The sequence below is a fragment of the Molossus molossus genome, unplaced genomic scaffold (genome assembly GCF_014108415.1).
Source record: "Molossus molossus isolate mMolMol1 unplaced genomic scaffold, mMolMol1.p scaffold_m16_p_3, whole genome shotgun sequence".
NCBI lineage: Eukaryota > Metazoa > Chordata > Mammalia > Chiroptera > Molossidae > Molossus > Molossus molossus.
This window is the reverse complement of record NW_023425366.1, coordinates 118,780,181-118,848,756: the sequence shown is the minus strand read 5'-3', so window position 1 is coordinate 118,848,756 and position 68,576 is coordinate 118,780,181. Positions and strand designations below refer to the sequence as shown.

General features: G+C 50.1%; 4 protein-coding genes, 1 long non-coding RNA gene and 3 other non-coding genes across 9 annotated transcripts; 7 read left to right on the top strand and 1 right to left on the bottom strand.

The window, feature by feature from the left end:
• Nucleotides 1-15,863: 15,863 nt before the first annotated feature.
• On the top strand, nt 15,864-23,902 carry ZNF205 (zinc finger protein 205). Its single transcript, XM_036280539.1, has 7 exons — nt 15,864-15,923; nt 16,617-16,754; nt 19,468-19,681; nt 19,987-20,078; nt 20,440-20,560; nt 22,442-22,540; nt 22,794-23,902. The coding sequence occupies exons 2-7, from the start codon at nt 16,698-16,700 to the stop codon at nt 23,831-23,833; spliced, it is 1,623 nt and encodes a 540-aa protein (XP_036136432.1). The 5' UTR covers nt 15,864-15,923; nt 16,617-16,697; the 3' UTR covers nt 23,834-23,902.
• Nucleotides 20,654-33,479, bottom strand: LOC118642638. Of its 2 annotated transcripts, XR_004961770.1 has the most exons (5): nt 33,217-33,479; nt 27,142-27,258; nt 25,334-25,546; nt 22,324-22,509; nt 20,654-20,963 (listed from the first exon to the last, which is right to left on the bottom strand). It is a non-coding gene; the product is annotated as an uncharacterized LOC118642638 (long non-coding RNA). The 2 variants fall into 2 exon arrangements; XR_004961771.1 differs by lacking the exons at nt 25,334-25,546; nt 27,142-27,258 and having other exon boundaries at nt 20,777-20,963; nt 33,217-33,457.
• Nucleotides 33,480-33,697: 218 nt separating this feature from the next.
• ZNF213 (zinc finger protein 213) lies at nt 33,698-40,225 on the top strand. The gene is made up of 6 exons (XM_036280474.1): nt 33,698-33,963; nt 35,705-36,209; nt 36,911-37,034; nt 37,187-37,260; nt 37,456-37,579; nt 38,670-40,225. Exons 2-6 carry the CDS (start codon nt 35,811-35,813, stop codon nt 39,326-39,328), a joined length of 1,380 nt encoding a protein of 459 aa, XP_036136367.1. The 5' UTR covers nt 33,698-33,963; nt 35,705-35,810; the 3' UTR covers nt 39,329-40,225.
• A 1,574-nt stretch (nt 40,226-41,799) lies between these two features.
• Nucleotides 41,800-46,816, top strand: LOC118642590 (caspase-14-like). The gene is made up of 11 exons (XM_036280475.1): nt 41,800-41,874; nt 41,958-42,098; nt 42,185-42,380; nt 42,489-42,577; nt 43,387-43,497; nt 43,633-43,800; nt 44,347-44,569; nt 44,860-44,976; nt 45,366-45,440; nt 45,969-46,072; nt 46,617-46,816. The coding sequence occupies exons 1-11, from the start codon at nt 41,800-41,802 to the stop codon at nt 46,728-46,730; spliced, it is 1,413 nt and encodes a 470-aa protein (XP_036136368.1). The 3' UTR covers nt 46,731-46,816.
• An 804-nt stretch (nt 46,817-47,620) lies between these two features.
• Nucleotides 47,621-47,693, top strand: TRNAR-CCG. Its single transcript has one exon. It is a non-coding gene; the product is annotated as a tRNA-Arg (tRNA).
• Nucleotides 47,694-48,966: 1,273 nt separating this feature from the next.
• TRNAR-CCU lies at nt 48,967-49,039 on the top strand. Its single transcript has one exon. It is a non-coding gene; the product is annotated as a tRNA-Arg (tRNA).
• Nucleotides 49,040-57,040: 8,001 nt separating this feature from the next.
• TRNAP-UGG lies at nt 57,041-57,112 on the top strand. Its single transcript has one exon. It is a non-coding gene; the product is annotated as a tRNA-Pro (tRNA).
• A 7,996-nt stretch (nt 57,113-65,108) lies between these two features.
• On the top strand, nt 65,109-67,354 carry LOC118642498 (39S ribosomal protein L14, mitochondrial-like). Its single transcript, XM_036280299.1, has 2 exons — nt 65,109-65,118; nt 66,829-67,354. Exon 2 carries the CDS (start codon nt 66,848-66,850, stop codon nt 67,283-67,285), a length of 438 nt encoding a protein of 145 aa, XP_036136192.1. The 5' UTR covers nt 65,109-65,118; nt 66,829-66,847; the 3' UTR covers nt 67,286-67,354.
• The last annotated feature ends 1,222 nt before the right edge of the window (nt 67,355-68,576 follow it).

The window sequence follows — 68,576 nt, the reverse complement described above, 5'->3', positions numbered from 1 at the left end:
TCTCCCTCCCTCCATAATCTCCCCTTCTTCCCCCCTCCTTCCTCCAGCAATTCCCCAGAATTTAGCATCTCAGTCTCCCCTCAGCCTCCCCAACCTCCATTCTTTCCTGCACTATGTTGTCATCTGACCCTACTCCACAACACATCAGCCACTGTCTCTTCCCCCTCCAGTGTCACTCTGTGCCACGATCTCGATTGACTGTGTTTCTCCCCTTGGCTTGCGTGTAGAAACTGGTTCTTGATTGATTGATATTAGAGAAGGGAGGGAGAGAGAGAGAGAGAGAGAGAGAGAGAGAGAGAGAGAGAGATCAATTGGTTGCTTCCTGTATGCGCCCTGGGGCTCGAACCCAAAACCTAGCTATATGTCCTGACCAGGAATTGAACCCACAACCCTTCAGTGCATGGGATGATGCTCCAACTAACTGAGCCACACAGGCTAGGACAGGATCTGGGTCTTGTACAACTATTCACCCAGCACTTGCAGTGACTTCAGTGTTTGTTAGAAATAACAAAATGAGAATATAATCGCTACCTCACAGTTGTAATTTTTGAGGAATGCATGCAAAACGGTGCAGAAAAGTTCTTTGATAAAGATTTGGGGTGGGGGTGGGGTTTTGTTTCACTGTATTTTGGTAGCAAGAGCAAAATAATCAGAGAACCAATCATGTGTAATCAGGAACCCCGTATTAACAGCCGGCAGGCTGAGTGCCTAGCTATATGGGTTGCTGAATCCCACTCCAACCCACAGGGTAAATTCTTTCTCCATTTGACAAATGCAAACACCATGTTCAGACAGGATGGCTAACTTGTTCGAGATCACCCCAGGTGGAGACAAGATTTGCTCTGAGAATGCTGACCTTGACCACCGTACAAAAGCTCAGAAACAGAGGACAGTTTCCCTCCCGCCCTCATCTTAGGAAGAATATCATAACATGAATCAGAAAAAATAAAGGTATTCCAAATTCCAGCCATCAGGCCTAGATACCAGGGGTGCCGGAACCTCCAGGTGAGGTCTCATCAAAAGGTTTGAAAGAAGTGGAATTCAAGGGAAATTGGCCTTTGAGTCTCTCCCTGCCGCCCCTTCTCCGGCACACAAAAGCTTTGTTAATATGCACATCTGTGGGGGTTGGGCTGGGTGAGGTAGATTCTACAGTCACCCTCTAATATTTGACCATCTTAATTTGGAGCCCAGAGAGTCAAGGAGGCAAAGGCTGGACCAGCCCAGGGTAGAGTTGCTGCCACAAAATACACCCAGACAGCAGGAGAGCCCCAAATCGGGGGTCCTCAGCCAGGAACTTTACCTTTCTCCCCGGACACAGTTGGCAGGAGTGGCTTATCTTTGTTGGCTGGGCTCGCCTCTTAGTGCTGAGCTGAGTTGATGAGGCCAGTCAGTCCTCCTGGGGACAGTGGGTACAACAAGCCCATGTCATAGGAAGTCCTGCAACCTCCATGATGGCCCCCATCATCACAGGTCCACTGATCTGGCTGGCACTGTGCTCCTCCCCGGCACAGACCCTCCCAAGACTTTCTTCCAGTTACCTAATCCCCCATCGAGTCTTGCCCCCCTTTCTCCACTCCACCCCTCCTCCAGTTTTCTCTCCAAGCTGCTATGACCCCTTAATGTTTGTCCTGGCAGCCTGCACCCCAGTCCTCCTGCAACTCACCACTCAGGATCCCCACTCCAGAGACAGAGGTGCTGGGGTTCTCTGAGGGCTGTAGCACCAGAGTCAGGCTCGGCCAGCCTGGGGAAGAACTCCAGGAAAATGGAACAGGAAGTTCCCAGCCCCAGTCCCATCCAGGTGATGAGGGGGCGTCCTAGAGTTAACCCTTAACCTCCCAGTTTGGGAGCAGGGTGGGGAAAAGGCAAGGCAGGGCCAGAGAAATAGACAAAGAGGCTAATCCAGATTCCAACCCCAGACTGCTTATGAGTCTCACTACCTCTCAGGAAGAACTGCCCCCCTCCTACTCAAGACTGATCCTATGCCCCTTGGGGGTCTGTCAGCCTGTACTTTTGTGTGTATGGGGGAAGGGGGAGGGGACAAGAGCTGCCATTTTAAAATGCCTGCTGTGTGCTGAGCTCTTTGCTAGGCATTTCATTCATGCAACAGATTCTTGCTAAGGGCCAGCCCTTTGCCAGGCACAGTTGTAGGTGTTGAGGACACAGAGGTAAGCAGGACCTGAGCTCAGGGGCTTACAGGCCAGGGAGCAGGAGCAAAGAGTGGTGGGTGCTAAGAAGAAAATAGAGCAGGACTATGTAATGGGGGAAGGGAGGGTGCCATCAATATTGCCACCTAAAATCCTCCCAAGAATCCTGTCAGGTGGCTTTTGACCCCAGCTTTACCAATGACACAGCAGGGGCTCCGGGAGGGGAAGTGACCTCACATCTGATTCTAACTCCAAAGTCAAGCTTTTCCCTTTGCTCTAAGGCAGTGGTTCTCCACCTTCCTAATGCCGCGACCCTTTCATACAGTTCCTCATGTTGTGGTGACCCCCAACCATAAAATTATTTTTGTTGCTACTTCATAACTGTAATCTTGCTACTGTTATGAATCGCCATCAGAAATATGTGTTTTCCAATGGTCTTAGGAGACCCCTGTGAAAGGGTCTTTTGACCCCCAAAGGGGTCGCGACCCACAGGTTGAGAACCGCTGCTCTAAGGGGACTTTTTGGGTTGTGTTCTTGGTGGCTGCCTGGAGGGTGCACCCCCCGCACCACTTGTCCTGGGGGCCCAGAGCCACCTACACGGTGGCCAGAGGCTGGAGATTGCCCACACCTCGGCCCAGACCTGTCCTGGCCAGCCCCTGTTCTAGCTCTGGCTCCTCTGCAGGGTCGCTGTCTTTCTGCACTTAGCACCTATGTTTATCTGGTTTCTTTATTTGTCTACTGAGGGCCTTACTGGGCCGACCACAAGCACCGTGCGGACAGTGGTGTTTCTCTATGCTCCGCATCCTCCTCGCCTAGCCCAGCGCTGGTCTCAGGACGGGCGAAACGGCTGAGGAGCAGCCCGGCGGCGCCCACGGCACCCCCAAGGTTTGCTGCGCGCGGCCGACCCGGGGCTCCCCACGGTGAGGACTCCTCCCCCGCCGGGTTCTCAGTCCCCGGCTGCTGCGGCCCGCCCCTGGCAGGAGTGGCTTGTCTTTGTTGGCCGGGCTTCTCTCTCTGTGCTGAGCTGAGTCTGTGCGGCCGGTGAGTCCTCCTGGGGGCAGTGGGTACTGCAAGCCCTTGTCCTAAGAAGTTCTGCAACCTTCCTGCGGGGCCAGGGTGGGGCGAGGCAGAGGCTTCTCCCGCACATCCTGACCTGGGCCCTTCTACAGGCCCCCAGTGCTGCTGCCCCTGACCCCAGGATTTACCTGCTACCTTATGGCTGTGGCCTTAGAGGACATGGCCTTGTACCTGACCCTGGGAGTGGGGGCGGCTGGACCCAGAGAACTGCAGGAACGTGGCCTGTCCAGTTAAGGATCCGACCTGGCTGTCTCTGGGCATTGGGCCTGGAGGGGCCGAAGTGCAAGCCTGGGGGAGCTGGGGACGCAGCCGGAAGATTCTGAGTTCCCTCTCAACAGAGATTTCCAGGGCCTCCAACTCAGGTGCACACCTTTCCAGGAAATATATTAGAAACTAGCGACCTGCTTGACCTAACAATCAGAAATATCAGCCAGGCAGAAAGGCCAGGAGTGAGACAAGACATGGCCTTTGTCCCAAAACCTCTGCCGGCTATGAACTTTGCCTAATTTCCCTGCTCCTGGCTCACCACGTGCTTGCACCATTCATTCGTTCGGAAAATATTTGCTTCCCTAATGTGTGTCAGGCACTGTCCTGGATCCAAGGTCACCGACTGAGTGGACCAGACAAGTGCTGCCTCCCATGAGGCTTACAGTCTGGACAGGACTAGGTCCCTGAAGCAGGGATTCCTTTTGATTTCTTTTACTAACTGAAGTTACTCTGAAGAAAGAAAGAAAGAAAGAAAGAAAGAAAGAAAGAAGGAAGGAAGGAAGGAAGGAAGGAAGGAAGGAAGGAAGGAAGGAAGGAAGGAGAGAGAGAGAGAAAGGAAAGGGAAGGAAAGGAGACTTAATGCATACTTAATTTCCTTCAAATTCTTCCTAATCTTTGACAATACATTCTCTTTCCCAGAGTGTTATCCACGAACAGACAAAAATTCTCGGTAAGTTCCTGGATTACTTATCTCTGTTTAGTAAGTGATAAACACTTCCCCAAAGGACTTTTAATATTCATCTGCCTATTTGGGGTATATTTCAGTATCTTGTAAAATTATATTAAAAATTAAAACTTCGCCCTGGCCGGTTTGGCTCAGCGGTTAGAGCGTTGGCCTGCGGTCCGGAGAGACCCAGGTTCGGTTCCCGCTAAGGGCACGTACTTCGGTTGCAGTTTGTCCCCGGCCCTGGTTGGTCGTGCGGGTGGCAGCCACTCGATGTGTCCCTTCACGTCGATGTTTCTCTCTCTCTCTCCCTTCCTTTCTCTCCCTCCCTCTCTATCTGTACAAAAAATGGAACAATATCCTCAGGTGAGGATAAAAAAAAATAATAATAAAAATTAAAACTTCAACTATTCTACTTGTTATCTTAGAATTTTTGGAAGTAATTGATGTCTTTAAAAAACAACAAGAAGCCCTAGCCAGTTTTGCTCAGTGGTTAGACCATTGACCTGCGGTCTGGAGAGACCCGGGCTTGGTTCCCGCTAGGGGCACATACCTCGGTTGCAGTTTGTCCCCGACCCTGGTTGGGTCGTGTGGGTGGCAACCACTCGATGTGTCCCTTTCACGTCGATGTTTCTCTCTCTCTCTCCCCCTCCCACTCAATCTGAACAAAATATAAAAAAAAAAAAAAAAGTCCTCGGGTGAGGATAAAAAAAATTAAATAAATAAATAAATAAAAATAAAAACCAACAACAATGGCCCTGGCCGGTTTTCTCAGTGGTTAGAGCGTCAGCCCATGGACCAGAGAGTCCTAGGTTTGGTTCTCACTAAGGGCACGTACCTTGGTTGCGGTTCATCCGCGGCCCTGGTTGGGGTTCTACGGCAACCAGTCGATGTGTCTCTCTCACATCGATGTTTCTCTCTCTCTCTTTTCCTCTCTCTCTCCCTCCTGCTGTATCTGAAGATAAATGCAAAAATGTCCTCGGGTGAGGATAAAAAACAACAATGACAGCACTGACTGATGGGGTCTTCATCTTTCCTCTCATCTCATGGATTGAGCATCCTCCCATGGACTGAGAGGTCCCAGTTCCACGCCGGTCAGTGCACATGCCTGGGTTGCAGGCTCAATCCCCAGTGAGGGGCATGTAGGAGGTAGTCGATTGATGTTTCTCTCTCACATTGATGTTTCTATCTCTCTCTCCTTTCCTCTCTCTCTAAAAAATCAATAAAAATATATTTTTTAAAAACTGTTCTCTCTCTGCACTCTCATTTCCTTCATAACTCTTATTATAGTCTATAATTCACTTGCTGCTTTTTTGTTTATTTGGCTTTTGTCTGTCTCCCCAGCTGGACCGTAAGCCATGGACCATGTCTTTGGGGTTCACTGCTTCTCAACTTGACCTCTTAGTGGGTTTGAACTTCTATCTTCCTTAGAACTTTATTGACTTCTGGGACCCACACTCTTCTATTTTTTTTTCTTTTTCTTTTTCTTTCTCTATCCTCCAGTGTTTCCTCTCAGTCTTCTGCACCAAGTTTTCTTTCTTTACCTGACCATTAACTATTGGTGTCCTACAAGGGTGCTGGCCTAGGGAACCTCTTCTCACTTCATTTTCTCACAGCCTCCAGTGATTCCTGCCTGTTGTTATTCACACCCTAGTGGATCCACTCCCCTTGAGGGTGAACTGGATTTAGTTATTGCTTCTAGTAAACAAAATCCAGTCTGGTTAGTGATGGAGTGTCACTTCTGAGATTAGGTTGCAAACAGACTGTGGTTTTTCTTGGGGATCTTCATTTTTTTTTTGGTACGTGCCCCTAGCGGGAACCGAACCCGGGACTCTCTGGTCTGCAGGCCGACGCTCCAACCGCTGAGCCAAACTGGCCAGGGCTTGGGGGTCTTCATATGCACACTCTCACTCTCTTGCTTGCTCACCCTGGGGAGAGGCCCATGTGGTGAGCCGATGTGGGTCCCCCACCCCCTAGTCAAGCCTTAAGATGAGATGATAGCCCCAGTTGACAACTTGTTTGTTTTTTTTTCTTTATCGATTTTAGAGAGAGAGGAAGGGAGAGAGAGAGAGAGAGGGGGAGAGAGAGAGAGAGAGAGAGAGAGAGAGAGAGACATCAATGAGAGAAACCATCAATTGGCCACCTCCTGCATGTCCCCCACTGGAGATTTGGCCCACAAACTGGGCATGTGTCCTGACCCAGAATTGAACTGTCGACCTCTTGGTGCATGGGTCAATGCTCAACCAGTGAGTCACACCGGCGGGGCAACAACTTGAATATAATTGTTGACCTTGAGCAACAGGCACCCAGCTAAACCCTGTTGGGTGCAGAAACCTTAAGATAACAAGTATTTGTTTTAAGCTGCAATGTTTTGGGATCATTTGTTATGCTGCAAGAGATAACTAATATACCTCCCTTGGTGGTTTCATAGGGTCTGTGGCCTCAGTAACCTTCTCAGTGCCAGTATCCCTGTATTTATATTTTGCCTCTTAATTCTCTGTGCACTTGACATTGCTACTTTGTTTTTTTGTAAATGCCTCAAAGTCTTCATGTTCAAAACCAACTCACCCAGTTACATAAATAAATGCAAATTCCATGAGAGTGGCTTTATTGCTGTTCACTGCTGTATCCCCAGTGCCTGGCACATAGTAAATCCTCACTAAATGTAAATCGGATTAATATTTTACATCAAACTTGTGTCTTTTCTAGTATTCTCTATTTCAATAAATGTAGTACAACCCATTTAGTTACGCAAGCCAGAAATTTGGATTTATTATTGACCCCCTCATGTTACTTCATTCTCACATCTTATCAATATCCAAGTTCTGTAGGTCTAATGTTCTAAATATTTTTCAAATCTGCCTGTTTCTCTACCTCCATCATCTAAGTCTAGGTCACCATTATCTCTTGCCTAGACCATAGTAATGGCCAAACTGGTTTCTTTTCATTCACTTTGTTTTTGAAAAATTTTTTTTCTTTATTGCTTTCAGAGAGAGAGGAAGGGAGAGGGAGAGAGAGATAGAAACATTGATGAGAGAGAACATTGATTGGCTGCCTCCTGCATGCCCCTCACTGGGAATTGGGCCCACAACCTGGGCATGTGCCCTGACTGGTAATCGAACTGGGGACCTCTTGGTGCATGGGTCGATTCTCCACCACTAAGCCACACTGATTGGGCTCACTTTGTTTTTTTTTAAAGTAAACTTTTATTATTATTATTATTATTATTTTTAATCTTTACCTGAGGATATCTTTCTATTTATCTTCAGAGAGAATGGAAGGGAGGGAGGGAGGGAGAGAGAGAAACATTGATGTGAGAGAAACACGTCGACTGGTTGCCTCCTGCACGACTGGACCTGGGACAAACCCAAACCAAGGTACCTGCCCTTGACTGGAATCGAACCCTCAACTCATTGGCCATGGACCGAGCCTCTAACCACTGAGCCAAACTGGCCAGGGCTTTACAAGTAGCCTTTTTTTTTTTTTTTTATCCTCACCCGAGGATATTTTTCCATTTTTTGTACAGATAGAGTGGGAGGGAGAGAGAGGAAGGGAAAGAGAGAGAAACATCGACATGAAGGGACACATCGAGTGGCTGCCACCCACACGACCAACCAGGGCCGGGGACAAACTGCAACCGAAGTACGTGCCCTTAGCGGGAACCGAACCCGGGTCTCTCCGGACCGCAGGCTGACGCTCTAACCGCTGAGCCAAACTGGCCAGGGCACAAGTAACCTTTTATTTATTTTATTTTATTTTTATTTTTATTGATTTTAGAGAGAGAGGAAGGGAGAGGGAGAGAGAGATAGAAACATCGATGAGAGAGAACATTGATTGACCGCCTCCTGCATGCCCCCCACTGGGGATCAGGCCCACAACCTGGGCATGTGCCCTGACTGGGAATTGAACCGGTGACCTCTTGGTGCATGGGTTGACGCTCAACCACTGAGCCACACCAGCCAGGCTTAAAAGTAAACTTTTAAATGTAACATACAGAAATGTATACGTACCACACAAAAATGAAGATAGTGATGGATTTCTACTAAGTGAAAACAGTCCTTTAGCTAGCATTCTGATCAAATCAGAATTTACCAACACTGCTGGGGCTCCTCTGGTGCCCCCTTGTGGTCACTTCCCCTCCCCCTTCATCTCTATCCGGACTTGCATCTACAGTTTGGTCTGTTTTTGAACTTCATGTAAATGAAGTCCCACAATTGCAACCCTTGTTCTGGTTTTACTCACTCCACAGCAGGGGACTCATCCATTTGTTGCTTGCTCCCTGAATGGCATTCCCCATTGCATTATTTATTTATTTGATTGTGGCTAGACAGTGGATGGTTTTCAGTTTGGGGCTACATCAAGTAGTTCTTGTATGTCTCTGGTGACCACATATGTGAGTTACTACTGGGTTTGTACCCAGGAGTGAATCATTGTGTAACAGAGTATATAGATATTCAGCTTTAGAAGATTCTGCTACACACTCGTCTAGAGAACTTAAAGCATTTCCCCTTCTACTGTCTGCAGACTCATCTAGTACATTTCTTGCCTCAGTCCTAGGATCAGCCATTTCTCCAAGGAGTACAGATTTTTATCATTAGCTGATTTTTTCCACATTATAAAAGTCACATAAATAGAATTTTTAAAAGAATGAAAGAAAGTAAAAGCAAATAGAATAGCTACATCTTTTTCACATCCAATGGAGTAAATGGAATAGAAAAGATTCTTGTGAAATCCACATCACATGTAGAGGAGTGAGTCTGAGGGCTGGCAGGTGGGGAGCAGAGTCTGCAGCAGGATGAAGGGCTGTAAACATCAGTTGAAAAAGACAACAAGGGTTGGTGCTTGGGTGCCATTGCCATCTGCTCCCATGAGGTGGGGGGGGGGCCTCCAGTAGGGGCCTTCTGATGCTGAGCCAGTCAGAAAGCTCCCTGAGCACCCCCATTCCCACCTACTTCAGTGTCTCACATGAGTGAGTGTAGCCTGAAATTCCACCAAGGATTGGGGACATTAGGTATCAGACAGTAGGAAGCAGTTGGCAGCAGCAGCTAAGGGTATTTTTGGATAAAGACAGTGTCCGAAAAATGTACCAACCTCTAAAGGGAAAGTAATTTCATTTACTCTCGAAAGGGTAACCAGAGTGATGATTGAGCTTAGTTTCAATAGTCGCTCTTCCCTCCCTATACAGTAAGCTGTTTTTATCTCCCGGGTAGAGAGAGCGTTCAGGAGTGTGGGATGAGGGTGTTTGGGGAACATATCCAGTCTACCCTATTAAGTTTGGTGGCTTGCTTGGCTGAGGCTGAAACTGCCAGCCTTCACAATTGCAGAAAGAAACACTTGTTGTTGCTGTCTACAGAGGAGACTTCTGTCCTCTTGGAGTTTGTTCAGGGTAGGAAAAGGTGACTGTGATGGGCAGGCTGCCAGACCAGCATCATGACTTATGATGTCCAGGAGCCAGGCTTGGGGTTGGCAGCCTCTCTGCCTGCCCTGTTTGCAAGATTAGATGTTAGTCTTGCTCACCCACTAGGGAAAAAAAAAGCCTCTATGATATAACTGCTGGGTAGTTCCAGTTGTTGCAAGACAAGGGCATCAAGAATTGGGTGGTGAGTTCCCTACTCATTGGGACATGGTTAAAGAAACTGAGATAGCCCTGGCCGGTTTGGCTCAGCGGTTAGAGCGTCGGCCTGTGGTCTAGAAAGACCTGGGTTCGGTACCCACTAAGGGCATGTACCTCAGTTGTCCCTAGCCCTGGTTGGGTTGTGTGAGTGGCAACCACTCGATGTGTTCCTTTCACGTCGATGTTTCTCTCTCTCTCTCCCTCCCACTCTTTCTGAACAAAAAATGGAAAAATGTCCTCAGGTGAGGATAAAGAAAAAAGAAACTGATATAGCCCGGCCAGTGTGGCTCAGTGGTTGACCCGTGCACCAAGAGGTCGCCGGTTCGATTCCTGGTCAGGGCACAGGCCCAGGTTGTAGGCCTGATCCCCAGTGGGGGGCATGCAGGACTCGGCCAGTCGATGTTCTCTTTCATCGATGTTTTTATCTCCCTCTCCCCTTCCCTTCCTCGCTCTCTAAAATCAATAAAGAAAAAAAATTAATTAAGAAAAAAAGAAAGAAACTGATATAGTCATACAATGGAATATGCTATAGTTAAAAAAACAAAAACAAAACAGCAAGGAACTACTTGAGAACTGCAGAACTCTCAACACACAACCACTCCATCCAAACCTTCACTAAGAGATTTGACCAAACTGTGGCATGGCTTTTTTTTTTAAATACAGTGTTACTTTTTTTTTTTTTTTTAATGTGTTTTTTATTGATTTTTAGAGAGAAAGGAAGGGAGAGAGAGAAACTTCGATGAAAGATTGGCTGCTTCCTGCACCCCCCCCACTAGGGATCAAGCCCAAAACCCAGGTATGTGCCCTGACCAGGAATCCAACCAGCGATCTCTTGGTCCATGGGTCCATGTTCAACCACTGAGCCATACTGGCTGGGCATGGCATAGCTTCTAACAGCATAAGACTAGGATGACCCTAGTGCCCCCACCCCAAAATGCCTGCCTGAGAAAGCTCATCGCTGCTGCCAGAATTTACTGTTTGTTTTAGCCAACACCTGATGATTGGTCAGGGATCTCCCTTTCTTAGAGTGTTTACTAAAAAGGGCTTATAATTGTGACATGTGTCTCTTACAACCCAGAAGCATCAGTCATGGACCTGAGAGTTATTCCTTTGAAATGTATTCACCAGGCCCTGGCCAGTCTGGCTCAGCAGTAGAGCATTGGCCCACAGACCAATAAGTCACGGGTTCGATTCCAGACAAGGGCACATACCTCAGTTGAAGTTTGTCCCCCGCCCTGGTCAGGGCCCTGCGGGAGACAACCAGTTGATGTGTCCCTCTCACATTGATGTTTCTCTCTTTCTCCCTTTTTCTCCCTCTCTCTCCCACTGTAACTGAAGATAAATAGAAAAATATCCTAGGGTGAGGATTAAAAAAAAAAAAGGAAAGAAAAGAAATGTATTCACCAGGAAGGGCAAGCAGTCTGTCTCCCAGTTCTGTGAGATAGACTACTGACTTCTATACATGACAACTAGCAGACACAGCTGGCCTGATCACATCTACACTGACCAACTGTGATTCTTCACGTCTCTGATTCTACTGAGCCCCGTTCTCTCCCTCCTTCTTTCTCCCTTTCCCAAATGCCCAGTCAAATCGAATGGTGTTCAGCTCTTTTCCCTGCTGTCAGTAGTTACGGAATAAAATCTTTCCACCGCTTTAACTAACGCTGGGCTGTGTTTGTCTTTGACATCCTACATTTGTGTGTGTGTGTGTGTGTGTGTAATATGTTTTTTATTGTGAACAATCTCTAAGATCTGTCACACTCACATACATAGAGTGGGGATAGATCAGCAGTATATGGTATACTCCCGTTTTTTAAATAAAACTCAGAACAGGTAGGTGAGTGTGGGAGGAGACCCTTGGCTCCGGGAGGCTGGGCCGGAATTTGTGCTCGGGATTGCCAGCATGTAGTCCCGCGCTGGAGCTCTCGGCGGCGGTCCTCCTGCAGACCGCCTCAGTCTCCGCAGCCGACTCGGAGTGTCTGCCCGCGCTTCTCACCGCTTGGGTGGCCCTGCGCCCCGGGCCCGTAGCCGGCGTCGCGGGAGAGCCGGGAAAACCGGAAGCTGGAATGCGGTAGCCGGACGGGAAACTCCAGCACACTCGCCTGGTCAGGTGGAGCAAGAGTGACCCCACTCTGTGGGGCTGCCCCTCGGGGACGCTAACGGGAGCGCGTTGGTGAGACTGGCTGGGCGGTGCCTTAGAGAGGCGGGGTCATATGCTCGTTAGCCAATCACTGGCGTCTCCGCGGGGCGGTGCAGCGTCGTTGCCTGGGCGACGCGCACCCGTGCTCAGTAGGCTGGAGAGTGGGGAGCACCAACTTGTGAGCGCCGGGCTCCTGGGTCTCCTGAGGTTCCGAAGACATCCTCTTCGGCTGCCTCGCATTAGGGGACCCGGCCGTGGAGTCGGCTCCGCGCCTCTCGGGGTGAGAAGGCCACCGGCCGCGTGAGCTCCCACGACCTGGTTTCCAGCAACCTTGGGAGTTCTTATTTTTCTTCTTTGAAAAACGTTTATTCCTGGAACCCGTCCTATTTAACACTTATACTGGTTTTATTTTCGATGGTTAACATTTCCTATGCTGTTTATTCGATTATTACTGCTTTTCTTGGCCTCTCCCGCATTCTTTTATTTCCCTCTGTGGTCTCGCCTTCCTAAGGCTAGATATTTGCATTGCTGTCTCCAGCCTCGGCCGTCTTAATTAGTACAAGGTTTTTTTGTTTGTTTGTTTGTTTTAATTCAGATGATTCTTTTTGGTAGTTTTTATTTTTCTGGGTGTTTTTTGTAAAGTCCTCTTTAAGACCTGAGTTAGCTCTCAGGCCAATATCTGAGAGTAGATCATGATTTATTTCCTAAAGGTAGCGTTTTCTCCTTACTCAAGCTCAATGAAGCCGCCTTATACCAGTGTTGGCATTTGTGTTTTCCGTGCCTGAAGCTCCAATAAGTGACTTCATCGATGATAGTTTTTCTTGTGACAGGCTCCTGAGGTGAGTACATCTCTGAACTAGTGGTCTGTGAGCTGGACAGCAAGTGTTTTCTGCTAGAGTTATATGGAGTTCTTACTTTTTAAATTTTTTATTTTAGTCATCAGGATTTAAAAGGCAGAACAGCCCTGGCCGGTTTGGCTCAGCGGTTAGAGCGTCGGCCTGCGGTTCTGAGAGACCCGGGTTCGGTTCCCGCTAAGGGCATGTACCTCGGTTGCAGTTTGTCCCCAGCCCTGGTCGGTTGTGCGGGTGGCAGCCACTCGATGTGTTCCTTTCGCATCGATGTTTCTCTCTCTCTCTCTCTCCCTCTCTCCCTCTGTTCCTCTCTCTCCCTCCCACTCTACCTGAACAAAAAATGGAAAAATGTCCTCAGGTGAGGATAAAAATAATAATAATAATAATAAAGAAAAGGTAGAACAGCCCAGGCCGGTTTGGCTCAGCGGTTAGAGCGTCGCCCCCGGTCCAGAGAGACCCGGGTTCGGTTCCCGCTAAGGGCGCGGGTGCGTACCTAGGTTGCAGTTTGTTCTTGGCCCATTGTGTTGTGTGGATGGCAGCCACTCATGTGTCTCACATCGATGTTTCTCTCTCTCTCTCTCTCTCTCTCTCTTTCATCCTCCTTCTCTCCCTCCTACTCTATCTGAAGATAAATGCAAAAATGTCCATGGCTAAGGATAAAAAATAAATGTCAGGACATTTCACATAGAAATCGAATTCTTTTTGAGTTCTCTTGAAAAAGCCTCAAGTTTAGGCAATACTGGGCCCAAGAAACAAAATATGGTTTCTTGAGGCCTCTGAAGTCCTTCCCCACCCTGGTCTTAAACCCAAGGAACGAGTCATTTGTGGTACTGCCTGGCTGCTGGATGCACTTAAATTTTGATCTCTGCTTTACTTATTTACTCATCATGCCTGGGTGCCTTTCTGAACTCTTTCAGGAACTGAAATTCCAACACAGCAAATGTGAGAGTCTTTCCTCCTAGACCTCCTCAGTCCTAGAGTGAGTCCTGGAAGGGTTTCCTTTCATTTCCAAGAAGGGGCGAATATCTGTCATATAGCAGGTGCTCAATAAATATTTTTGAACAGTTAAATAAATGTTGAGACTTTATTTGGTCTAGTTTAGGCGATCCCCTGGTGGGATGCAAATCTCTGGGCTTCCCAGTGTCCCTGTGTCTGGTAGAGAAACTTTTGCCCAGGAATTAGGACACACCACTCTTTTTTGGACTCCATTCACTCCTGGAACTGCCATGGGATAAAATGGTCCACCCGAGGAGCAAGGTTCCTTGCTCTGGACACTAGCCCTGCTCCTCCTTGATGGAGAAATGGTCACAGAATGAGCAGTTCATCTTTTCCAGGGCTCCCTGTGATTTTTTATCTCTCTCTGGCTTGAAACAGTATTGACTTTTGCTATACCTTCATAGATCTCTCATTACCTTGAGGATTAAAACACCTGGAAATACCGACCAGAGACAAACCCTAGGGGTAATTTTTCCTTCATCAAAGTGACAACAGAATGGCTTAGAATCCTAGGACTCCTAAAACATTTTTAACTCCAAAAGGAGGGTTGCAAACTCAAAATGATGCAAGGGTCAAGTGGGGACCAAATGTGACAATCTGAGAGCAGGCCCTGAATGTGGGGAATTTGAGTCCAGGGTTGCCAGATGTTCTAGTTTTTTAAGAAAGTCAATTTTATGAGAATTACTCTAATTTTTAAATGTTGAAAAATAATTTAAAAATAATAATAAACCCTTGTGACCCCTTATAGCATGTCTCTGAGCTGGTATAGGGGCCAGTCATACTGTCTCACTGGATGAAGTGATGAGTCTCACAGGACTCTGATGGGCTGAAGGCAGTGGGCATGGGAAATTTTCCTAGAGGAATGAACCTTACTGGAATCTGACTCCAGGGCTGGCCCCCACCCCTTTCCTGACTGGGAGGTGGAATATGAAACCACCAGGGATGTCTGAGGATCTGGGACCCCATGGATAGTTGAGCCAGACCCCTTTACTCCTGCTAACCCCAGCCTTGAGAGGAAGTTGGGGGTAGAGGGTATCTAGAAAAATCAGATCAATCTCGCATCTTTTTTCTTTTTTAAAATTTTTTCTTTATTGATTTTAGAGAGAGAGTAAGGGAGAGGGAGAGAGAGATAGAAACATCGGTGAGAGAGAACATCGAGCAGCTGCCTCCTGCATGCTCCCTGCTGGGGATTTGGCCCACAACCTGGGTATGTGCCCTGACAGGGAATTGAACCAGCAACCTCTTGGTGCATGGGTCGACACTCAACCACTGAACCATACCAGCTGGGCCAATCTCTCATCTTTTTTTTTTTATCCTCACCCGAGGACATTTTTCCATTTTTTGTACAGAGTGGGAGGGAGAAAGAGGCAGAGAGAGAGAAGGAAACATCGATGTGAAAGAGACACATCGAGTGGCTGCCACCCGCACGACCAACCATGGCTGGGGACAAACTGCAACCAAGGTACACGCCCTTAGCGGGAACCGAACCCAGGTCTCTCTGGACCGCAGGCGGACGCTCTAACCGCTGAGCCAAACTGGCCAGGGCCAATCTCTCATCTTTTGAAGGTGTAGGGTATGGTGGGAGACATAGAGGGGAGAGCCCAGGCCTCTCTGTTTCCTAAATTTTCTGTTATGGAGAGGGAACTCTGTGTTGGTCTTGGGGGGAACCCAGAGGACCTGCTGACCAGTGTGGGGGCCGTAAATAAAATCCAGGGACATCTCTATGGAGACACCATAGACGTTCAGAAGCCTGGAAGGGTGCTGAAAAGGACCATCATACCCCTACACCCAGCAAAGTGCCCTTTTTCCTGTGAAGACAGTATTATCTCTAAAATGTCAAATATCAAATGCTCCCATAAAAGTATTTTCCCATATCGGCGCCCCTGCTGGGCTAGCATCATGAGTATTACGTGATGGGAAAAGTGATCGTGAGCTGCTAATGCGGATCTGGGAGTGACCTTCTGGCCAAGAGTAGGTATAGCAGGGCTCGGGACCCTAAGCCCGGAACCCTCGAAGCCAGGAACCCTCTAGGACTGCAGCTATGTGGGGAACAGGATCTGGGAGGGACTTCCTGTTGTCCTTAATCCCAGTCTCCACCCGGCTCCCTTTCCCCGGTGCAGACTACTGAGACTCCTTTCCCAGGGGAGGGTCCTTATTCCTGCTGTTTGAGGTGCCCTATCCACCTCCACTTCAGTGAGGGCGGGGGTCTGGGGAGGGGACCTGGATCCAGAAACCGGTGCAGGCTGCCAGCTGGCAGGAGGGGACGGGGTCAAAGGTGGAGGGCTTGGAGAGAAGGGGGCCTGGAAGGCTGGGGAAGGGGAAGGATGAGAAGGACATCTTGTCCAGGATTGTGAGCTGCATGGACTCCTGAGCCAAGGCGGGGGGCTGCAGCCGCAGGGAGGGCTGCTAAGAGTGGGCAGATCAATTTCTGGATCCCAGGCATGGCTGAGTCAGGTTGAGCACAAGGTATATATATGTGTGTCCTGGGCCGGGAAGCTGGCAGGGCCTGAATTCCTCAGCTGAGCCAGCTGTGCTGGTTGGGGCCCCACGCAGCACCTGTTTTGTAGGATCTTTGCAGACCTTTTGGCTTCTGATGACAGGAGATAGATTCCTAGTCAGCCCTGGCTTTCCCTAAGCTGATTGCTATGAGAGGCAGGGCTCCTGTTTCAGTGACAAAGGGGACAATACAAAAGAGCATTCTGTAGACGTGAGGGACCTGAAAACAGAGAAGGAGGCCATTGGATGGCATCAGGAGGCTTTATTTTTTTATTGAAAACAGAGATGGATCTGGACCTACACAGGATTTTTGAGGCGCTTCAGAGGTGTCTAGGAGATGCTGGCTGATTTCCTTCTGCTCTTCCAGGCTCCTGGTCAGCAGCTGGAGGGGGCTTGGCCAACAGAAGGAGAAACAACTCAGCTGTACTTTCTTTCTCTGAGATAGAAAATGTCTGCAGACCATGGAGGCATCCGGGCTACCCAGGACAAAGAGAGAGCCCAAGAGGTATGAATGGGACACCAGGTGAGGGAGGTGTGCTCTGGAAGGAACTGGAGCTGGACAGGATCTTCACATCAGGGTGTCTGGACCAATGGAAGTGTTAGACTCACTGGGGTGCAAGGCTGGTGGATGGGGGTGAAGGGGAGTATTGAAGAGAAGGTGGTGTAAAGGGAAATACCTTCCACTGGGGAATTGACTTCTACGGAACTGCATTGCTTGGCCTGGTGAATTCCATAGTCAGCAGACCAGAGGCCACATGAGGTAGCAGTAGGCTGTGTAGGGGTTCTACTGGTGATGCTAGCTCTCTGAACAGAACCCAGAGCACACAGAAAAGCCTCAGTTTCTCCCTCCCTCCCTCCCTCCCTCTCCCTCTCTCTCTTTCCCTCCCTCCCTCCCTCCCTCCCTCCCTCCCTCTCTCTCTCTCTCTTACACACACACATATAAACACACATGCATTGTTTTCAGCTTGGGAACCCCTTCTCCTCTCTCTGGGTCTGAGAACCTAGGCTTTCCTGTTCCTGTTGTTTGTGTTCATGCATGCGTGTGTGTGTGTGTGTGTGTGTGTGTGTGTGTGTGTAATTACAACCTACAGGGAGACCAGAGTTACCAGGCTTGTAATCAGAGGAATATGAGTCAGTCACAGCCAGGTGTGTGACTTGGGCAAGTCCCCAGGCCTCTGTAAACCAGGTGTATGATCTATAATATACAGATCATGTGCCTACTGTTCCCATCCATCTCATCCAGGTGGTTGGGAGGCTCAGAAGAGATAATGGGCACAAGAATCCCCTTTAAGCAATTCATCAGCCTGCAGGAGATCATTATTGTAACACATAATACAAAAACACCCACAGCAACTGGAACCTAGGTCAGAGAGACCTGCATCCCCTCACCTAGTAATTCCAGTGGTTGTAAGTACAAATACAAATCAAATACTAGTTCTATGTTTTTCCTACTGTATTAGCACAAAGAAGTGTTACCACTGTTTGGTTTCCATTCCACAGTGCCTTGTAACACCAACAGGCCTCACATGCCCATGACATTCTCTACTGATGTAGGGTTCTGTCAGTCAGCTCACAAGTAGAGTAATAATAATAATTACAGGCACTGTTTTGTGTTTATCCAGAACTTTCTGGAGTGGACAGCTCTTGCTCACATGTTATCTGTAGAGACAGAGCTGCTGAGCCTTGGAGGCTGCCTCACCCATGTGGCTCCCAGGCACTGTGACTCCTGGCCTAGGGTCTTTCCTTTCGAGACCCTAACATAGATGGAAATTGGTGGAGGGGAGAGGGACAGTCATAAGTCCCCAGCAGAAGGCTGGCCAGTCCTCATGCTGTGGATGATAGTGAGGCTTCACCAGGGGCCTCCCAGTGCAAGGGAAGTGACTTAAATGAGGCTCTTGAGGTTTGGGTGAAGGCGGAGCCTACTTAGGGTTGAATGGCTAGTGAGGAATGGCTCTGGATTTGAGCCCCAGTCACCTGAATAAAGCCTGCTCTTCACTCTCCCAGAGGACTGGGGCTGAGGTTGGTGTGCCCAAGGAGGATGAGTGGGCAGGACCCTAAAGTCTCACTGGGTGGGGTTGTGCTGAAGAGGGTGAGCTGGAGAGGAGTTCTCCTGTCAGACCAAGATGGACACCAAGCCTCAGCACATTTAGTGGCACACGGGCTTTTTTCTTCAAGCCAAAAAACCCCAACTTCTCTAACCAAATTGAGTCACGCTGGAAATGGCCCAATGCCACATGATGCTTCCCTGTCATCTTCAAGACATGGTGGCCCTAGGGGTGACTTGGGAGTCAGATAAACTTGAGTTCCAATCCTGCTTGAGCCACTCATGATCTTGGGCCATTGTCTGATCTTTGAGCCTGGGTATGTTAGTTTCCTGGGGCTTCCATAACGAAGGATCACAAACTTGGTGGCTTAAAACAACCAGAATTTATTCTCTCACAGTTCTGGATGCCAGAAACCCCTAATCAAGGTATTGGTAGGGTTCCTTCCCAGGGCTCTAGGAGAGGATCCTTCCTGCCTCTTCCAGCTTCTGGGGACCCCAGGTGTTCCTTAGCTTGTGACAGCATTACTCCAGTCTTTGCTTCTGTCTTCGCATGGCCTCCTCCATGTTTCTGTGTCCTTTCCTCTTTTTATAAAGACACTAGTCATTATAGTTTCAACCCATTACACTTGGTTTCCTCATATATTAAAAATAATAATACAGCCTGGCCAGTGTGGCTCACTGGTTGAGCGTCGATCCATGCACCAAGAGGTCGCCGGTTCAATTCCCGGTCAGGGCACATGCCCACGTTGTGGGCCTGATCCCCAGAGGGGACATGCAGGAGGTGGCCAATTGATGTTCTCTCATTGATGTTTCTCTCTCCCTCTCCCTTTCTCTCTAAAAATTGAGAAAGAAAAAAAAAATCCACACTGCTGTTAGAGGTGCGAGGCTTGAACTGAAGCAGGCAGCTGCTCTGTGGGCACTTAGTCAGCCTGCACCTAGCAGGGCCTTGCTAAGTCTGCCTTCCTTCTCTTCCAGGAGCAAGCAGGAGATGCACAGGTCCTTGAGGGTAGGAGAAGGAAGGAAGGCCAGTCCTTCAAGCCATGCCTTGTATTTGGTTGTGTGTTCCACCATTCTAGGTGTCTGCCCCTGCAGGGACCCCTGGGTATGGAGCACATGGTGCTTGGCTGTGTATCCCAGTCTCCGTCCCAGTACTGATTGGGGCTACCATTTCTAGGTTCCAGATCATGGGCATCCTTGTCAAGAAATTCTTCCCGAGTCAAAGGAGGTGGTGCCTTTGGGAGCCGCTCGGGAGTCACCTTACATTAAGACAGAGCTGCAAGAGCCACACCCTGAGGGGGCATCGCAGGAGGACAGGGCTCAAAGAGCTTGGAGCTGGGGGCGCCTAAGCCAGGGCTCTAAGGAGAAAGCTCTTTTTCTGCCTGGTGGAGGTGAGGAGAGGGATGTGAAGAGAGCTGCTTTCCTGGGCAGCAGCTGTGGGGAGAGGCAGAGGCTCAAAGCCCAGGTGGGGAGGGGAAGAGGTCCCTGTCATGGTCAGGAGAGATGCCTGGGTGTCTGTCCACTTGCCTCTTGGAGGCCACCCTGGCACAGCCTCAGAGCCTACTGACCTCTTCGTGGGTGGGGTCAAGGGTGGAGTCTAGGGCAGTTGTGGGCTTGCCAGGCATGAGCCTGCTTGGAGAACAGTAGGATGCAGCAGGGTGAGGTGGCTTCCCTGAGGACCTCTCTCCTCTCTCAGCCCTCCCCTCCCCCCAGATCCCTGTGCTTTCCCATGAGGGGAGGACCAGAGACCGGCAGATGGCCGCAGCGCTCCTCACTGCCTGGTCCCAGGTGAGTGCCCCTGTCCAAGGTTGGAGGGGGAACAGAAAGACATGGAGGGACAGCGTCTCTGACTGCATCACCCTCCAGATCTCAGTACCAGACCCAAGGGTGAAGGCTGGAGGGGAATGTGCTGGAGATCCTGAGCTTTGGCTGTGGTTTTGGAAAAGAAGGCCTCTCTTGTTTTTGTCTCCTATCATCTGCTGTACACAGCTGCCATATTCTTGCCCCCAATAAGCCATCCTTGGGTGGCTCCTGCTTCACCCTCAGACCTGGGCAGCAGGTTGGGAGTTGGGATCTCATCTTGGCACCATCAGGCCCCACCACTGTATCTTGTCATGTCTTGTAAAGTAGGCATTTCATGTTGTTTCAGATGCCAGTGACCTTTGAGGATGTGGCTCTGTACCTCTCCCGGGAGGAGTGGGGGCGGCTGGACCACACACAACAGAGTTTCTACCAGGATGTCCTGCAGAAGCGAAATGGGCTGGCCTTGGGTAAGGGCTGGCACTTGTTCTGGAGCAACCACTTCCCAAGGCCCTGGATGTCAGAGGTGGGGTCTATTCCACTGTTACTTCCCAGCTTTCTAAGGCTTAAACCCTTCTCCATTGTTCACATAGACTGTACTGTTCTATAGAACCTTCCTAATGATGGGCATGCTCCGTATATGGAGATGGTAGCCATGATCCAGATGTGGCGGTTGGGCACTAAAAATGTGGCTACAGCAACTGAGTATTTAATTTTATTTCATTTTAATCAGCTCAAATTTGAACTGAAATAGCTACATGTGGCTAGTTGGCTGCGGTACTAGATGGTGCCTACTTAGAGATTCTGCTTCTTTTTGGTTCTTCTGTGATGCTTATTTGTATAGTTCCACCCTCCTTTTTTTTAAAATCCTCACTCGAGGATATTTTTCCATTTATTTTCAGATAGAGTGGGAGGGAAGATGGGGGGAGAGAGAGAGAGAGAGAGAGAGAGAGAGAGAGAGAGAGAGAGAGAGAGAAAGAAACATTGATGAGAGAGACACATTGACTGGTTGCCTCCTGAAAAACCCCAGTCAGGGCCGGAGACCTAACTGCAACTGAGGTACATGCCCTTGACTGGAATTGAACCCGTGACTCTTTGGTCTGTGGGCCAACACTCTAACTGCTGAGGAAAACCAGCCAGGGCTCACCATCCTTTTTTTCAAAGCCAGGCTTTAGAAGTATCTGAGCAGAAAACTTGGCTCTGGGGTCAGGGCTGCATGCCTGAGGTAGGGGGGACATGGTGCCAGTTAATCTCCAATCTTATAGACTCTGAGCTGTCACATCTGCCCCAAGGGGTGTGTCCTCTTCTCAGAGGGGCCTGTCTCTCTCAGTTTTTCTCATACTAAGTAGTTATGTCCTAGGACATTGACTCCTCACTTTCAGACTCTAGTTTTCTTGGCAGATTTTATAAGATCTTATGGAAAACTCAGAGTGTTCATTCATTGTTATTCATTCAGTTAGTATGTCTGTCAATACACTCCTGTTGCACATCTGCTAGTCAAAGTGGAGCTGGGGGCTTGGTAAAGCCACCCTTTGACTTCAATGATGGGCCAAGACCCTGTTATCCCTGGTGGACCCCAAGATCACAACCACCCTGCTTACTCCTTTAATTGACTCAGGTTTGTTTACCACCTGTTGTTAATACTCCTAGGTCTGGGCAAGTCCTAGAAGATCAGAGGGAACCTAGCACCCATTTGTGGCCCCATGACAGACCTCACAAATGACCTAAATCACCTAGTTTGTCCAACACATTCCCTTCCTCCCATGGGGCTTGGATCATGGCATGGAGGCCAGGCCTTCTGCTCTCTTACTGACTTGACCAGAATTATTGGGCCCTTACCCAGGGACTTGGTAAATGGACCTGTGGTCCTTGACTTCTAGGTGGTCAGTGTCCCTGGCCCTCTTGTCTCAGACCCTCCCACTTGGCCTCTGTTTGTCCCTGGCCCTCCCCCAGGAGCCCTTTTTGCTGATGGTCCTGGGAAGGTGTAGGTGCAGGAGTGGGAGACTGTTTTCTAATGTTTCTGGGTCCACTGCTGGGGCTGTGTGAGGAAGTGGGTTGCTAGCAGCTGACCTGGCCCAGTCCTCTCCCTTTATTTCTGGTGCTTGTTCAGGGAAATGAGGCAGAGCCCTGACTTAGCCCTGAAAAGAGTATGTCTAGTGGTGACCCTGGAACATGCTTCCTAGAGAGGGTGGACACCTCATCCCAAGCAAACTTTGAGCTCGTGTGGTATTACCTGGTGTTTCCAGAGTTGCACTCATTCCCCTTTGCTCTGTCACTACTTGTGGGGGTGGTGTCTCCTGCTGGGCAGCCGGGGAGGTCAGTGACTGAGCACTGCATCTCTTTTTGGGCAGGGTTTCCCTTCAGCAGAACTTTCTGGGCCTCCCAGGTGCAGGGCAAGGGCGAAGCCTCAAGTTCATGCCTGCAGATGGGAGATGAAGAGGAGAAGAGAGGTGCGTTCAGAGGTGATGGGTGGGCAGTGGGTTGTCCCTGTCGCTCCTAGGTGCCCCTTGTCAGTGCAGGCTTTATTTCCCGTGGGGTGCAAACACGTGGCCCTTGCTGAGGTAGGGCGCCAGCCTCCCCTCCTCTGCAGAGGGTGGCAGTCATTTCCCAGGTTCCCCTCAGGTCCTTGCCCTTTTCTCCATCTTTGGAATTCCCTTAGGTCCCTCACAAAAGCCTATCTCTGGTTGGAAAACCTTTCTCCAGGAGCGGTGGAGGTGAGAAAGGAGCCGACCTCATCCCAGACAGTCCATGGGGATGTGAAGTCCTTTAGGACCAGGCCAGGGGGAGCACAGGGCAATGTCCTACAGTGTGGATGGCAAGCAGCCAGTGGCCAGAGATTGGGGCGAGCCAAAGACGACGGGCAGCCGGGCCCCCCGGAGGAGAGAGGTCTGGAAACAACCCTGTCCAACACTGGCCTCACAGAGAAACCCAGCAAAGGGGAGACAGGAGCCCCTGAAAGTAGCGAGGAGGGCCTGGTCCTTGATGGTGATGCCAGCAAGAAGACCTACAAATGCGAGCAGTGTGGCAAGGGCTTTAGCTGGCACTCCCACCTGGTGACGCACCGACGCACGCACACAGGTGAGAAACCCTACGCCTGCACAGACTGCGGCAAGCGCTTCGGCCGCAGCTCGCACCTCATTCAGCACCAGATCATCCACACCGGGGAGAAGCCCTATACCTGCCCCTCCTGCTGGAAGAGCTTCAGCCACCACTCTACGCTGATTCAGCACCAGCGCATCCACACGGGCGAAAAGCCCTACGTGTGCGACCGCTGTGCCAAGCGCTTCACCCGCCGCTCGGACCTGGTCACTCACCAGGGCACGCACACAGGAGCCAAGCCCCATAAGTGTCCCATCTGCAGTAAGTGCTTTACACAGAGCTCAGCCCTGGTCACCCACCAGCGTACCCACACAGGGGTCAAGCCCTACCCGTGCCCTGAGTGCGGCAAGTGCTTCAGCCAGCGCTCCAACCTCATCGCGCACAACCGCACGCACACCGGGGAGAAGCCGTACCACTGCCTCGACTGCGGCAAGAGCTTCAGCCACAGCTCGCACCTCACTGCCCACCAGCGCACCCACCGCGGCGTCCGGCCCTACTCTTGCCCTCTCTGCGGCAAGAGCTTCAGCAGGCGTTCCAACCTGCACCGGCATGAAAAGATCCACACCACAGGGCCTAAGGCTCTGGCCATGTTGATGCTGGGGGCAGCGGGGGCTCTGGCAGCACCCCCACCTACTCCCACCTAAGGGGCCCAGAGTGAGGGGCCAGGCCCCCAGTGAGGAGTGAGGGCAGCTGCAAGGGCAGTGAGAGGGACAGTGGAAAGGGAGTTGGGGAGGTGCTGGCATGGGGGTGGGGCATGGCAACACTGGGAGGAGCTAGGGTGAATCTCAGGCAGGCTAGCTGCACATTAAAGGCCTTGGAATTCAAGCCACGGCCTGTTGCTCTGTCTTGTGGCAGTAGGGGATAGGGGTTATTGGGGCAGTGGGGGTTGCTGGTAGCTGACCTCAGATTCTGGGGGCTCTTGTGTCAACAATGTATCCTCACTAAGGCATCCAAGTCATCGCTCTCAGGGCTTGGGCACCCTCTTTCCCAACCTTGACCTGGCTTGGGGCCCAATCCAGATGATTAGGACCACAAGTTTCCATACAAAGGCTTCTTAGCACAGAGGTTTTTGGACTTGAAACCAACCAGCCACTAGTGGAATTGTGAACCCCCTGGTGGGTGTTTTGCTGCTGCTGTCACTCTAATGCCAGGGGCATTGATCACTGAGCCCTGGAAACTTCCTTGGCTCTTTGAGAGCCAGGAGCAGCTCAGGGCTAGCTTGGGAACTCATTGTCTCCTGCCTGCCTTGTCTCCTGTTGTAGGTACCAGGGCTGAGTTTTTTGGCTGGATATTTTCCATCTGCTTCCACTGGGGTCCAGTGATAATTCAGTGTGATTACCTCACTTACCAGGGACTACTGTCCCTCCTGGTCCCTTCTGAGGCTGCTGCAAGATCCTACTTTTTCCCTCCTTGTCCTCTTCACACATGTCCTTTATAATTTGCTCTACTCACCCATGCCTGGTGGTTTTACTCCTGACCTCTTGGTATTTTACTTCTGTAGTTTCTGTTTTCCATTCTCTACTATTTTCCCTGTGAGGGGTGGGCTCAGCCTGCTTATTATCCAAGATTTGCAGCTTAGCTTCCAAGATAACATGCAGTTCTGACCTTGATGCCTATAACAGGGAAGCCATCGAGACTCCACCTGTCTCTGTGGATCATGGAGCCAGCAGGGTGGCTGCAGCCCTGGTTGGCTCCCAGCTCCTAAGGGAGGAAGTGGCTTGAAGAGGATGACAGACTGGGAATAGTAATCATAGCTGCCAGTTGTCGAGTAGCTGTCCTGCCAAGCATGGGGCCAAGCACCATATATATGTCACCTCCACTCTCCACAAGCTGAGCAGGTTTTATCCCAGTTTTATAGATGAAAAAACAGGCTAGGAGAGAAGTCCATTAACTTTCCCAAAGCCATACAGTCAGAGAGTTGGAAGCTGGGGTTTAGGGCCAGGGATTTTACTATGTAAAGAATACCCCTATTTCCATGTACCACAACAGCTATTGACTATCTAATTAACCCATGATATTATGAGACAGAGCTGTCTAAAAAGAGTAATACAGACAATAGACTTGACCTTCTGGAGTGCTGGACTCAGCTGGAGATAGGGGGAGGGAGAAACATATAATCATTGGGATGCCAGGAAGCTGCTTACTAGTGGAAGCTCAGGCAAGACTAGGAGGTCTCAGTGGGGTCTAGGGTTAAGTTGCTGTCAGGACTGGTGAGAAAAAAAGCAGTTTCCTCCCTTCAGCTTGTCTTCATGGCTCCAGTCATAGCTAGAAATGAGATTCCTCTGCTTGGCTCGGTGTGAGAGGCTGATAGGGCTTATACACATAAAGCAGGCTTGCTGCCCCCAGGAGCTTGTTTTCTAATGAATGAGAGAGAGAGAGGTAGGAAGGAGACTTAAAACGACAGCTGTCATCATTTGGCACAACCTTAGCACAGAATATTCATTTGCACAGTGGCTCTTTGTTTCCTTGGGCTGCATGGCCAGTGTGTCAGGACTTGAAACACTCAGAGGTCTACCGAGTAAGCCAAGGAGTCATTTAAAGTCTTCACTTTGGCTTTTGAGGAGTCCAGAGACCACAGTATCCAAGAGAAACTGTTTCCCTTTTCATAGCACAGTGCAGAGGGATGTGATTCTATGGGTCTCTGTCCATTCCTTCCAAGATGTCCATCCACAGTTCATCATTCTGGCACAGATCAGGCGAGAGCTTTTAAGAGTGGAACTTGGCAGTTTGAAAATATTTGACAAGAGCAGCTAAGACTGAGGAGGTAGCTGGGGCATCGTGGAAGGGCCTGGAATGTCAGGGTGGAGGGTATTCCTGATTTGGTGAGTTATGGAGCACCACTGAGAGGTAGCAGGCTGGGGGTGTGGTGACACCAGGGTCTTGGTATCTCTGGGTAGCGGTTGAGGTGTGGCCTGCTTCCTCATTGCTTCTCACACTGGACATACCAGCTTCAGGGCACTGCAGAACTCGACCTAGTTACTCAAGACTGACCTGCACCTGCGCCTTCAGGAAGAGGGCGAGAGCAAGGGAGAATATTTTCCTTGAGCTTCCCACCCTCTTTCTGTGTGGCTATAGACTCAGTCCAGATCCTGGCTGACAGCGCTCATGGCCCAGCTGGCTGCGCAGCCCTCCCTGTGCGGGGGCGTCGTGCTCAGCACAGCACTGGCATGAGACAGCTCCTCCTGAGCTTGAGTGACCACGCCAGGCGGCGAGGTCGGAAATCTTGGGGAGGTCTCAGGGAGCCAGCCTCACCAAGTATTCTCACATCCCGGTGGACCAGTTCCGAAAGGCCCTGCCTCTCCCTCTGATTTTAGCCAATCAAGTGCCCAGGTGAAGAGAGAGGCGGGCACCAGAAAAACCGGCCAATCACGACTGACGTTCTCGTAGCTGCCCCCAAGCCGCACGGTTGCCGGGGCAACTCTCGCGAAGCTCTAGATTTTGAAACTTGCCTTTTTCCCTTACCCTGGCGTCGATTGCAGAAGAAATCAACGATTCAGGGCTGGGCTCCTGGCTTCGTCGCCAGCCCCTAAGCCTTCAGAGCCGGCCCTGGGCCTACCACAGAGATGCCGAGCCTCCTGTGGTCCTAGATAGGATGCGGACGGAGAGCCAGGGCCACTTCCGGCTTCGCGCGCCGACTCCAATAATCTCGCTGCTGCTCCGGAGACTGGGAACCTGAACCCGGAGGCCACATCTAGCCCTGAAGATGGCCGGCTCGTGTGCGGCGCTGGGGGAATCCCGACTTCTGCATCCGGCTCCAGTCCGGACGCCTCCTGTGACATTTTAGCAGCCTCCGAGCCCGGAGCAGGGTCTGACCGTGCTGCCAGTGAGAGCCGGGCGCGAGTGCGGCAACTGCCTGGAAGGAGACTGCGGTCTTCTGGGGGAGCCGGGTAAACTGAGGAGGCCAGTGCGAGGCAGAGGAACGTTAAATAGGATATTTGCTGCATTCACTTACTCATTTTTCAAATACGAAATAAATGCATTCCAGGTTCGTTGCTAAATGTTGAGGAGTAAGCGATGAAAAAGCCAGACAAGATCCTTGCCCTCATGGGGTTGGCTCTAGTGGGGGAGACTGGTAAGCAGATAAATGACACATTAATTTCAAGTAGTGACAAATGCCAGAAATGAAGTATGCTAGGAACTGATAGAGAAGGCCCATGTAAGGCGGGAACATTTAAGCTGAGACTTGAAGGACAAGAAGCCGTTTTACAAGAATTTGGGGGGCAGAACTTTACAAGCTAGGAAAACAAAAAAATGAATAAAGGCCTTGCTGTGAAGAGACTGGTGTTTCATGAGCTGAAATGACAACTCTGGTGGGAGGGAGGAGAAGCTAGAGAGATGTGACTTGTGAGGGGCTGTGGTCTAAGGTTTCTCCCTGCTGTCCCCTGGATGGTGGAGAATAGGAGGTTATGAGGATGGTCCAACCTTCCTCGTGCTCATGCTCTTGGTCCAGCCTGTGACATGTCCTCAGGCAGGCTTCCTGCCTGGGTTCCAAATGCAGCACTCTGACCTGCAACTCGGACACCTCCTAGAGCACTCCAGTTTTTCTGTTTTCAACTAATAACGCTCCAGGCCAGCTATGAATATTAATACAATTGAACAGGCCACAGACCAGAACAAGTTGGACTGAAATCTTCAGGGGAAAGTGGAAAAGATACCTGGAGGGCCTAACTCCTATAGCCTCTCTTGTACTCTATGCTCCTGTGGGCATGCCCATGACAAGTTCCTGGTGATGATAATTCCCTGAGACTAACCACTCTTTCACTGTGTGCTGAGAGTTAATACTGGACTAAGTGGTCTATACTTGTATTCACTCATTTATTTAGCCCTTATAATAACCCTATGAAGCAATGAATTCAGCTACAAATAACAGAAACCCACAGTAACAGGGTCTTAAATGAAACTAAAGTATATATCTCAAAATAATGTCTAGAGGTAGGCCAGAGGTAGGCAGCCTATGGTATGGGAGCCCTAATCTGCAAAGTCAACAGACCCAGACTCCTAGCCTGTTCGCTACTCTACCAACATTAAAAGTGCTATCTCAGGATCCCAAACCAAAGATTTAAATATACATGCTGATTTTAATTTTAAATGTATTGATTTTAGAGGTAGGGAGAGAGAGAGAAACAGAAACATAGATTTTTTTGGTCCCACTTCTTTATACATTCATTAGTTGATTCTTGAATGTACCCTGACCTGGGATCAAACCCACAACCTTGGTGTATCTGGACAATGTTCTAACCAACTGAGCCACCTAGCTAGGGCCTTAAATTTTTTAATTAAATGGAAATAAATACTATGTACAATTTATATTAATGTCAAATTGTAGATGAAAGGGATGATTTCCTAGGAAAAAAACTATCAACATTTAGTCAAACAAAAGAAAAATAAAAAAACATTTAGCCCTGGCCTGTTTGGCTCAGCGGTTAGAGGGTCTCAGGTTCCATTCCTGATCAAGGGCACATACCTGGGTTGCAGGTTCGAACCCTGGCTCTGGTCAGGTCACGTGGGAGGCAACCAATTGATGTCTCTCTCACGTTGATGTTTCTCTCTCTCTCACTCCTCTATCGCTTCCACTCTATCTAAAAGTCAATGGAAAAATATCCTCAGGTGAGGATTAACCAAAAAAAAAAAAGTCAAGACATAGAAATTCTGAATATTCAATATCCCACAGGAGAAATTATGAAAATATTTCTATTTTCTATTTCTGTTTTTTAAATAGTGTATTGATTTTTAGAGACAAAGAGGAAGGGAGCGAGAGAGATTATCAATGTGAGATTGAAACAATCATCTGCCACCCTGGCCGGTTTGACTTAGTGGTTGGAGCGTCAGCCTGTGAACCAGAGAGTCCCGGGTTCGGTTCCCGCTAGGGGCACGTACCAAAAAACAGAAGAAGAAAAAGAAACAATCAGCTGCCTCCTGCAGGCCCCTCACCAGGGATTAAGCCTGCAACCCAAGCATGTGTCCTGACCAGAAATGGAATACCAGTGACCTCTTGGTGCATGGAATGAGGCTCAACCAACTGAGCCTCACCAGCCTGGCTATTTCTCTCTTTAAAAACAAAACAAAAAAAAGTGCCTTTACTGATTGTTTAGAGAGAGAAAGGGAGAGGAAGAAAGATATAGAAATATCAATCAGCTGCACACCCCCTATATGGGCATATGCCCCAACCAGGAATGGAACCAGAAACCTCTTGGTGCATGGGACAATTCTGTGCTAACTGAGCCACACTGGCCAGGCTGTTTATCTTTTTAAAGAAGGAACTCTCAGTAGGCAATAGTGCTAGATAGGGTATACATTCTGGTTGTAACAGAGATCTAAAACAACAGTGGCTTAAACATGCTATCTCTATCTCTTTCATATCACCTGCCTGGGTGTAATCCAGGGCTAGTTCGGTGGCTCCAGGCGCCTTTCATCTTATTGCTTTGACACCTTTTGGTGTTACTCTCATCTGCATGGTCCATGCTACCATGTCCAAATTCCAACTAGTAGTTGAAAAGAGACTAGGAAGACATGATCCATTCCTTTCCAATAAAATGCATACATTACAGCTGCTCACATATCATTACATGGCCATACTTAGGAGGACCTGGGAGAATATACTCTTTATTCTAAATGGCCATGTGCCCATTGAAAAATTTTTACTATAGAAGAGGAAAACATATTGGGGAACAGGTAATGGTCTTTCTGCTACAAATGAGAACAGATTTTTTTTTTAAATCCTCACCCAAGGACATTTTTCCATTTTTTGTTCACAGATAGAGTGGGAGGGAGAGAGAGGAACACACAGAGAGAAACATCAACATGAAAGGGACACATGGAGCGGCTGCCTCCCGCACAACCCAACCAGGGCTGGGGACAAACTGCAACCAAGGCACACGCCTCTGGACCACAGGCCGATGCTCTAACCGCTGAGCCAAACTGGCCAGGGCGAGAATAGATGCTCCTTAATATGAGCATGGCTATATATTTGAGACAAACAATAGACTATTGTAAATCATTAAAAGTATTTTCATTAACCAAGACAATGATGTCTGCTGTCCTGACGTAGTTTAGGAAGTTCTGGACAATGCTATAAGACTAAGAAAATAATGTATATAAATTCTGGAAATGAATATAATTTTTTGAAAGAAATTTTTACTTTTTTCATTATAGATTATATTTTCTAGCTAGAAAAATAAACTAAAACACTATCAGAAGTAAAAAAAAGTGCAATTAGATTGTCAATTCCAGTATACTTGTATACAAATAATTTATCATCTACCAGCAATGACCAATGAAATATATGGTGAGTGTGCCAGTTATTAATTTGTCTCTCAGTCTCCAATTCACTCTTTTTGTCCTTTGTAATACTGAAGCCAGTGGGATCCTGTAAAACATTTCTCCTTTGCTAGACAATTTGATGTTAGTTTTGCCAATAGAGGGTGTGGGAAGAACACTATAAGGCCATATCTGGAAAAGGGGACTTTCTTTTTTTTTTTAATTTTTTTTAATTTTTTTTTATCCTCACCCGAGGATATTTTTCCATTTTTTGTACAGATAGAGTGGGAGGGAGAGAGAGAGAGAAACATCGACGTGAAGGGACACATCGAGTGGCTGCCACCCGCAAGACCAACCAGGGCCGGGGACAAACTGCAACCGAAGTACGTGCCCTTAGCGGGAACCGAACCCGGGTCTCTCCGGACTGCAGGCCAACGCTCTAACCGCTGAGCCAAACTGGCCAGGGCGAAAAGGGGACTTTCTTTAAAAAAATTTTTTTTTCTTTATTGATTTTAGAGAGAGAGGAAGGGAGAGGGAGAAACATGGATGAGAGAGAACATCGATTGGCTGCCTCCTGCATGCCCCCCACTGGAGATATGGCCCACAACCTAGGCATGTGCCCAGGAATCAAACCGGCAACCTCTTGGTGCATATGGGTCAATGCTCAACCACTGAACCACACCAGCCAGGCTAGAAAAGGGGACTTCCAATTTTTTCTTCCTGGTGTGGTTTTCCATTGAGCCCAGTAGAGGAAGGGGAGCCCAGTAGCATCCATTTCAGCAGTATTCATAAAATAGTCTTGACTCATGCTCTCCAGCAAGTTCCTCAAGCAAATGCATCTAGGTGTATGTAGAAACACAGAAAATTGGAAACTAAATGTCCAAGAGTAAGGGATTTTAAATAAAATATGGAACTGTCCTGCTATGGAATACTATAAAGCTTGCAAAACAGAAGAATTCTTTTATTTATAAATGCTGATATGGAAAATTATCCTTTTGTTGTTGTTAATCCTCACCTGAGGATATTTTTTCCATTGATTTTTTTAGAGAGAGTGGAAGGGGAGAGAGAGAGAGAGAAACTGATGCAAGAGAGACACATCAATTGGTTGCCTCCCAACGGGGGCCAGGAATCAAGCCTGCAACCCAGGTATGTGCCCTTGACTGGGAATTGAACCCACAACACTTTCATCTGCAAGCCGACGCTTTAACCACTGGGCCACACAGGCCAGGGCCTGATAGACTTGAGTCAATAAAACATTACTTGGGGGGAGGGGATGGGGGGGAGGGTATAGGGGGGATAAATGGTGATGGAAGGAAACTTGACTTGGAGTGGTGAACACAATGCAGTGTACAGATGCTGTGTTGTGGAGTTGTGCACCTGAAACCTGTAAATTTTGTTAACCAGTGTCACTCCAATACATTGGATAAAAAGTAGAACACAAAAAAATGACACAAAATTACTTATATAGAATGATTCCAGATTTACCCTTACTCAAGTATATGTTTTTTATTTAAAAAAAGTTTTTTTTAGCCCTGGCTGGTTTGGCTCAGTGGTTAGAGTGTCAGCCTGTGGACCAGAGAGTCCTGGTTTCAGTTCCCACTAAGGGCACATACCTCAGTTGCAGTTTGTCCCTGGCCCTAGTTGAGATTGTGTGAGTGGCAACCAGTCCATGTGTCTCTCTCACATCGATGTTTCTCTCTCCCCTCTCTCCCTCCTGCTCTATCTGCAGATAAATGCAAAAAAGTCCTCGGGTGAGGATAAAAAAATAAATATTAAAAAAAAATTTTTTTCAGAGAGAAACATCCATTGGTTACCTCCTGTACGCACCCTGGGGATGGAACCCACATTCTAGCTATGTGCCCTAACAGGAAACGAACCAGCAACCTTTTTGGTGCATGGGAGGACACTCCAACCAACTGAGCCACCTGATCGAATCGAATTGTTCCAGATTTACATTAGAAATATTCATAGAAATAGAACTGTACGAACAGACTGAAATATTAATAGTGCTTATTCCTAAATGGCCTTATAAGGAATATTTTAAACCTTCAGTTATTCAACAAATACTGTGCCAGAAACAATTCTGGGTGCTAGGAGTAGGGCAATGAAAACAGTGTGACCTCTTTGAGCTCATAGTCGAGTAGTAAGAGACAAATATTACACAAATGTCAGGTACTGATAAAAGTTAGATAGAAAAATAAGGCAGGCCCTGGCCGGTTTGGCTCAGCAGTTAGAGCGTTGGCCCGCGGTCCAAAGAGACCCGGGTTTGGTTCCCGCTAAGGGCACATACCTCGGTTGCAGTTTGTCCCAGGCCCCGGTTGGGGTTGTGGTTGGGGTTGTGCGGGAGGTAGCCACCCGATATGTCCCTTTCACGTCCATGTTTCTTTCTCTCTCCCCCCCCCCCCACTCTATCTTAACGAAATGGAAAAATGTCCCCGGGTGAGGATTAAAAAAAAAGAAAGAAAAATAAGGCAGGGCAGAGCCATGGCGGGTGTGTGTATGTGCTATTTACAGTCAGGGAAAGTCATTTTGAGGGAGTGACATGTGAACAGAGGGAGCTAGCCTTGTGGATATTGATATCTTTATAATTTTCCATATTTTGTTAATTTTCTTTTCCACACTAAGCATGCAATGCTTGCATAATCAAACAAGAAAGCCTTTTCTATTTAAGAAGATGCGGAGCCTCAGATCTGCAGGTCGAAGTAGAGAGGGTGGGAGGAGGTCCCAATTTGTAGAAAGGAGAACCCAGAGGTTCCCGGATACCGCCCACCTGCTCTCGATTCTCTCTGGCCCCGCCGCTCCAGAGACGAAGTTGCTGGTGGAAGAGCGCGGGGCTCCCAGGATTGAGTCCCCGACTGCGGAGTCCTGCTGAGCGACCGTAGCCGACGCTCTGGGACCGAGACTAGCCGCCGGAGGCTCCGCCCCTCTCCCCCAACTAGACTGCACTTCCCGGGAAGCTCAGGGAGAGGAGTAGAGAAATCTGAAGGAATAGCCGAGAGAGAGACCAGCGCGAGTGTAGAAACAGACCACACATAAGCCCCGGGCATGGGTGTCGCTGTGCACAGTAATTCTCCCTGTTCATTGGCCATCCGTCAACGCCAAACCAGGCTCTGTGAGCCAACGGCCTTCTGGGAGATGCAGTTCCGTGTAGTTAGGTAGGCGTGCGCTTTGTGTCGTTTCCCGGCGAGCTTCGCGCGGGCTTCCGGTGCCGAGATCCAGCGGCGGAACTGGGAACTCCTGGGCGTCTGGGGTGCTGTGCGCCCCGGGGGCGGGACCCGCGACACGGGCAGCCGGACTCCGAGGTCGAACGCGGGGCTCCGGGCAGATGGGCCCGCACCCCAGGCAGAGGCCGAAGGGGGCGTGCACCGCTGAAAAGTGGCGGGGATAACCCCGACCCCTGCACCCGCTGCCCGCGACGCCGCCTCTCAGCTCCTCGCAGGCGAGGCTGCTAGTGGTCGACCACGGGACTCCAGCCGGGTCCGTGTTCCCGCTTGCTGCGTCCTGCCGGGCGACCCAGGTGAGTCCTTGGTCCTCTCCCAGCGAAACCTCCTCCTCCGTCACTAGAGGTTGAGAATGGGGCGCAGTACCTTTTAGGGGTGGTGTGAGAAGTACAGTAATAAAGTGCTTGCCCTGGCCGGGTTGCTCAGTTGATTAGAGCCTATGGTCCAGAAAGGCCAAGATTGTGGTTGGATCCCAGTTCAGGGCACATACAAGAAGCAACCAATGAGTGCATAAATGAGTGGAACAACAAATCACTGTTTCTTTATCTCTCCCTCTCCCTCCCTCTTTCTCTCCCCCTTACCCCTCTGTCTCTCAAATCAATTTAAAAAAAAAAAGACTCAAGTGCTTAATGTAGTAGAGAAAAGGACTGGAAACAACCAGAATGCTTCACTTGGGTATTGGTTCAGAAACTGGAGTACAACCATACCTCTAAATCTTCCAGAACAGCTAATGAAGAAGCATGGTTAGGTGGAAAAGCATATTACAAAATAGTTTGTGCATTAAGACCTCATTTATAGCCCTGGACAGTTTGGCTCATCTGTTGGAGCATTGGCCTGTGGACCAGAGAGTCCCGGGTTCGGTGCCCAGTAGGGGCACGTACCCCCCCCTCCAAAAAAAGACCTCATTTATGTGAAAACACACAAAACACTGTTTTTCATTTCTGTAGGTACATTTTTAGTAAATGCACATGTAAAGGTCTGAGAGGTCATATATCAGACTGTTAATGCGAGGGTGCACCGCATTGTGGAATGGAGAGTTTCTCTTTTATGTATTTCTATATTATGTCCCCCCTTTTATTACAATGTTTGTTGTCACTTCTTTATCGAAACAAAAAACCAAACTTCCAAAATTACGCTTTTCAGGACCTTTGCGAAGGGTGGTAATGCAAGGTATAATGAATATGTATCATACAGTCATATTTACCTGTGGATAAATGACTTAGGATGATGTCTGTGAGCCCATCGCTGACACCGCTGGGCTAGATGTGTTTTGGAATTCAGAAGTTTTTAAATTTGAGAAAGATAATACAGTACACATGGTATAGCAAGTAACCCCTGGCAGCAGAATCTAGGGCAACAATCAGTATAATCAAGTGTGTTAATTTTTTTCTTTCTTTTTTTTCATTTCTCACCCGAGAATATTTTTCTACTTATCATTAGCTAGAGTGAGAGGGAAGGTGAGAGAGAAAGAGACAGAGAGAAACATCAATGTGATAGAGCCACATCAACTGGTTGCCTCCTGCATGACCTGACTGGGGCCAGGGACAAACCACAACCAAGGTATGTGCCCTTGACCGGAATTGAACCCACGACTCATTGGTCCATGGGCCGATGCTCTAACTGCTGAGCCAAACCAGCCAGGGCAAGTGTGTTATTTTTTTATTGAAGTATAAAACACATACAGAATTACACATGGTAAGGACAGCTTGATGAATTTTTACAAACTGAATAAATACATTAATATTTCTGCTATAAGATATATGGACATTTACATTACATGGAATAAATGGGGATTACAGACATGCTCATATCAGCAAGCCAGATGGTAAACACCTGGGAGTTTTGGATCTCAGAGCTGAGGATAAGGGACTGTGGACCTGTATTGGTAGAAGAGAGAGTCATATGAGCAAAGTATTATAGGAGAGCCTAAAAAAGGCCTCAGCCAGGAAAGGATGGCAGCTAAAGTCCCTCGATGTCTCTCCAGGCTGGTGTTTGCTCATGTACCTTCCCACTTCTGCTATTTTGCTCTTTCCCTAGGAGTTTGTGTCCAGATGTTGGCCCAGCAGCCACAGGGAATCCCTTTGGGAGACAAAGTCAGGCTCTTGGCTTGAGGCCCACCAACCTTGAGCCTTAGGCCAGGGGAATGGCAGCCCCCCTGGAGTCTCAGGACCAGGCCCCTGGGGAGGGAGAAGGGCTTCTAATTGTGAAGGTGGAAGATTCTTCTTGGGATCAGGACTCTGCCCAGCAAGAGGACAGCAGGGATTCTGAGGCCTGCCGCCAGCGCTTTCGGCAGTTCTGCTATAGGGACGTGGGTGGGCCCCATGAAGCCTTCAGCCAGTTATGGGAGCTCTGCTGCCGCTGGCTGCGACCTGAACTACGTACCAAGGAGCAAATCTTGGAGCTACTGGTGCTGGAGCAGTTCCTGAGTGTGCTGCCTGGAGGTGTCCAGGACTGGGTGCGAGAGCGGTGTCCAGGGAGTGGTGAGGAAGCCGTTGCCTTGGTGGAGGACCTGCAGAAGCAGCCAGTGAAAACATGGCCGCAGGTGAGGGGCCCCTTCCACATTCAGGGGCATCTGTTTGGCACCTGGGAGATGAGTTTTCCAGGATTGGTAGGGATACAGAGCCAGAGGAAACATCTACATGTTATAACAGGTATTGCCTGTCTGAAAGACACTGTCCAAATTAATCTGGTTTCTTTTTGGTGGCTTTGATGGGCAAAGCAGAACTAAAGTGGGCATGTTCCAGGAAGGCAGATTTTAGCTCCACACAGGCCCTGCAAATGTTTATTCGTGTTCTGCTTTAGGCCAGGCACTGGGGATACAGTGATGTGAGTAGTAAGAACACCAGAGAGGGCATGAGAAGGTAGAGCTGTGCATATGAGCCCTGCTGTCTTGTGGGGTATTGGGTCTTTGACACTGGAAGCATCTGGGGAGGTGCCGAGTGGCTGGGGTATGGGTTTCTGCCCTTCACAGGAAGTTCTCCCCCCACTCCTCCTTGCTAAATGGCTCTGTGATTCTATCCTTAGGGGGCTGGTTCTTGCCTTGTGCTTGATCAGGGAGTGTCCCTGCGCACATGGCTCTGCCTGGTATCACATTCTCCTTTGAACTTTCCTGGGGCCCTCTGTTGATCTCTCCCTAAAACCTAGCCTCCTGAGGGATTTGTCCTTTGTCTTCTTCCCAGGGATTAAACTCTGTCTTCCCCATCTGGTCTCGGTGCTGATGAGCATATTGTGGTTCCTGCACAGGATGTGCCCTCAGAGGAGGTGGAACCTGAGGCTACAGTCCAGGGATCCCAGGCCATGGGACTTCCCCCGAAGGCGAGTGCACAAAACCAGCCACTTGTACCCTGGGAGCAGCACAGCCATGGTGGTGAGTAAACTTTTTCCTGGGCATAAGGGTAGCAGGAAGGGTACTTGTTTTATGAAGCTTAAGCATGTATGCATGCACGTTCACAGGAGAGTGTGTAGGGTTTCATTCCTAGCTTAAGCTAGCCTCTCTGAGGCTTTGTTCTTTTCTTTCAGCCCAGCTCCCTGCTCTTCTTAAAGAAAGGAGTATCAAACAGAAAAAGAATGTCTGCTTTGCCTCTGAGATCCATGTGAGTTACCAGTCCCTTTGTCCCCTTGAGGCCATCAGTGCTGATGAGTCTCTAAAATGGGCCTTGCCTTCTCAAAGCCTCTTCCATCCATCCTGCTCCTGCCTGGGCCCATCCTGTTCCCCATCCCACCCCTCTGCTTCTCCCCACCCACAGCTGCCTGGGGAGTCCTGAGCAGGGTTTCTCACCTCATTTCAGGGACCTGTGACATTTGGAGACATTCCCTTCTATTTCTCCCAGGAAGAATGGGGGTCCCTGGACCCTGCTCAGCGGGATCTTTTCTGGGACATAAAGCGGGAAAACTCCCGGAACGTTGCCCTGGGTAAGCAACAGTTGCAGCCAGGACCCTTGGGGTCCTTGGTTCCTCTGAGCTTGAGGCAGCAGCCTCTTTGAGGTTCCCAGCAGCAGAGAGAGCGCCCAGGCAGCCACACTCCCCTGCATATCCTGCTGGAATCCTCAGTCTTCCTCCGCACTCCCTCTCGGCTGGCTCCAAAGTGGGCTTTCCCTGGCTCTTCAAGAGACTTGGCTGATTTCCTTTTTTGTGTTAATGTTCATTTTCCTCTGCCTTTGAACATGCATTAATACGTGATGGGTGCTTGCAATATGCTAGCACTGTGCTGAGCACTCATATGGGCATTTTCTCATGTGATTCTCACAGCCTGGTGCATAAAAATATTGTCCTCGTCTTACAGACAAGGGACCTGAGACTTAGGTCAGTGGACATCAAAGGGACAGAGCTGGGACTCAGTCCAAACAGTGGTCGCAAGGCCCTTCAGGCTGCCCTGTGAAGAGGTGCTGACAGTGAAAACACATGTTGTGCTCCAAGGCCTGGGCCTTGTGCATTAGAGGCCACATTCCTGGGACCCTCTCCAAGCCAGGGCCTTTCTGAGCACTGTTTGGGGATCATCTCATTTAATCCACACGACCTGATGGGGTGGGCTAGGATCCCTTTGAATCCAACTCTGTTCTTGAATTAAGAAGACAAGAGCTTGTGTAGTGAGAGGATGGTTCCTGTTTCTGATAATGAATAGTGAGAGTTTGGATCATTTACAAACTTTACCGTAATCTATTCAGTTTTGGAGTTTGAATAGCCAGGGTTCAGAGAATGGGGTGTTGGATCCCAGTGTGGAAGGGAGGCATAGATTGGTTAGGGGTATAATTAATAAGTGCCTCTGGGGCAGGATCAGTGGACTTCTTGCCTTTGCCTCTGCTTCTGCCTCTGCACTGTTTCTCTGCCGGCCTTTTATCAGGTCCTTATTTTATGGACAAGGAAACAGGCTCAGGTCTGTCCAGCCCAGGGCTTTCTGAACCTGACAGCCAAGGCGCTTGCCACTGAGCCCTGTTTCTGCCTTGCCTCAGCTCTGAGCCCAGACTAGGTGGGACTGAAGAGCCCACCTCCTCTCCGCTTGCAGGTTTGGGGCTCAAGAACCAAACAGGGCGATCCCGACTGGAGGAGGCGATGAGAGTGCTCCCGGGCCAGGAGGGCAACGATGTGACTGTGGTCTGGAGCCCTGAGGAGGCCGAGCCCTGGGAGAGCGAGGCCGTGCCTGGGGCACCCTTGGATCCAGCGGTGGGGGCAAGGCGGGGGCGGCCACCCACGCACAGGCGCCAGCTCCGGGACCTGGCAGCAGAGAAGCCACACAGCTGTGGCCAGTGCGGCAAGCGCTTCCGCTGGGGCTCAGACCTGGCGCGCCACCAGCGCACGCACACAGGCGAGAAACCCCACAAGTGCCAGGAGTGCGAAAAGAGCTTCCGCAGCTCGTCGGACCTGGTGCGCCACCAGGGCGTGCACACGGGCCAGAAGCCCTTTTCCTGCTCCGAGTGCGGCAAGAGCTTCAGCCGCAGCGCCTATCTGGCTGACCACCAGCGCATCCACACAGGTGAGAAGCCCTTCGGCTGCAGTGACTGCGGTAAGAGCTTCTCCCTGCGCTCCTACCTGCTGGACCACCGGCGCGTGCACACTGGCGAGCGTCCATTCGGCTGCGGCGAGTGCGACAAGAGCTTCAAGCAGCGCGCCCACCTCATCGCTCACCAGAGCCTGCATGCCAAGATGGCCCAGCCTGTGGGGTGAGGGGTGGGGTGGGGCTGAGGGATCTTCCAGGAGCCAGAGCAGCAGGATGGCCACCTGCCTCTGCTTCACCTTCTGCAGCCACCACCCCTACTGCCTGCCCTGCTCTGCCCCAGGACCTGGTCAACACTCAAGTAATGGATATCATCCCCTATGACCTCCTGGCCATTATTCCTGCTCTGAGGGGTTTCTCTTGGCTCTGGCTTCCTGGGGCCCCAGCACATTCCTGGCAGGTGTCCTTAGCATGGGAGAAAGGCTGAAGCAGCAGGGAAGTGTGAGGACTCCGGCAGGGTCCCGGGTACCCCATCCAAGAAATTCCCCTCGGCCTTGCTTGCCTGGTGGCTCTTTGTTTCCCAGTCTTGGCTGGGTCCATGGGTCAGGCCCTCTGCCCTGCCAACCTGTGCCTTCCCAAAGGGGTGGAAGACAGGCTTTGACCACCAGGGTGCTGACAGGCTCTAGGAGGGACAGTTAGCCCACACCTGTGAAGTTCTAGGTCCTGGGTAGGGCCAAAAGGGCTTTCTGGCCTCCACCCACTCCCACTTCTAGGCCATGACCACTCTGCCCTATCTTGGTGACACAGAAGTTGTCCGCCACCGATTTTCACTGACTTCCTCCTTGAGAGCCATCCTCTGCTGAGGCTAGTGGTGGCTCCAGGGTTTGGAGGTCTGTGCAGACCAAAAACAGGGCTAGTGGAAACCCACTGCTCCCACGCTCCCCTCCAGAGACATGGGGTTCATGGTAATTAACATTAGTACTCTGTTAGCACTTTGTCACTGACTCCTTAGGCACTGCATTTCATGTCTGCATCGGCTGCAGATTGGCATTAACAGGGACACACCACAGGCTCTCCAAAGGAGGCTGGCCCAGCCTGCCTCAAAAGGACAGCAAAAGGGTTTGAATAAATGTGGAAACTTCCTTCAGGCTGTTCTGTTCTTTAGGTGGCTGTTGGGTGGGGAACCTAGACTTCGTACCCCTTGGTCTCCTGACCTGGTAGTCCTGTTCACAACTATGGTGCTGTGTGGTTACCAGGTGGAGCCACATTCTTGGCTTCCAAGTGAGCTGGGTCCCAAAGGGCAACCATAAGCCTTGAGACTGAACCTCCTGTCAGTGCCTGTCCTGGTCTGGGGACAGCTCAGGATGAGACAGCTGGTAGCACCCTTTCCTATTCCAGCTGAACAGGACTTGGGTTCTTCACCAGGCCACTCTCTCCCTCCCCACTAGGGAAATGAAATAGGCTCGGAGATGAGGTCACTGGTTAGGATGGTAACGTGTGCTCGTGCTCATTCCTGTGTTCAACTCCATTGGGGAAAGAGGGCTGCTGAATGAAAGTGGACCTTGTCCTATTCCCAAGTAGCCCTTTATATCTGACCACTCCCACGCCCAGGCTCATGTCAGCTCCTTCCACTCCTGCTGTGCCCTTCCCAGTTCACCAGGTGGTGGCCTCAGCAGGCTCACCTGAGGAGTGGAGAGGCTGGCTGAGACAAGATGTTCTGTTCCCCGGTCTGTGTGCCAGCTTCTCTGCCCCCTGGGCCTTTCCTCAACCAGTCTCATTTAACACTTGCTTCCCCCTGAGGTTGCTGGAATAGACCCCAATTCCCAGATGAAGCAACTGGGGTCTCACTGAACAGCTGACTCCAGTCGGGGGTTCTACCTCTGGGACAGTGCCCTTCACTTCCTGTGCTTCAGTGCTTGAGGCTGCTGTGTGCATGTATGTAGGCACCTTGCATGAGTGAGTAGGGGTGACAAGTGGCAGGAGCAGTGCACAAACAGTCCTGGGTTCGGTTCCTGCTGAGGGCACATACCTTGGTTGCAGTTTGTCCCCGACCCTGGTTGGGGTTGTGTGGGTGGCAACCAGTTGGTATGTCTCTCTCACATCAATGTGTCTCTTTCTTTTCCTCCCTTTCTCCTGTTCTATCTCAGGATAAATGCAAAAATGTCCTCAGGTGAAGGTTTAAAAAAAGTTTTTAATTTTTTTAGAGAGAAAGGAGAGAAGCATTGACATGAGAGAGAAACATTGATCATCTGACTCCTGCATACCCCCCTACTGAGGATCAAGCCTGAAACCTGGGCATGTGCCCTGACTGAGACTTGAACCCAGATCTTTCAGTCCATGGGATGAAAATCCACTGAGCCACACTGGCTGGGTGCACAAACTTCTGATCCTGATGGCTGGCTCAGAAGGGAGACACTCGGGTGTAACGAGATCAGATAAGAGGCCTCCTAGGAGCTAAGAATAGGACTGGGCACAGGCTCCTGGCATGTCAGTGCCAGCCAGGAAGTCTGCCACCAAAGGAGCAAAGCAAGGAGTGGGGCCCAGGACCCAAGTTTCCGAGGGAGGTGGGGACAGAGTCCAGCTCAGCTCATAAACAGCTGATAGGTCGAAGAGTAGGGAGAGGACAAGGAGTGGGACCCAAGGAATTGGTGCTGGGGCCAGGAGGTGAGCTCTGCTCAGAGGAAGTGCCCACCTGGCACCCATGGCCTTCCTGGTGTCTGGGACTCTGAGGATGGCTGCGCAGATGGCAGATGCTCAAGAGAGCCTGGAAAGAAAGGTAGTGGGAGGCATGCCTGGCCCAACTCACTCCTGGCTCCCAGCTGAGCCCCACCCAGCCAAACTCTGGTCTTGCTTCCCCAGGGGAAGTACAATGTGCAGGGCCCAAGGGTAGCCCTGACACTCAGCAGCCCTGAGGTATCAGCCTCTGCAGTGGCTATCTTGGAGGGTGTGTTCCAGACCCTGGGCTTTGAGAGCTGCTGGAGGAGGAAGGCCTCAGTCCAGGTGAGCCCTAGCCTGCCTATTGCCTCCACCCTCAGCCCCAGCTGGGGCCTCCCCAGACCCAGGCCTGCTCTCCACTCTTGCCCTAGGACTTCCTCGAGGAACTGACTGGGTTCCGGGAACAGCTGGATGCTCACAGGGCCCCTATGGGCTGTGTCCTGGTGGCCTTGGTGGCCCCCAGCGGGCAGCTGAGGCAGCCACAGAAGTTGATCCAGGAGCTAAGTGGCTGTGAGGCCCTGCGGGGCTGCCCCAAAGTCTTTCTGCTGCTCTCAAGTGCTCCTGGGGGTGAGTGGCTGGGCAGGGACTGCCATTGTGGGGCAGGGCAGATCAGGGGTGGGGTGGGTATGAGGCTGAGACTCTCCCTTCAGGCCAATGCTGTACTTTTCTACCCAGCTGCCCCCAAGCCTGGAGCCTTTCTCACTGGCCTGGGTGAACTCTGTGGTCGCTGTCCTCACTGGTCCCTGCTGCAGCTGCTGACGGAGGTGGGGACCCCAGATGGAGAGTCCCAGGGAGGGAACTATGCCAGTCGCCTCCCCTGAGCCTGTTACACAGATTCATTCACATGCTTCCCACCCATCCATTCCACAATACTGTCCTACAGTTCATTGTCTGCATATGTGGTGTTAGCCTTGCAGCCTCACCTTTGACACCCCCATCCATGCCCCTCCTCACACCCACTCAGGATCCCCCAGACACTCTGACATCTGCATGCCTTTGCCCCAGCTGCTCCCTCTGCTTGCCATGCCCTCCCTGTTGTCCCAGTCAATCTCATACAGTCTCAGGGTGTCAGTGTTATCCTTCCTCCCCGAGTCAACGCTTATACTTCTGCTCACCCTGGTTCACACTCATACCTGGAGGTAGTGACTCTTCCATCAGACTACAGGTCCCTGGAGAATAGGATTGGGAATGATTGAGGTCTCATTCCTAAACCTAAAGGTCTCAGTGGATGGCTGGGTGGCACTGGGTGATCCTACAGGTGACGGGTGGACCCCAGCTCTGCTCCATGGCTCTCCCCAGCCTGGTGCCTTCCCCTGAAAGGTGGTGGTTAATAGTATGGCTACTATAATCCGTGTCCAGGGAAACCTACGACCTTGATCCTGAAATAGAACCCCCCTTGTACCCACCCCCTCTTTCATTTGTCTCTTCTTCCCTCCAACTGTCAGGGGACCCCAAAGAGACTGTAGTAGCTAGAGTCTGGTCAAGTAATTCCTTGGAGTCAGGGTCCTGGTTCTCTTCCCACCATGCTCCCATGAAACAGCCCCCTGAGGGTCCTATGGCCCCATCCTCCCAGGTCTTCTGCAGGACAGCTGAAGAGTCCTCAGGAACTACCTACTGCCCAGTTCTTCGGAGCTCCTTGCGGGGGGCACTGTGCCTGGGTGACGTGGAGCCCTGGGGGCCTGAGGTAAGGGGGCAAGAGGAGTGTCCAACCATGTGGCCATGTGGCAAGTGGGACAGAGGCTCAGGGAGACCCAAGGTGGGGGAGCCAAGGGCTGGAAGGTCTTTAGACTACTTTCAATGCACCTTAACTTGTTTGTAGCCAGAACCCAGCCCCAGCGCTCAGTATGACCTGTCTAGAGACAGGGCCGCCCTCTTCCTAGCTGTGACCCAGGACCGGCCTGGGGCCCAGCATGATGTGGAGGCATTGGGGAGCTTGTGCCAGGCCCTGGGCTTCAAGACCACCCTGAGGACAGACCCTACAGCTCAGGTGAGGGGAAGCCCAATACTTCTGGTGGTGTTCTAAAGAAAGGCACCCCACACACACACGACTCGGGACTCTCTCCTGGGCCTCTCACCCATGGTGGGCAGGAAGGGCAGCCCCAAGTCTAGCCTCCACCCTCCCTGCTGCATGCATTGGGAATCCACTTCCCTGCCTCTGGAAACCCAGTCTCCATGGCTCCTGTGACTTCTCAGGCTGGCTCTTTCTCTGCTCTCCTGCTCAAGGCCCCAGTTGGACCCTTGGGTTTTTCCTGGAAGGGTCTTGTGTTTCTTCCCAGAAAGCCATCAGCGCACTGCCTCCCCTCATGCCTTTTAACTTTGTGGTGCCAGATAACCAGCTGCAGAACCAACCACATGTCACCTCCAGTGAGGCCATGCCAAGCCCGCAGCAGGGGTTAGGATTGCCTTGCTGATGCCGAAGCTGGCAGGAGGTGGGAGATAGGGTGGAGGGGCTGGAGAAGCCTACCTGGAGGGCTTCCGGGTACCGGGGGAGGCAGTGGCCCTGGCCCAGGCCTCAGTCTCCTTCCTACTCCAGGGTTTCCAGGAGGAGCTGGCCCAGTTCCAGGAGTGTCTGAACAGGTGCAGAAGCCCTGTGAGCTGTGCTCTTGTGGCCCTGATGGCTCATGGGGACCTGCAGGGACAGCTGCTGGGGGCTGATGGGCAAGCAGTGCAGCCAGAGGCATTGGTGCAGGAGCTGAGCCACTGCCAGGCCCTGCGGGGCTGTCCCAAGATTTTCTTGCTTCAGGCTTGCCGTGGAGGTGAGTGGAGTCCTGGCCTCCAGCCTGGCTCCTCCTGTGCTAGATTTCTCACCCAGCCGACCTCCAGGAAACCTGAGCACTAGCCCTTTTCCTGCCCCTTCTCCCAGAGTCTCCTAGAGGTCAAGTCCATGAACTTGAGCACTTTACCCTCAGCAGTCTTCACTGGGTGCTCTGAATGTTTCCAGCCTGGCAATCCTGCCCTGGAGTTCTGGGGGTTGGGAGCTGGACCCCTGGAGGCACTTCCAGGTCTTTGCTGAATGAAAGGATCTACCTGTCTCCTCCTTCCCCAGGACACAGGGATGCCGGCTTGGGGCCCACAGCTCTCTCCTGGTTCTGGCGCTGGCTGCGGGCACCATCAGTCATCCCCTCCCATGCCGATGTCCTCCAGATCTATGCGGATGCCCAAGGTGGGTCTGCCTTCCTTTTGGAGCCTGGGCTTGGGCAGGGCTGGTGCGGGGAGCTGTCTGTCCAGGGCACATTCCCAGGGCTCTGAGCTGGGGTCCTGCTGCCACCCCTGTCCTCTCTTTGCCAAGAGAATGGGAAGAAAAACCATCTGAAACTACAAGGGTTTCTCCCCTACTTGAGCCTCGAAACAACCCTGGAGTCAGGATTGTGAAATAGCTTTTCTGAGGTCTTACAGCTGGTAAGTGGCAGGGTTGAGATTTGAACTTTGATCTGACTTTCCTGCTCTGCATTCTTTCCACTGCCTCCTGCTGCCTTTGAGCCAGACTCAAGGAGACTCTGGGGCTAATGGAGTCCCAGGATGCTGGGTAAATGGAACTGATCCCTCTTGCAGGCAGCTCCTCCAGGGGCTTCACTCCAGGGAGCTGCGACCAAGCAGACATCCTAGTGGTCTATGCAGCCGCCGAGGGTAAGGGGATGGGTCATCAAGAAGCCCCATTACACAGGGCCCAGGCCCCTGGCTGGAGGACTGGAGTGGCTTTAGTGGCAGCTGGGGCTTGGCATTTGTGGCACAGGGACAACCCTCTGGTTGCAATTAGGCCATTTTCCTTTCATGTTTATTATTTACAGTAATGGTAATGCTGGTGCGCATGCATTGCGGGCTGACTATGCCAAGCACTGTACCTGCACCATTCCCTCCAGGCTGTAGGTTGCATGAGGGCAGGGCAGTTCTGCTTGGCTCAGGGCCCTGCCCAGTGCCTAGCACATAGGATGTTCACAGTGAAAGTTTGTTCAATATTGAATCCATTCACTCCGTAAATATCGAGCAACAACTTGTTTAGGAAACATGAAGTTCCCACTCCCTGCCCCATTCACTTGGCCGACTCTCCAGGGTCCTGTCTACTTGCCCCCACTTCCACCATCATTAGGCCCCTGGGGACTGGAAGGCAGCTGGTCAGCCTGAGCCTGACGCTCTGGCTCTGATCCTCTGGCCTAGGCTGTGTAGCCTATCGGGATGAAAAGGGCTCAGACTTTATCCAGACGCTGGTGGAGGTCCTCAGAGCTGCCCCTGGGGGAGACCTTCTGGAGCTACTGACTGAGGTGTGTTGGGGAATGGGAGTAGGCACCAGGGGGGAGAGGATAGATATTCCTCAGCCCTGGTGTTCAGATCACCTCCTATACACCCTGTCGGTGAGGGAGGGATCCCTTACCGTCAATAGTATGGGATGGCTGAACACATGCCACCCACAGCAGTTTAGTCAGGTACTCACAGCCTGGGCAGAGGACACTGCACACCAGGCAGGGCCACTTGGAGTCGCACTGAGGAACAGTGAACCAGCTGGGACTGTGGGCTGCAGCCTTTGTAGTAACAGGGGTGGTGCACCCCCTGTTTCCTGCAGGAGGAGATGATTGACTTGTTTGAATAGTTTTGCTGGTTGGCAGGGAACTGAAGCCCCTCAGATAGAGGCTGGGAGCCTTTTCTGCTGGGTGGGGGACATATCTGACAACTGCGGGGGTGGGGGGGGGGCTCATGGCTAGTCCTTTGGGGCCCTATGAGGCGCAAAGACATCAAGGCAGCACTTGAAATTGGGTGCCAGGCCAGGCACCAGGGGACCTGGGCACAGGGTGAGTGTGGTCCTCGCAGGTCAATCGTCAGGTGTGTGAGCTGGATGTGCTGGGTCCTGACTGCGATGAGCGCCGCAAAGCCTGCCTGGAGATCTGCAGCTCCCTGAGGCGCCGGCTCTGCCTACAGGCCTGACTTTGCCTGCAGCCACCCGGTGGCCACACCCCAGTGCCACCACTGACTCTATCCACTTCTCAGTTACCTCACCTATAAATGGGACATCACAGCAGGGCGCTGGGCTCAGAAGGCGGGCAATAAACATCTGCTGATCACTGCACGTGTGAATGGTGCCTGCTCTCAGGGTGGGGGGACAGTAAATGAGATGATATATGCAAAGTGCCTGGTGCTTCCTGAGGGCACATTTGTGTCCCTGGGAACCAGATACTGGGCCTGCGGGCGGGCGGGGGACGGGGGGGGGGGGGGGGGGGTGTATGTGCAGCATTGGAGACTAAGGAACTCAACATGGAACGTGGGCTAGGCTGGGCTGGATGTCCTGGGAAGGGGCAGCTTGGGGTACATATCTATCTCCCAGTCCACCTGCACACTGAGTCGTGGAAAAACAGGAGACTTGGCCTCTGCCTTCACGACCGTCAGAGTCCAGACTGGGGCCACAGGACAGGACTGGAACAAAGCATTGCAGGTTTAGCGGTGCTGTGATGGGAAAAGCACAGTGGCGAGGGGAGCAGTGGGCAGCTCCCAGCTCACCGCCAGCTGGGAGCACCGGAGCACGGAGCACGTGGGGAAAGAGATCCGAAGGGACCTCTCCCAGCAGGAGGGGCCTGGGAGGCAAGACCTGTTCTCCAGTTCGCAACAACGGACCGGACCGCTGGGATGTCTTTGAAGAGGAGTGGAGTGGTCTGCGCTCCGGCTCAGGGTAGCCCAGCTCGGAGCCCCGCCCACACGGAGCCTGAGGAGGTGGGGTGGGGGACAGAGCCACTCTTCACTCTGAACACGCGCAGGAGTGCATACCACGCAGGCGCCTAGACAAGCTTTATGGAAAATGCTGTACAGTGTTTTTTTCACAGGGCCGCGTGGCCTAATGGATAAGGCGTCTGATTCCGGATCAGAAGATTGAGGGTTCAAGTCCCTTCGTGGTCGCTGCTGAGGTTGGTTTTCCTCCCTCTGCTTAATATTTTCCACCTCTAAGGGTCAGAAGTACACCAGTGGCGACTCCGATGGTACTGCAGGAACCAACGCTGACGGCAATCCCACTGGGAATTGGTTACATAAAATATAGTTCCGAGGAGGAAAACTGACAGATGGATCGAACTGTCGGGGGAGGTACCAGGTAGGGGAGTTGCCCCAGTGTACATTTTAAAATGTAAGAGATTATTGTGATGAAAAAGGTTTGAAAATAGTGGTAATGACTGCACAATACTGTGAATGTAACTAATGCTGCTGAATTGTACACTTAAAAGTGGTTAAAATGGCAAATTTAAATATATACCACAGTAAAAATACTTTTTAAAAAATCTAAAAGATTATTTCGATTTCTTGCACTGAGAGAGTACCTTTAAATTACTACGTGAATGTATATATTAAAATTTAAATATGAGGAGTATGTCCAGGACTGAGTCATCATTTTACCCAGAAAAAATTGTACCTGCTCTGAGGAACGGAGTTCTTTCCGAAGGATTCTGGGTAAGTGAATGAGCATTACTACCAGACCTCCCCTGACCCCCATGGTCATGGTCAGCTCAGCTGACCTGAGGTCATGCATAGTGTCACTTTCACTTTTATCGTTTTGGTGATGTTCCAGTGATTTATTCAGGGCTCATAAATATTTAAAAAGAAAACATCATTAAGATAAACATTTTAAAGATGGGAAAGAACACCCATCTTATGGTAGGAAAGTAAATGCTGGGTTCTTTAATGATATAGAGGCTCATGTTCTGCAGCTGAGCTAGCCAGGCAGCTACAGAGTCATTATCAAGTCCTGAGGACAAAGACTTAAGGCCACCGGGCTCTGCTAAAAACGTGGAAACCTGGGCCCCTCTCCCCTTTGCTCCTACATGTTGCATTAGCAAATGCCTTCCTGCTGTTAGTTATCCCGGGACACGGATTCTCCTAAAAGGAGGGGGAAAGGGTTCTTCTGGGATTGATCCCCTGACTTCTTGTAGCCTTAGTGAGGATCATATCCCAGTTCAAAGAGATGAGTTACCAGGTCTTTGGGCTCAGTTCCACATGCTCAGTCTTTTCTAGCCCAAGGACGCTGGGGAGCCGAAAAGATCTGAGAGGGAGTGCGAGCAGAATCTGGAACTGGGGGGCAGGAAAAAGGCTGGGATGAAACCAGGAGACTATCCCTAACCTGCAGGAAACAAGGAGAAGACTGAGAGACTGGTCTAAGACTATTGCAGCACATTTCTTGTGAGCCCTGGTGGCCTAATGGATAAGGCATTGGCCTCCTAAGCCAGGGATTGTGGGTTCGAGTCCCACCCGGGGTATGGAGAGATGAGTTTTAGTAAAACCCCTCCAAGGGTCAAAAGTGAACAGAATAAACAAACTAAAGGTTCCTGAAAGTTAGCCGGCTGCATCCTTCAAGCTTTCAGAGACAGCACTAGCATCCTTTATAGTACTTTAATAACCATCAGTTCTACTTTATGATAAAGGAATAATTGTTTATTTTTCCAGGTGTGTTGTTTTGTGGTTACATATATTTTTTAAACTCCTCATATTTTATAAATACAATAATTTAGAGATGAAATTATATAACAACTGCTTTGCTTTAAAATAATGGGCCAGGTGGTGACTATGGCTTATAATACTGTATTATATACTTGAACTTTGCTTTGAGAGTAGATCTTAAGCATTCTCACACATAAAGAAGGTAACTGTGAGCTGATGGGCATGTTCATTACCTTGAATGTGGTAAATATTTCACCATATATACATATATAAATTCAGCATGTTGCACACCTTCAAGATATATCATTTTTATTTGTCAATTATACCTCAGTAAAACTGGAAAAAATATAATGGGCTGAATGAAGCTTATCTATCAATTAATGGCTTAAGTTGGGGAACACGAGAGCACATGGTGCAATTTTCTCTGCTTTAGTGCATGTTTGAAATAGTCCCTGATAACGTTTTCTTTTCTTTTTCTTCTTTAATTTTTTTTCTTTTTAATTGACTTTTAGAAAGAGAAGAATGGAGAGGGAGAGAGAGATAGAAACATCGACGAGAGAGAACATGAATCGGCCACTCCTACATGCCCCCAACTGGGGATTTGGCCCCTAACCTGGGCATGTGCCCTGACAGGGAATCGATCCGGTGACCTCTTGGTGCATGGGTCAATGCTCAACCACTGAGCAACACCGGCCGGGCTTCTTTTCCTTTTTAACCCATGCAATCCATGTCTTGATTCTCATGGTAAAAGTCTTCCAAACTACAGGACATGATATAGAGTAAGATCAGAAGCCTCCTGTATATACCACATGCCTATAGGGGAGATGACCACTGGAGCTTTGTCATACATGGATACAAAAACACAGTTCTTTTTTGCCTTTAAAAACCATGAATGAGACTCCTCTATTCCTCCAACTCTGGCCTTACTTCTCCCACTTTCCCAAACATCTGGGACCCTATTATCCCCACTAAAATCAGGGACTTCATCTCAATACAGTATCTCCCACCATCATCCGTGACCTGAAGAGAATGGTGACCTCAGAGCTATTTCCGGATGCTGGTGCCTCCCTCACCATGGTCTCTCAATGCCTTGCTGAAGGGAGTGTCCTCTGGGCCCTTTCATGGGCAGTGGGTGTGCACATCACGCATGATAAATCCACTTCAGCACTTGATCTTACTAAGTCTTTGGATTTCTTTCTCTACATGATGCCAGGGACATTCTTGCATCTTAATCTCATTAAACACAGGCCACCACTGAGTTCAGTGCTCAGCCAACCAACCAAGAAAACTGACAAAATAACATTCAGCTGTATGAGGTAACATGTCAAATACAGGCTTTGTGGGAAGTGCACCCAGATTAATAGATTCACCAGATGCAAAATCATATCCCATCCTCCTTACTCTAACACCCTTAGATCCATTCCCACGCATATTCTCCAGGTTTCTGCTGGCAATAGTGAGCAAAACTTGCAATTCTTTTGGCATATAAGCTATTTCCTCCTGGATCAGCATTTGTGCTTGCTCCCTACAGCATGCTGATCTGACTAGTTACGGTGCAAGTGGGAACTAGTGTGGTTGGTGTGGGCTTTGAGGAGAACTGGCATCCCCTTGCAAGACAACTGCTCAGGTGAGATTATTATAGGATATTCTAACACAGGAAAGCTCCTCTCCTCAGATACCAGAGGATGGGCTGCTTTAGGGCTCAACTTTGTCTGAGCCCACCTAGATGTCCACAAGACTTGGGCTCCACTCCTTCATAATCAATCAGTGCCATTTCTCCCACATGAAAGAGTTCCTGAGGCTGTGAACTACACTTAAAACATTCTGCAACATGCACAATTCAACTAGGTATTGGATTTTTAACAATATCAGCCCTGAAGCTATAAGATTATTTTATGGCTGTCATAAAATGTCCCTGTCTCTGAACATGACTTAGGCTGAAAGTTTAAAGTCTTGATCTTGTCTCCTGACAGTGTGGCTCAGTTGAGTGTTGACCCATGCATCAAGAGACCACTGGTTCAATTCCTGGTCAGGGCACATGCCCAGGTTGTTGGTCCAATCCCCAGTAGGGGGCATGCAGAAGACCAATCTATGTTTTCTCTCATTGATGTTTCTATCTCTCCCTCTCTCTCTAAAAATCAATAAAGAAAAAAAAATTTTTTAAGTCTTGATCTTGTCATTTTTTCTGTAAACAAACCAGTATCCTTAGAATCCTTCCCATGCCACAGTCCTTGTGGTCACCTTACTGCCATAACAGTCACATGCAGCAGCCACATGGTCCCCTAGGGCACTTGGCTTCAGTCAGCACTTTATCATTATCAATCAGGTGATATGTGGCTTGATCATGATGTCACTGTGTGTCATAAATTACCAGTATCCCATTTCATGTTGGCAAGCAGCTCAGTACTGCATTCAAGTTCAAGTTCATTATGGAACCAACGTCCCTGAGCAGCCAGAAAACCCATCCACTGAGGGGTGAGGAAAACGGGGAGAGGTTGGTAAAAGGTACAAACGTTTAGTTATAAGTTGCAGGGATCTAATGTATAGAATGGTGACTACAGTTAATAATAACTTATACACTTGAAGTTCTCTGAGAGTAGATCTTGTGTTCTCAGCACACACAGTAACCACGTGAAGGGATGGCTGTGTTAATTAGCTTGTCATAATTATTTCACAATGTATAGGTATATCAAATCATCACATAGTGCACCTTCAATATATATGATTTTCGCTTGTAAGGTATACCTCAATAAAACTGGGGGAAAACACTCATTATTTTAACAAATTATTAATAAAAAAATGATTAACTAGGTATAAAGAGTTGTTAATGAGGCAGTTGAGGCAGAAAGGGGACAAGAGAAAACAGCTACCACCTGTAGGACTGGGGAACCAGGGGAAGAGGTGAGAATTTTTAAAAATTTATTTTAGAGATAGAGGGGAAGGGGAAGGGGAAGGGAGGGAGAGAGAGAAACATTGATCTGTTGCTCCACCCACCCATGCATTCCATCCATGTATTCATTGCCTCTTACATGTGCCCTGACTGGGGATCAAACCCACTACCTTGGTGCATTGAGACAACACTCTAACCAACTAAGTACCTGGCCAGGGCAAGGTGAGATTATTAAAAAGAAGCTTGGCCCTGGCTGGTTTGGCTCAGCAGTTAGTGTCGTCCCACGACCAGAGAGTCCCAGGTTCAGTTCCTGCTAAGGGCACGTACCTTGGTTGCAGTTTGTCCCCGGCCCCTGTTGGGGTCATGTGGGTGGCAACCACTCGATGTGTCTCTCTCACATCGATGTTTCTCTCACTCTCTCTCCCCCACTCCCTCCCACTCTGTCTGAACATAAATGCAAAAATGTCCTCAGGTGAGGATAAAAGTTAGAAGCCTGGAGAGGGTTTAGGGAGCTTGAAAGCAGACCTCTGAAAAAGAGGTGCACTCAGCTGGCGTGGGTGTCTTGGAGCTCAGAGGAGAGCAGGATGCAGACCTCTAGGAGGGGACCTCAGTCAGCTTGCACTGGTGTCTCTAATGAACTGTGATGAGGCTGATTCTGTGAGTGTTGTGAAAACTACAAACTGGATTCAGCTGCTATTTCTGGAATGAATTGTATAGATTAAAAAAAAGTGAGGGTGTGTGTGAAATAGGAACAGGAAAGAGGAGGTAATGAGTCATTTCTTCCTCCTCCACTCTTTCAGTTTCTGTAGTCCCTCCTCTTGGCAAATCCTACACAGCCTCTCAAAATAGGGTCTGGAAGGGGGATTTTGAAGTGGAGAGATAAGTGTGTAGTAACTGGCCCTATCCTGCTTCTCCCACTTCCTTGTTGATGCCTCCTGTGTTCCCTTTATGAACTGACTGCACAAAAGTCCCTGTCTTGGACTTGCTTCTAGAAAACTTGTCCTAAAACAGCTGGAGCCAGACTCTAAAAATGAGATTCTAAAGATGATTCACTTGCTGACTGCCTGGCACTGAAGACAAGATCATTGATGGTAGGAAGAGTTGAGAGAGATCCTGGCATGCTGGAGCTGTGCAATTATTAGGACTTTTGCTCATGTCCGACTAGGATGGACTGACATTTCAGTGATACAGTAGAAATGGTAATTGTAAGGACTGTGGAATTATGTGGCTGTTGGTAAGTGTCTTGAATGAATTGAAACAAAGGAATACCAGGCTCAGGTTGACTAATCACTAATTCAAAACAGTGTGAAAATCTGAGGCCACTTTGGCAGCACTGAAATCAACCCACATCTACAGCTGGAAGGCCAGTAAAGCTGAAAACCAGGCTCAAGGCCTCAGTGTGAAAGCAGAACTTGAGGAAAAGTTCAATTCTCAACCTCAACAAATCTCTGATGCCCATGTCAGGGTGCCGATACTGAAGAAGTGACCCTGAGACTTGGAATGGGGCTATCTGGGTAGATGCATCGAGAAGCTTGACCTCTCTGGGCCTGCTAAAGTGGCCCATGCCTCTTCCCCCTTGTCTGAAGACTATGAAGAAGCTCAAACGAGGCGGGTACCTTATAGGATGATGGTTGTTCTCTTCAGGATCTGCCCCTACTTCCCCTCCAGGCCACAGGACCAAGTACTAGGGTCACATCTCAGCATAACTCAATTGGAAAAGCACTGGGACTGCTTAAGGGAGGAGAATTATAAAGCAAAGGAGCTGTACGATCTAGATAACATGTCGGAAGTAATCAGGAGAGTTTGCCCAGATAGATCCTGCGGGTTCTGGATCAGGATGGGGAGAATAAAAAGCTGGAAAAGGGAGAGATTATGAATATGAGGCACATTTCCATGACACAAGACTTAATATTCTGGCAAGTGTCCCTCACACTGGTTATGATACACTGCTGGCGTGGCTCTTGGAAGCATGGAAAAAGCAGTGGCCTACATTACATGAAGTAGAGGTGCCAGAAATACCATGGCAAATTGTGAAGGAAGGATTCAGAAGGGTCAGAGATACAGGCATGCCAGAATGTCCTACAGTATCAGAGCACAAACCCAGCAGCTGACTGTGTATCTTGGCTGTGCCTGGAGGAAATGCCATTTACCAAGGCAAGAAGACACGCACAGTTGAGGGGAGGAACCAGCATCTTCGAGAAGCTTAGGACTGACTGTTCTCTGGTCTGGCACATACTGGGACACATAAAAGTAGAAAGTAAACTTTTGTCCCTTGCATCTCCTGTTATTAAGAAGGAAGCCTAATCATTTGATAGGACCCAGTGATGGTTAATTTTCTGTGTCCACTTGGCTAGGCTATGGAGCTCAGATGTTTGGTCAAAGACCAGCCTAGATGTTGCTGTAAAGGTTTTATTTATTTTTTGTTAATCCTCACAGAAGGGAGTGGGGGGGAGGGGGGAGGGAGAGAGAGTAACATCTATGTGAGAGAGACACATCCATTGGTCGCCTCCTGAATGTGCCCTGACCAGGGCCAGGAATCGAACCTGAAACCCAGGTATGTGCCCTTGACTGGGAATCAAACCTAAACCCCAGACCCTTCAGTCCTAGGGGCCAACGCTCTAACCATTGAGCAAAACCAGCCAGGGCTCCGCTGAAGGTCTTAAGAGAAAAGACTGAGGTTCCCTAGTAGAAGAAGAAATTCTGTCTCTGACTGTCTTCCAACTCAAGGTCAGAAGCAAGACTGCAGTGTGTGTGTGTGTGTGTGTGTGTGTGTTTATAATCTCCATTCCCCTCTCTGGAGAAATTTGATAAATACAGTCTCTTTGGGAGAAGTAGGGTGTTTTAGCCCAGACACCAGGAGGGACCTGGCAGGTGCGTCCCCACTCCCCAGACCTCTCCTTCCCACTCCCACCGCACCCCAGGATATGGAAGCCTCGGTTTTCTGGCATAGAGCCAGAACTGAGAGTTGGCTAGGTGTCAGAGCTTGGGGGCACCAGGAAGAATGGACTCCTGGGAACCTGGATACCCAGACAAGACACCTGGCTCATTGATGTGGAGCCTCAGGGCCAGTGCTGCTAACCCCTCAGCTCCCTACCCCATCCCCAGAAAGGTACCCATACTTCCCTCACTGCTTGTGTCTCCAGAGCAGCGACACCTAACTCCTCCTCTGAGGATCCCGAGATTTTCCATTTTATTTCTACTTTAGAAGGGGAGAGGGGCTGGGACAGGGCTGGACAACCCGACGAAGGACACCCTTCACTGTCACGTTTCTGTCCCACGAAGAAAGAGAACTGCGGCGGGGGGGGGGGGGCGGGGGGACACAGTATTATGGAGGATGTGAGCTTCCTGGGCCCCTGAGTACCCCCAGATATGGATGGCACCCATGTAGGTAACTGCTCGGGTCCCAAATTAGTGAGGTTCCACCTTTAGCTGAAAATCCACTTCCAAGTCCTTTATTGTCACTGTCGTTCAGCTCGTAGAGCTGAGACTCAACCTCATCAGTAGTGGGTCCGAGTCCAAGTACTTTAGGCAGTAATTCTTGGCCTGGTTAGTGCCTGCCAGGCTTGTGGGAATTTCAAAGTTCCTAGAGGGAAATCCCTCAGAGAGGCTCCCTGAGGGATCTGTGTCAATTTCAACTTTTTAAATTACAAAAACTAAAACACTGACAAACAACAACAAGTTGTTCTGGCAAGATTGGAGGTCAGCTCCTGTGCTGGCCTCCTGGATCAGCAACAGATTTTTCTTAGTAAGAGATTTGGTTTATATAGACCCAATCACCTCTGCTTAGTTATAAAGCCATGAGGGCAAAAGTCACACCCAACGTAAGGCTTAAACCCACCACTGGGAATTTGAGGGTCTCATGCTCTACTAAGTTAGCCTGGCAGTTGTAAAGGTTCATCAATCACCCTATAAGCTAGTTGAAGCTGCCTGGAACTTCACTGTCTTAAAACTGGTAGAGATCCACCCTGGATCCCTGGCAGCTGCATCCTGGCCTTTGGAGCACTGGATTTACTGCTCCCTTCAGCCAGAAGCCAGGGAACCATCAGGCCCGTCTGCTGCCCCAGGAGCTCCGGAGAGCAGGAAAGTGGAGGGCAAGGAAGGGAACCGGGATGAATGTCACTAGAGAGGCCCAGTAAGGAACACAGTGAGATCTTCACTTCAGGTGTGAGAAGTACAGGATTCCAATCAGGGATTCCCTCATTTTCAAACTCTCAGCCCTTTTTAGGGTGTGCAGCATGAAGCAAGTCAGGAAGGCTCAGACTTTGCCACAGGAAAAAGCCAGAAAGACCTTCCATCCCAGGTGGATGCTAGGTCCCTTGCCAGTGCAAGATGAAAGAAAAGTTAGGGGCTTGGAGTAGCTTTCCTTTGGGGAAGAAGTGTGCTCCGACCCCATCTCTGACCCCTGCATGGGGGTTCCAGAGCTGTGAGGGTCTTCTGGGGCTGAGGCCAGGCCAAGAGAGGGTTCAGCTGAGGACAGGAGCCCCCGAGTCTGTGCGGGACTCCGAGGTGATGGAGGATTGCCTGGGCAGGTCGTTTGGAGGGCGACAGAGTATCATTCTCAGGGTCCCACTTTGGGTGAAATTTTTGGGCTGGGGTCCACCACGAGAGACCTCCACGCTCACCCAGGCCACACAGCCTCTCTCCTTGTCACCTGCCCCCTCCTCTAGTTACTTGGGGCTGGTGGCGGTAGGTGGGGCCCCGGGGAGTCAGGCTCCGCGGGTCTAGGCGCAAGGGCGGCCGCAGCTCCTCCACCGGGCAGGTTCCGGCTGCGCCACACCGCCTCCCCCTTCTGGAATCGCAGCGGAACCCTCCCCTCCCCACCCCCTGCACCTCTCCAGGGGCTGGGAAACCCGCCCGGGAAAAGACGGAGGGCGGAGCCGCCGCGGGTGCAGGCTTCCAAGGACAAGTGTCAGCAGTGCCGTGCCGTGTTGGCTCGTTGGTCTAGGGGTATGATTCTCGCTTTGGGTGCGAGAGGTCCCGGGTTCAAATCCCGGACGAGCCCGTATTTTTTCCCCGGTACCGAGAGGGGAGCAAACACCCAGCGGCCGTGCCTTCCTCCGCGAGCGGGAGACCTGGTCAGTGTGTGCCGGGCAGTCTCAGGATCCCGGGTGACCATGAAACTTGGCCTGGGAATACATTTTTGCCTTGGGCGTAAAAAGTTATAAATTCAAATTCTGGAGGAGCTCAGGTTTTCCAACGTCTTTTTCTTTCTTGAGGGGCCGTCCGAAGGGCTTCCCACAACCACGGGAAGGAAGGAAACCGCACTGGGAGCCCGAGCTTGGGGAGGAGGGGCTATGCCTCAGGGCTGGGCCGCCCAGGGCCGGAGGCCAGACGCGGGTGTCTTTTCTTCACGCTGGAAGAACTGCAGTGTTTCATTATTATTCAGATATGATGAGATCAATAGATCGAGCAGATGAAAGATGGCTTGTTACTCACAGTTCCCAAGAGGAGGAGGGCTCGCCTCACCAGGGGCCGGCAGCAGAAGTACCAAGGTCGGTCAAGAGGCAAGGGAGTGAGGGGAAATCTGGACCGGAGCCTTTATCGTGGTTTCGGGGTAAACAGGTTTCCATGGGCTAGTTTGAATAATTTCAGCTGGCTTTGGAGCATAGGTGCTGTCCTGAGTTGTCTGTTTCCTGGCCTTGAGTGATTCTGGAAGGTGCACAGTGGTCCTGAGTGTGCGAGCCAGATAGAAGAGCTGGTTGGGGGCTGTGGACTCTGGTTGCTTGGTTTGCATTTGAAATGCTTGCTCATGGAGGAGTTGTTTGCTATGTCCACATATTGGCTAACTCTGGGAGGGACAGTCAAGGCATCAGAATACAGAAAATAAAGTGCATAGCTAACACATGCAGGGATCGAGGCTTTGGTGGAAATTTCAGGGGGGTTCCAATCTGGGAAGAGTTTCCTGATCCTAATCACAGAGTCATGCCTGGCCAGGGATTACTGCACAGAAGCATCCAGGTACCTTCCCTGCAAGCCTGCAGACTGGCAGGCAGGCCTGTCTCTGATATAAACTTCCCTGGGTTTCTCTACTTATGCCCCAGGGTGGTGATCAGATTTCCTCTTTCAAGGCCTCTGACTCTTGAGCTCCTGAGCCAAACTGGCCAGGGCAAGTGGGTTTCCTGTTCAGAAACCAGGGCCCACTCAAATGCCAGGGAGGCTTCTCCTAATTCTGACCCATGGCATCAATGGAGAAACCAGGTTCTCTGGCCAAGGCTTTCTTCTCTGGTGACCAGAACCTTTCAAGACTCCTTTCTTTTTTTTTTTTTTTTTTTTTTTTAATCCTCACCCGAGGATATTTTTCCATTTTTTGTACAGATAGAGTGGGATGAGAGAGAGAGAGAGAAACATCGACGTGAAGGGACACATCGAGTGGCTGCCACCCGCACAACCAACCAGGGCCGGGGACAAACTGCAACCGGAGTACGTGCCCCTAGCGGGAACCGAACCCAGGTCTCTCCGGACCGCAGGCCGATGCTCTAACCGCTGAGCCAAACTGGCCAGGGCTCAAGACTCCTTAAGGAGAAACTTACTGCCTCTGCAAGCCAGATAGTTCTTCTCCAAAGTCCTCTTCTGTGTCGACCCTCCCTCAGGCCCCCCTTCCCACTTCTGCACCAGGGTCTGTTCCCCTCTACACCCAGCCTCAGACCAGGGCTTTTATGACTGGGATCAGGAACGGGGGATGGACAGTCCAGGACAGCAAAGGGTATGCTGCAAAGGAAGGACCCTGTTCAGAGGGTCTTATTCTTGCTTCAGCTTCAAATTCCAGAGGAGTCCACAGTTTGTTGTTTCTGGTTATTTTAGGGTATAAATAGAGTCCCCAGAAGAGTAGAGTGGGGTCTGTGATTGTGGGGATAGATGAGAGACAGATTGCATGGTGGGCACAGGTCCCAGCTGGACCCTACTAGCTAGATTGGGCGTGGGCACTGAGGCTGGGTGTCTAGGTGTGCTCAGTGGACAAAGAGACAACTTGCCCTGGGTCATGGGCAGTGGCAATGTGGGATGTCTCCCCTTGAGGGCTCTGTGAAATTTAAAAATTATGTCAGTTTTGCCCTGACCAGTTTGGCTCAGCAGTTAGAGTGTTGGCCCACAAACCAAAGTCTTGGGTTCAATTCTGATCAAGAGCACTTACTTGGGTTGAGATTCCATCTCCGGCCCTGGTCAGGGTCCTGCAGGAGGCAACCAATCAGTTTGTCTCTCTCACATTGATGTTTCCTGCATGTGCCCTGACTGGGCATCTAACCTGAAACCTGGCACATTGGGACTACACTCCAACCAACTGAGCTACTCAGCCAGAACAGATAGGTTTTTAAAATATAAAAGAATAGGGAAAGCTGTGCATATGTGGGGGAAGAGGGTTTATGAGAACTCTGTATTTCTACTCAATTTTGCTGTGGATCTAAGACTTCTCTTAAAAATACATAGAAAAAGTTTAGCTACTATTTCTTCTAATACTATTTAGCCCCATCTTTCTCTTATCTTGGGTCTCCAATGACTCAAACATTAGACATGTATTAAAGTTCACAAACCCTCAGGCTCTCTTTAAAAAGAAAATCTATTTTCTCTTTTTTTCAGATCAGATCATTTCTATCATTCTATCTTTAAGTTTACTGATGCTTACTTCTGTCTTGTTCATTCTGCAGTTGCCCATCCACGAAATTTATTTTGGTTATTGTATTTTTCAGTTCTATGTTTTCCATTTGGTTATTCCTTATATTTTATATTTCTTTGAGACTTTCTATTTTTGAATTTGTCTCAAGTGGGTTGTTGTTCATTGAAGCATGTTTAAGATGGTTGCTTAAGATGGTTCCAACATCTGAATCGGTGTCCTCCAATTGTCCTTTCTCCTTCGAGCTGAGATTTTTCCTGGTTGGTAGTATGGCCAGTAATTTGCACTGCATCTTGGATAGTTTCAGTATTGTTATGAAACGCTAGATCTTACTTGCCTTCTGGTTTACCAGCATCCTCTGACAAAGCGCCCTCTGGTGGATAAGGAGGGCGACGCCCCGCTGATAAAGTAATTTACACCGGATGGGACCTCCTTTACTGCTGTGGAGATGATATCCCCACTAGGCCTCCACTGACATCTTCTGGCTGGGGGAGAATGGTTGCCTCTTACTCCACGTGGACAAAGAGAAGACTGGGGCAACGTCGACGTCCATCATCAAAGGCCAGACTAATGCAGGGCGGAACATGGGGGCTCCGGCTAGGGCACTGGGCCACAGGCTGTAGTAGCCCTGAAGTTTCTGCTCAGACCCCAGGAAGGGAAAGGGAAGGGGAGGAGAAACTGAGATCAAAATGGAGGGGTCTGTTTTGCGAAGTGTATGCTTAGGGCATCTCAACACCGCACTGGTCATTATTAACAATAAGAAATAGCGTAAGTATATGCATAACCAATGGACACTGACAATAGTGTGGGGAAGGGAGGAGGGGGGTGGGATTGGGGAGGAGGGAGGTCAATGGGGGAAAAGGGGGGATATCTGTAATACATTCAACAATAAAGATAAGTTAAAAAATAAAAAATAAAAAATAAGTAGCGTAAGGCCACTGGTTCACCCTGAACATAGTTGGGGGGCTTCCTGGACCAGGGCCCTGGAGTTATCAGCCCAGAGGGTTGGTGCAGGAGATGCAGAGGGTGAGGTATCGCAGGCTGATACTGCAGAAAGGGATAGGAAGGGTGGGACTCAAACCTGAGACCTCTAGCACCTGAGGTTTGAATCACACACCTAAACTTGTCCTGTATCTGCCCATTTCCCTTTCCCACCAGAGCGTCGGCCTTTTCCACTCCCAAATGGCCCTGCAGGAGGCTGGAGTAATTTCAGCTCACAGCTCTGAAGGGTAGGATGGTTCAGTGTTTTCAGACCTGGCACCAGCTGCAGCTCTGGGGGTCCAGAACTCTGTCCTGCCTCCCCTAGTTCTTGGCTTGGCTGGCCTCTCCATGCCCTGCAAACCAAGGCCTCCACTGCAGCTGAACTTGCGGGTCCTTTTCAGTTCTCTATTGCTCAAGGCGCAGGGTAGAGCCAAGATTCCCAAATTCCTCTGTCCACCGGAGCCCTTGCATGCTGCTAGTTGGCTCCACCTGGCGGCTAATTTGGATTTGAAATGTGGGTCTCATTGAGGTTTAAGGGTAGGTGCACTGGTTACCACAGAGTGGCCTGGGACTTTCCTGGCTCTCCCTCAGGATCCTCTGTTCCTGAACTGGTGTCCTCATCTGCAGCCTGCACCTCTTCTAGCCCTGGAGGCACTGACCTCCCCAGGGCTCTACAGAGGGTATCCTGCCTGCTCTTCCCTGTACATCCCAGGCCACGCCTGAAAATATTCAAGAGTTCAAGTCTAGACATCACTGGGCTTTCTCATACCTAAGATGAGAAGGAGGCCCATGGACCAACTACCCTCTTCTTTTTTTTATTTTATTTTTTATCCTCACCAGAGGACATTTTTACATTTATCTTCAGAAGGAGCAGGAGGGAGAGAGGGAGAAAGAGAGAGAAACATCTATGTGAGAGAGACACATCGAGTGGTTGCCACCCAAATGATTCCACCCGGGGCCGGGGACAAACTGCAACCGAGGTACATGCCCTTAGCGGGAACTGAACCTGGGACACTCCAGTCCGAGGGCTGATGCTCTAACCGCTGAGCCAAACTGACCAGGGCAACCACTCTCTTCTTTAAAGGGTCTGGAGAAGAATCCTTCCTTGCCTTTTGGCTTCTGGTGGCTCCCAGCAATTTTGGCTTGTAGACCCATCACTCCAGTCGAAGGCTCTATGATCACATGGCCTTCTTCCCTCCATGAGCCTCTGTGTCTTCATATAATCTTTTTATAAAGACACTAGTTATTGGATTAGGGCCCATCCTCCTCCATTATGACTTCACCTTAACTAATTACATGTGCAAAGATCCTACCTTCTGAGGTTCTGGGTGGCCAGAAGTGTTAGAAGGACACTTCTAACCCAGTACAGTACCTTTCTGGAAAAAATAATGTTTTTATATTTCTTTTAAATAACCATAATTATTTTCTAATGGGAGTTGTGCACTTGGGTCCTGTACAGCTTCTCCAACCTTAGAATCAAATTGGACATTGCCCCTCTCAGTTCCTATTCCACATTGATTTTCCTGCACTGCTTGCTTTAATCACAGAAGCCAAAGAAAACCCAGCTTTGCAAAAATATAGCATCATCAAAAATGGAAACTGAACTGTCTTGAGTTAGTAGTTCACAGAGTATGATGTCTGATAGATGTTGAGAATTGCTGTTTTTCTCAAAATTTTAAAATATCCCTGAAAAGCCCTGACCAGTGTGGCTTCGTTTGTTGGAGTATCATCTCATACACTGAGGAGTCATGGATTTGATTTCCGGTCAGGGCACATACCAAGGTTGCAGGTTTGATCCCTGGTCAGGGTGCATGCAGAAGGCAACTGGTCAATGTTTCTCTCTCTCTCTCTCTCTCTCTCTCTCTCTCTCTCTCTCTCTCTCTCTCTCTCTTTCTCCCCCTTTCCTCTTTCTGAAATCAATGGAACATAACTTGAGGTAAGTATGAAAAAAAAATATCCCTGAAAAATTTTAAATACTATGAAGGTGACTTCATATACAATTTTGGAACCACAAAACTAGATCCAAAACATCACCCTGAGTATAGGAGTCATGTGCTTATGAATAGAAATAGCTAGTATCAGAGGGAGCTCCTGCTGGTGGCTCCTTGGGAGGGATATTGGGGGGATTGTTCTGGAGGTGGCTGTGCCCTGAGCCCAGTCCCACCTAGAGGGCCCTGTCTGTGTCTGAGTAGCACCCTGATCTAGCAAATCTAATCTCTTAGCTATCCCCAACACTAAGGGCTTGAGACCGCTGGCCTGATGGAAGTGTCCCTCCCTGTTTGTTCCCCCAAACATCACAGCCAGGCCCCACACTGCCTGCTTCAGAACAGGAGGCCTCTTGGAATTGAATTCAGGACCTCTCTTATCTAAAGCAATAAAAATATCGGTGGGCAAAAGAGTCCCTTTGGCTTGTGGTCCTTGGTGACTCTAAGTGCAGCTCTCCCTCACTTGCCTGCTGCAGTCTGGATTTCCCTTTGTGGGTGAGACAGGGATTGGCCAGGGAAAGGTGTGCCCTCATCGCTGGGATTTGGAGTACCAACTAGGTCTTGTCTGAAGGCTGGGCACCCGACTGCTTCCCTCTGCCCTAGAACACTGGGATCTGCTGTTCAGGGAAACACCACATGTCCCTGCTCCACCCCATGCCAAAGTGCTGGCAACATTTGGCCAAGCAGAAGTGAGCACGGTCCCAGGCCAACCCTGAGTGGAACTTGGCTCTTTGGGGTTGTAGCAAACTGGCCATCCTGAGAAGAAAGTAGCTGTATTACAGAGCTCATTTAGAACTTGAACCTGGGAGCACTTGCTTCCAAAGCAAATCACACCCCTACACCAGCAAACCAAACTTTCATTGGTGTCCTTGATTCTGTCTACTTCCTCCCCCTCACTCAGGTGAGGCAATGTTCCAGCTGCCTGCCTCGAGGGAAGAGGTACATGGTGGGAGGATTGGGCTCAGCTTCCAAATACGGATGAGGTTCAGTGCTGCAGGTCCCAAAGTTCAGGATCTGTTCCAGCCACCCTCTTCCCATCTGCCACCGGGACTTCCCTCTTGCCCAGGCTGAGGGAGGGTAGTTGGGTTGCCACTGACTTGCTTGCAGCTCCAGGACCACGTGGGAGTTCCCTGTGGGACCCAAACCTGGAACTAAGGCATTCCTGACCTCCCAACCATCCAGCCCAGGTCCTGCACCAACCTCCCCTCCCTTCAAGCCTCAAAGCCCTCTACAGCAAGGGGACTAGGGTCTGGGCAGATCCAGGGACTCCTGTCCTCAGCCAAGCCCACCCTCCACTGGGTTCTTTGCACAAAGTCCCTGCATAGCTCTGGGTCCCTCGAAGTCCCTTTCCTTAGCCCCAGCAGTCCTTCCCCTGCAGGGACATCCCTGGGCTGGACTAACAGGTCCCAGGGTGTCACGCTTGTCTTCCCTTGTGACCTATTGAAGGTTACAGAAACCTACTGGAAAGGAAGAAGGTGCCTCTGGCAGAAACCCCCCGGGGTACAGGGTCCTGCATCTTTTTCCATCACACCTTGATGCCTACCCTAAAGCAGGATAGGAGTGAGTGAGGGTGGGGTATTCGAGGTGTGGAGCAGAGGGAAGAAGTTGAGAGTTTTAAAGTGAGACTCGTCAGGGATTTGGACCCAGGGACACCTGCAGGCCCAGGGGGACTCATTGCCTGGGGCCCACTACAGAGAAGGATGCCTTGTTCCACCTATCTCTTGTAGCCTTGACTCCTGTGACCCTGCCGTCCCATCTGCAAGAGGTAGGGATGGCTAGGGGGGAGCTTCAGTTTGGATCCCAGAAATTGGAGGGAAGAAAGCAGTTTAACACTACTGTCCTCTGCGTGCCTGTCCAGGGCTGAGTGTAGTGTTGGGGGTGGGGTGGGTGGGTGTTGGTGCCATTAAGGACTACTGGGCTCCTAGCATGATTGGACACCTGGGTCTATGTCTTTGGGTCAGCATGCCATGCCCCCCCCTCAACCCCTGTCCCTGAATTTTAGACCAGGCTCTCTCCTACCCCACAGCTTTCAATTCTGAGGCTCCCAGACAGTTTCAGGGAGGAACAGGGGAGCCAAGCTGGGAACAGCATGGGCCAGGGGTGGGGTGGCGTAGGCGAGGGGGTGGGGTTTATTGTGCCTCAGGATTACTTCCTTCTCCCATTGAACGAAGTGGAAAGAGCCTCCAGCTAACTCAGTCGTTATAGTGTGGACTTTTAATCTCAGGGTCATGGGTTCAAGTCCCGTATTGCGGGAGAGACTGTGAGCAGGATTCACTCGAACCAGGTTCCCCTCGACCATTACTACTTACTACTTCCTGTGTAGGATTACAGGCCTCTGTGCTCCAGGCAGCACGTGGAGCCGTGGTAAAGGAGAGTGGCCTCCCTCCTCAAGAGGGCTGGGTGGCCTCTGACAGGGTGAGGTGAGGTGGGCAAGGGGTTTAGGTTCCAAGTTGCATTTATTTATTTGCCTTTTGGGATTTTATGTTGTTTCCTGTGATCTAGAGAGGCCCAGATAGCCCTGGCCGGTTTGACTCAGTGGTAGAGCGTCAGCCCTCGGACCAAAGAGTCGTTGGTTCAATTCTGGTCAAGGGCACGTGCCTTGGTTGGGTTTAGTTCCTCACCCTGGTTGGGGTTGCCTCATATGGAAAGCAACCAATCAATGTCTCTCTCTCTTTCTCCCCCCCCCCTCTCTTCTCTCTCTCTCTCTAACTCTATCTGAAGATAAAAATGAAAAAAAAAGTATCCTCTGGTGAGGACTGAAAAAAAGAGGCCCAGATGAGTAATCTTACACAGCTCACTCAGATGCCTTCCCACCCCAATGGATGGGCATGTTTCCAAACTATTTTGAGGAAACTGGGGCTGCCCAGTTGTCAGGACTCCTGGGTTAGAGGTGGCCCTTGGATCTAATTCTCTGAACCTTTCCGGAGGGAGTGCAAATGTGAATTAAATAAAGAGAAGTAAGGTCCTCTGCCTCCTGACCCTGGGCTTCCCCTGAAGATTCCCTAGAGATTCAAAAGGTAAGGTTTCACACCCTGCCCTCTCCTCATTCTCTCACAAGCAGGGAATCAATCTTGAAGGTTGCCTTGTGTGAAAATCATAGACAGAGGAGATCCTGCCAGCAAGACCTTCCTTCCCCGCTGGGACCCAGGACAAGGCTCTGGGTTTTTCAAGACTCCAATAATGAGGTGGAGAGATAGGGTAAGGGCAGTGGCTATGGGGCTAGAACAGACACACTAGCTCACACTCAGGGTCCTAGAACCAGAGTCCATGGGGAAAGGGAACGAGTTTTGGCACCCAAGAGGGTCTGTCTGCTCATCTCTAGACTGGGAGAAGGAACCCCTACCCCCTGCTTTTAGCACCAGAACATCTCTCTCCCAGGAGACCCAGTCCCAGGGCTTTTCCCACAACTGTTCCCATCTTCCCATAACTTGGGTTCATTTCAAAGAGGGTTGAGTCCCTAATCCCAGCCGGCAGGCCCAGTGCCTAGCACAGGGAGACCTTGGCAACTCAAGTGGGAGGCTCCTTGCTCTAGGGTTATGATTCTTGCTTTGAGTGTGAGAGATCCTGGGTTTAAGTCCCTGTCTGAGCCCAAGTTGTGGGTCCCTGTTTTCCCTTACTTTTAGATGGAGGAAAATCAGAAGCTCCAAGTCACAGCTGAAGGTGAACAAGCAAAAGTCTGTGTGATTCTCTGACCTAGGGCTGCGCTCTCCAATACAGTAGCCACAAGCCACATGTAGCTCTTGAGCTCTTGAAATATGACTGGTCCGACTGCTATAAGAGTAAAATATACGTGGAATTTTGAAGACTTGATACAAAAATAGTAAGATAGCCTGTCTTGGACTATCTTGGATATATTGGATTAAGTAAAATACATTATCACAATTAATTTTACCTGTTTCTTTTTTAATGTGCTACTAGACTATATATATAAACTATATATATATATATGTTTTTATTGATTTTTTTGAGAGAGAGAGATAGAAACATTGATTGGCCGCCTCCTGCATGCCCCTTACTGGGGATCGAGCTGGCAACCTGGGCATGTGCCCTGACAAAGAATCCAACAAAGGCCGCGTGGGGTGCAAGGGGAGGCGGCGCTTGGCCGGTGGGGCCCGCGGCGGGATATTCCCGGGCGGCAAGAGCGGGTTTGCCCTCTGGGGATTCCATGGCTTTCTTTCCTGGGCTGTGGGGTCCTTTCACCCACGTGAGCAGAGCACTCAGCCAGCGCTGTTTAAGCACCAGCGGGACCCTCAGAGCAATTCAGAAGATGACGCGGGTGCGTGTGGTGGACAACAGTGCCCTGGGCAACACCCCATACCACCGCCCTCCTCGTTGCATCCACGTCTATAACAAGAGTGGGGTGGGCAAGGTGGGTGACCGGATACTGCTGGCCATCAAGGGACAGAAGAAAAAGGCGCTCATTGTGGGCCATCGCATGCCCGGTCCTCGCATGACCCCTAGGTTTGACTCCAATAACGGGGTCCTCATTGAGGACAATGGGAACCCTGTGGGGACCCGAATTAAGACACCCATCCCTACCAGCCTGCGCCAGAGGGAAGGCGAGTTTTCCAAGGTGCTGGCCATTGCTCAGAACTTTGTGTGAGCAGAGCCCTGCCGCCAGCCGCAGTGGGGCTCATGAAGGGAGCAGTTCCGAAAACTGCGCCTTTGTTGATGGGGGGCTGGGGAACAGTGTCCTGTGAGAAATAAACATTTTCACCAAAAAAAAAAAAAGAATCCAACAAGAACTTTTCAGTCCATGGGATGATGCTCAGTCCACTAAGCCACACAGGTGGGGTAACTACCAGTCACACACATTTATTTATTTATTTATTTATTTATTTATTTGTTTGTTTGTTTATTTATCTTTATTGATTTTAGCGAGAGGAAGGGAGAGAGAAACATCAATGAGAGAGAACATCAATCGGCTGCCTCCTGCATGCCCCCCACTGGAGGTTTGGCCCACAACCTGGGCATGTGCCCTGACTGGGAATCAAACCGGCGACCTCTTGGTGGATGGCTCGATGCTCAACCACTGAGCCACACTGGCCAGGCCTTCTAGTCACTTTTAAATGGCAGATGTGGCTCATGTTTGTGGCCCACAATAAAGGACTGAGCTGGGCCAGAGGCATGATTCTCCTTGTTGGGAACAGAGGTCCTGGGATCAAATGTGCACTCAGCCCATAACTGTAAAAACTTTCTCTTCTGGTTTAGGTACCGAAACAGGGTGCGTCTCATTCCTCCCACCCCAAGTTGTGGATGAGAGGTTTAGCCAGCTGGGTCTTATTTTCATCATCTGTTAAAAAGGACGGTAGCAGCTTGTACCACAAGCATTTATGAGTTCTGTTTGGAAAAAAATACAAAAAAGCTTAGCACTGCACTGTGGCCGGTAATAAGTGCTCATGAGTGTTTGGTAAAATTTCTGGCCATTTCAGAGGTCGGGAATTCTAATGGTTGGGGATGGCATCACTCCTGATGGGAACACCCAGGGAAGCCTGTTTCTTTCTTTTCTAACCTTCGTGAGTGTAAAGAAACCCCCATCCCCAATCATGGGAGTCCTAGGAGGTGCAGCTTTCAGTGGTAGTTGACAATCAGTCTTTGGCGACGGAAACCACCCAGCACAAGGCTGCCAAAGCATTCTGTACTTCGAGTGGGACCCGTAAGCCCTGTGCCTCCTCCGTTAGGCCACTGGGCTCGCTGCCCAGCGCGAGCTTCCTTTCTCCGCCCTTATCCCCCACCCGTTCTACACTGTTCATGCCCAGAGCTGGTTGGTACCTCAAGGTGTCCCTCGGCGCCCAAGGTGCCGAAGGGGCAAGGGGCCCAGCGTTCACAGAGACAACCGTTCCAGCATTTTGCTGTTCTGGTTCCTTTGTTTAGGGCGCAGCGCAGGCGTGGAG

Coding starts and splice junctions, on each gene's coding strand:
- ZNF205 (XM_036280539.1), top strand. CDS start 16,698: ATGTCTGCAGACCATGGAGGCATCCGGGCTACCCAGGACAAAGAGAGA. Junction 16,755..19,467: donor ACAAAGAGAGAGCCCAAGAG/GTATGAATGGGA, acceptor TACCATTTCTAG/GTTCCAGATCATGGGCATCC. Junction 20,561..22,441: donor GCGAAATGGGCTGGCCTTGG/GTAAGGGCTGGC, acceptor CTTTTTGGGCAG/GGTTTCCCTTCAGCAGAACT.
- ZNF213 (XM_036280474.1), top strand. CDS start 35,811: ATGGCAGCCCCCCTGGAGTCTCAGGACCAGGCCCCTGGGGAGGGAGAA. Junction 37,035..37,186: donor GGAGCAGCACAGCCATGGTG/GTGAGTAAACTT, acceptor CTTTTCTTTCAG/CCCAGCTCCCTGCTCTTCTT. Junction 37,261..37,455: donor GCTTTGCCTCTGAGATCCAT/GTGAGTTACCAG, acceptor ACCTCATTTCAG/GGACCTGTGACATTTGGAGA.
- LOC118642498 (XM_036280299.1), top strand. CDS start 66,848: ATGGCTTTCTTTCCTGGGCTGTGGGGTCCTTTCACCCACGTGAGCAGA.
- LOC118642590 (XM_036280475.1), top strand. CDS start 41,800: ATGGCCTTCCTGGTGTCTGGGACTCTGAGGATGGCTGCGCAGATGGCA. Junction 41,875..41,957: donor AAGAGAGCCTGGAAAGAAAG/GTAGTGGGAGGC, acceptor TTGCTTCCCCAG/GGGAAGTACAATGTGCAGGG. Junction 42,578..43,386: donor TGCTGCAGCTGCTGACGGAG/GTGGGGACCCCA, acceptor CCATCCTCCCAG/GTCTTCTGCAGGACAGCTGA.